This window comes from Mercenaria mercenaria, chromosome 3 (genome assembly GCF_021730395.1).
Source record: "Mercenaria mercenaria strain notata chromosome 3, MADL_Memer_1, whole genome shotgun sequence".
NCBI lineage: Eukaryota > Metazoa > Mollusca > Bivalvia > Venerida > Veneridae > Mercenaria > Mercenaria mercenaria.
The window spans coordinates 63,515,791-63,576,275 of NC_069363.1; the positions used below are offsets into that span (position 1 = coordinate 63,515,791).

At 35.6% G+C, this 60,485-nt stretch overlaps 4 protein-coding genes and 1 long non-coding RNA gene across 8 annotated transcripts; 2 read left to right on the forward strand and 3 right to left on the reverse strand.

Annotated features, from left to right (window-relative positions):
• Nucleotides 1-8,157: 8,157 nt before the first annotated feature.
• LOC128545845 (uncharacterized) lies at nt 8,158-14,892 on the forward strand. Of its 2 annotated transcripts, none has more exons than XM_045302817.2 (6): nt 8,158-8,345; nt 9,147-9,348; nt 12,327-12,440; nt 12,904-12,937; nt 13,568-13,644; nt 14,618-14,892. In XM_045302817.2, exons 1-6 carry the CDS (start codon nt 8,343-8,345, stop codon nt 14,689-14,691), a joined length of 504 nt encoding a protein of 167 aa, XP_045158752.2. In that variant the 5' UTR covers nt 8,158-8,342; the 3' UTR covers nt 14,692-14,892. The 2 variants fall into 2 exon arrangements, with proteins under 2 accessions (XP_045158752.2, XP_045158748.2); XM_045302813.2 differs by having other exon boundaries at nt 8,159-8,345; nt 13,568-13,637.
• Nucleotides 14,893-19,399: 4,507 nt separating this feature from the next.
• On the reverse strand, nt 19,400-21,936 carry LOC128556046 (uncharacterized). Its single transcript, XM_053539953.1, has 2 exons — nt 20,902-21,936; nt 19,400-19,520 (listed from the first exon to the last, which is right to left on the reverse strand). The coding sequence occupies exon 1, from the start codon at nt 21,896-21,898 to the stop codon at nt 21,302-21,304; it is 597 nt and encodes a 198-aa protein (XP_053395928.1). The 5' UTR covers nt 21,899-21,936; the 3' UTR covers nt 19,400-19,520; nt 20,902-21,301.
• A 5,007-nt stretch (nt 21,937-26,943) lies between these two features.
• On the forward strand, nt 26,944-49,819 carry LOC123524542 (uncharacterized). 2 transcript variants are annotated; one of them, XM_045302815.2, is made up of 7 exons: nt 26,944-27,139; nt 27,813-28,014; nt 30,848-30,961; nt 43,678-43,711; nt 44,387-44,456; nt 46,830-46,935; nt 49,597-49,819. In XM_045302815.2, the coding sequence occupies exons 1-6, from the start codon at nt 27,137-27,139 to the stop codon at nt 46,911-46,913; spliced, it is 507 nt and encodes a 168-aa protein (XP_045158750.2). In that variant the 5' UTR covers nt 26,944-27,136; the 3' UTR covers nt 46,914-46,935; nt 49,597-49,819. The 2 variants fall into 2 exon arrangements, with proteins under 2 accessions (XP_045158750.2, XP_045158749.2); XM_045302814.2 differs by lacking the exon at nt 49,597-49,819 and having other exon boundaries at nt 46,830-47,104.
• LOC123566476 (uncharacterized) lies at nt 42,534-43,300 on the reverse strand. The gene is made up of 2 exons (XR_006689436.2): nt 43,017-43,300; nt 42,534-42,613 (listed from the first exon to the last, which is right to left on the reverse strand). It is a non-coding gene; the product is annotated as an uncharacterized LOC123566476 (long non-coding RNA).
• On the reverse strand, nt 48,120-58,940 carry LOC123524541 (uncharacterized). 2 transcript variants are annotated; one of them, XM_045302811.2, is made up of 8 exons: nt 58,649-58,939; nt 57,145-57,345; nt 55,663-55,734; nt 54,249-54,478; nt 52,910-53,919; nt 52,439-52,615; nt 51,493-51,627; nt 48,120-51,132 (listed from the first exon to the last, which is right to left on the reverse strand). In XM_045302811.2, the coding sequence occupies exons 3-8, from the start codon at nt 55,729-55,731 to the stop codon at nt 51,113-51,115; spliced, it is 1,641 nt and encodes a 546-aa protein (XP_045158746.2). In that variant the 5' UTR covers nt 55,732-55,734; nt 57,145-57,345; nt 58,649-58,939; the 3' UTR covers nt 48,120-51,112. The 2 variants fall into 2 exon arrangements, with proteins under 2 accessions (XP_045158746.2, XP_045158747.2); XM_045302812.2 differs by lacking the exon at nt 57,145-57,345 and having other exon boundaries at nt 58,649-58,940.
• Nucleotides 58,941-60,485: the final 1,545 nt, after the last annotated feature.

The following is a 60,485-nucleotide window of genomic DNA, read 5'->3' on the forward strand; positions in this document are numbered from 1 at the left end:
AGAATTTCATCTTGAAACATTAGTTTTGTTGTACACAAAAAAAGTGGTCTTGGTTTTCCCTATGGCAATTTATCAAAAAGGTTACAATATAAGTTATTTATAGTAACAACTAAGGAAAATTTTTAATTTTCCCTTTACCAGGTAGAGATAGGTCAATCCCACTCAAATTGAATGTAACATGCATGATGTTTACAGAAAAATGGTCTCGAATTTTCCCTACGACTAGTAATGAAAAAGTTACAATATAAGATAATATTTATTTGTAACAACAAAGGGAAGTAATTCTAAAGAAGGGACTGTGCATGACACTTGTCTCATGATTGTGTACAGTTATGCCAAGTTACATCAAAATCCCTCCATGCATGAGAAGAAATGCTCCGGACAAGTCATTCTTGTATCTGACCTTTGGCTCTAAGTGCGAGATGTCCTAAGACCTAGGGACTGGTTCTTGCGCATGACTCCGTCGTGTTGTGATGAACATTTTTGCAAGTAATATCAAATCCCTCATGCATGAAGAAGAAATGCTCGGACAAGTTTTCATTCTTGTATCTTTTGACTCTAAGTGTGACCTTGACCTTAGACCTAGGACCTGGTTCTTCGCATGACACTCCGCTCATGATGGTGAACAATTGTGCCAAGCTACATCAAATCTCTCCATGTATGAAGAAGATATGCTCCAGACAAAGTCATTCTTGAATTTGACCTTTGACCTCTAAGTGTGACCTTGACCTTAGACCTAGGGACCTGGTTCTTGCGCATGACACTCCATCTCATGATGATGAACAATTGTGCCAAGTTTCATCAAATCCCTCCATGCATGAAGAAGATATGCTCCGGACAAAGTCTGTGGACGCCGCCCGCCCGACCCTCCGCCGCCAGGGGCGTTCCCATAATACGTCCCGTTTTTCAAACGGGCGTATAAAAGAAGAATGCACTACAATCCCAATAGCTTCTTATTTGGAGTGTGACCCTGATCAATTCGACACCCTGTCAACGACCAAATTCCGATACAATGTTATTTCCCATTATCGGCACAGTACACTGCCACCCTTGTAAATTAGGTTGATTTCAGCCGAGCAAAAAAATGAACAATAATACAGAATATTGATTTTACTTATTTTCCTGGCGTTTAAATGGAATTATTTGGAACTGTTGTGAACACAGTCAAAGAGATTGATGAATCACTTAAAGTAAACCTGAACGGATTCATTGTTTGTAGGTTATGATGAGAATTAGATTTCACCATGCGTTGCAAAATGTGTCGTCATTCTTTACTATAGTCAGTGATTTTCTAGGTGAAAAAGATGATAATTTGATAATATTTCTACGCGGAGGTTAATCCCGGAAATGAGCGACTTTTATGAATGTACTAATCATTAAACACTACGTAATTACGTCGTCAACGCGTCAACGTGTCCGCGTTAATTTTTTGTATAAGTTACGCAGAACTGTATTGTTTTTCTGAAAGAAGAATGAAGAATGTTTCTTTCGTGTTGTTTTAATCATCATACAATTTCCTGCATCAATACTAGGTATGAAGTTGAGTTAAGATATTAATGTCTGTGGTGGATTTTCAACAGTTTCGCAGTTCAAACGTATGAAAATAAAACTGCCAATCTTGCTGTTTTTTTTTTTTCACACAAACAATTACGAAACAGAAAAATAAGGAATTGAAATAAACTTTTAGACAATAACTTAGTTTTTCAAAGTAATATCAAATAACTATAGATTAGCCTCGACAGACTTGACATTAGAAATGCAAGACTTTATAGTCGGCAGTTTTTTACGTTATTTTAAATAACTATAAATTTAAATATATCAGATTATAGACAATTTTGTGTTTGTGCAGGAATGCATGCACCACGTATATCGCCTTTAGCGTCTCTGTTACAAAAAAAAAAAAAAACAACTGTTGCACAATAAATTACCACATACATGTATTTATAACTATTATTATCATTTTTTGTCACATTCAAAAGAATTTACTTGTGTTTTTGGTTACTATTACTATGTTTACCATGTTAGCTAAAAATTTATTTAGCGGCAAACTGGCCGAGGACATATTAATATTATATTTATCTGGACTCGATTTCATTTGAGGAGAAACAGCGAAGTGCCAAGGAAAGATATACATTCGGGAAATAATGAAACTATAATATAAATTATATAAAACGTTTAATATTGTTTAAACTGCATTTTATGACTTTACATTTCAAGTAAAACATCGATTAAATTTATCTGAAAGTGATATTTTCAACGCCATCTCCAAAAAGTAGAGTCTCAGAGATGCAACGCTAACATTTAGAGATAGCAGAAAAATTTTTCATACTTAGAAAAATTACAGAATATTTGATTATTTTCTTGTCTTCAAATCTTAAAATCTTGATAACGAGATAGTTATAACATTAATGAAAAAGAAGAGAACTCTTGCCTCATACAGTATTTATCTGTACTTGTCAGGTACTTTGCATCTGCAGTATATTAAGTTATAGCGCAGGGGTAGTTTTTAAATTTGTGACAAAACGATTGCTGATATTTATTTTAGTTTACTTTCAAGACAAAAAAAAAATATCTTTTTTTTCGAGTATGAACTGCTTTGTATAATTAAGACAATGTTTCCACAAGCTTATTATGAAAGAGAATGGATTAATATATTGGTGTAAATTTTTTTCATTTCTAGTGCTGTGCCTTTAATATTTCATATAGTTTCATCAAGGAAAATGTTTTAAGGCCTACCGCTCTTTGGCGTCGGAAAAATGCTAACTGCAAAACATATCCAAAATATTCCAACAGTTACTTGAATAAAATATTAGTTCATCGTAATGCTTAGCTGCGACGTATAATGTGACACGTGGACCAGTCTATTAACCGGATATTGATTCTATTTAAAAAGTTCACTACGTGTAGAAAATTTATGTTTGCCTTTTTTTTCCCAAGTACATTTTGAAGTTTTGCTTGAAGTATAATGGAGGTAACGATTTCTTAATTTGGTAAGAAAAAACGAGAACGTACGTTGATATCAGTCATGCCAGACAAACTTTCAAAAGGGACGAAAATTATATGCTTGTTTAGAAAAAGTTGCTGATTCAAGGGCGACGATCAGACATATGACATCGTTAAGAAAAAATTCAAACGCTTTTTCAAAAAAAAAATCTCAGACTCCTTTTCCAAAAAGCCTTGCTTCATGGTTATATAAGGGATGCTGCAGAGGAAAAAAAGTCAACCGAAGAACCAAAAGAAGATGTGCCTATTAATGGAGAATCAGTGCTGCTTCGCGCTTTATTGATACCTACCATTTTTGTAGTGAAAAAATTTTCTTCTGTTGATTACTTATTAACAAGCTTATAGATATGTCCCAGAAATGATTCTTCATAACAACAAGTATACGAAACGAAATAACTGGTAAAGTGTACAGTAGTTTACTCCGCTGCAACGTCGCAATTTTGAAAGAAGACTCAAAGTGCTTTACAAAAGCAGGTCATATGTTAACAAAAAAGGAGACAAACTTGAACATGTTATTGATAAAATAAATGGCATCGACGCAAATGAGGAAAAATATCAGAATACGCTTATGATGGCGGGGAACCCCTCTTGGAGTAGCAACACTTACATGCAATGTAGAAATTTTTTGTCTAATACTGTCGCATTTTCATTTGAATTGACAGTTGTAAAAGAAAAAGGAGACAATTTTCGTTATTCTTTGATTAAATGCACACAAACGTAACCCAGATCGATCAACATATTCTATAGCAATGTTTTCCTTGAATTCGGGATAAAAAGCAAAAAATGCTCCATCTGTCATAGTTAATTCGAAAGGTTTGGTTATTTTTGACAGGAACCAGTCAAAAAAACTTTTAACGAAAGAAGAGGTTTTATTGCTATCATCTTTAAGTAGAAAGATCAACCAATCATATTTAAAGCATATTTCAGTAATTTCAATTAAAAAAAAAAAAAATAGTTAAATATATTTCCAATCATTTGAAATAGTTAAGTTACCATTTTTGTAAAACTTGATAACTATTTTGATTTTCATGAAATCTAGCAATGATAAGAAAGAAACCAACAGAGCAACTGAAAGGTAAGAACAAAAGTCTTAGAAATGAATCCCTTCTTTCTGAAGACACGGAAGATGGTGTTGATCATATCCTTATACCTACAGATGAAGTAGGCAGCAACAATGGACATATGGTTCCTCAAATGTTAATGAAACTAGTAGAAGCAGGCTTCGCGGATTCGAACCACGTCTCATGGTGATAGGGTAGCAAACGTTTGCCTTATTTAGACCACAGCTATAAAAGATTTTTGGCGTAAAATTACACCATTAATGAAAACTTTTGACACTTCATAGTTTACCTAAACAGAATTACCAACTTGTATATTACATAAAGAATATTTGTTTGTTTTCAGTGTGATCACCGGCAACGGAGACAATTCAATATGTTCACGAAGGCGGAGTCTGAGTCTCGTATGCAATAACTTGGCTGAAAACTGTATGCCTAGTACAAAGATAAAGTAATTGTATAGATAAATTGCATACCTCATTACACCCGAGAACAAGAGCGCCGCCAAGCGGGGCAATATACGCCCGAAGGCTTACATCATAGGATGGGAGCAAAATTTTAAGAACTTGACTGTTGTAGCCCCAAAGGACTGGAACAACAAAAGGAAAACTTCAAAAAACAAATCTAAGTCCACAAAAAAAATATTCAAAGTCTACAAAAAAATCCTTATCAGGTACAAGTATGTAAAAATACACCTTAAAATTAGAGGTACCATCCATGTTGTACCACAGAAAAGTGGTCTCGGTTTTTCCCTACGACCAATAATAAAAAAGTTTCTAAATAAGCTATTTATAGTAACATAAAAGGGAAGTAATTCAAAACAAAAATTATTGTAAGTACAAAAATGAGATCTGCCAAATAAAAACAAGAGCACTGCAATGCAGAGCAATATACACAAAGCAAAGTCATATATGACCTTTGACCCTTAACTTAAGTGTGACCTTGACCTTGAAGCGAGTCATCCGGAGCATGCGCTCTGCACATTGTTACAATGTGGTGAACATTTCTGCCAAGTTTCATTGAAATCCTTCCAGCAGTTCAAGAGTTACAGAGCGGACACGAAACAAACTGATATGACTTTTGACCCCTAAGTGTGACCTTGACCTTGAAGCAAGTCATCCCGAACATGCGCTCTGCACGTCGTCTTGGTGTGGTAAACATTTGTGTCAAGTTTCTTTGAAATCCTTCAAGGGGTTCAAGAGTTACAGAGCGGACACGAAACAAACTGATATGACATTTGGCCCCTAAGTGTGACCTTGACCTTGAAGCAAGTCATCCGGAACATGCGCTCTGCACATCGTCTTGGAGTGGTGAATATTTGTATCAAGTTTCTTTGAAATCCTTCAAAGGGTTCAAGAGTTACAGAGCGGACACGAAACAAACTGATATGACCTTTGACTCCTAAGTGTGACCTTGACCTTGAAGCGAGACATCCAAAACATGCGCTCTGCACATCGTCTCAGTGTGGTGAACATTTGTGTAAAGTTTCCTTGAAATCCTTCAAGGGGTTCAAGAGTTACAGAGCGGACACAAAATTGCTAAAGGACAGACACAAAATTGCTAACGGACAGACGGACAGACGGACACCAGCGTCATAACATAATACGTCCCTTCGGGCGTATAAAAAGGACCGTCCACTTAATCAACATGTCAACCTTGCACGCGCTTGTATAGTCAATATCAGTTACCATAGCTGCACCTTCCACTAAGCCATTGCGATATCTACAAAATGATATCTTCACAGTATTCAACATCAGCCATAATTTTGAAAAAATAATCTGCAGGAGAAATGCATGCAAAATAGGACAACCTAAGTAGCAATATACACACCTGTTCATGATAAAAAAAATTATTTGATCTGCATCTCCATATCCGTCTGCGGCTTTATTCTCAAAGTACCCCAACATTCTAGAGAAAAACAACAATACAAAACAAAAATGAATAAAAGCAGACATAAAATAGAACAGTTTCGTGCGCTTACCCAGATGCCGTCTGTCGTCTGCATATTTCATGGTAGGCCTACATCTCTGCAGCTATCTAAGATTTATGGGGCAAGTAAAATTATTAAAACACATCGCAATATTTAACCTATTCTTATAATTGTGTACAGGAATACATCTAGTAATTATACATTGATATGGTAAAAATAAGATATATTTTAACGGAACGAAAGACGAAGAATCCAATGCGACAAACAATTCGCACCAACAGAAACCCTTTTTTGACAAAACAACAATTATGAAGATATGCCAAAATATGTTTTACACAGAGAATAAGTTATATGAAATAAGGCTTGATAAAGTGTAATATCTGGCTAGCTAAAACATGACATGATGGATTTACAAAACAGAGCAAGTTTAATAAGTGAAGGTTTGTCATTGCTATTCAACAAGTCATGGTAACCCTGTTGAGTGTTTAAATGCAGGGAAACAAACAGAAAAATATCAGTGTTGCTGCGAGAGAGAGAGAGAGAGAAAGTAAACATACAAACCCTATATGCTCCAAAGTCTGCTGTATAACTTTGTACGTCTGACCGCCATGGTAATCCTGATGTGTGTATAGATACAGAAAGGTTTATAAAAAGCAGAAACAAACATATCAAAGTGTTGCCAAATTGCCCGCCCGCTTAGCTCAGTAGGTAAGAGCGGGGTCGCGAGTTCGATCCTCGGGCGGGGCGCATGTTCTCCGTGACTATTTGATAAACGACATTGTGTCTGGAATCATTAGTCCCCCACCTCTGATAATTCATGTTGGGAAGTTGGCAGTTACTTGCGGAGAACAGGTTTGTACTGGTACAGAATCCAGGAACACTGGTTAGGTTAACTGCCCGCCGTTACATGACTGAAATACTGTTGAAAAACGGCGTTAAACCCAAAACAAACAAACAAACAAACAAAGTGTTGCCAAAAGAAACAAAAAGTAAACATACACACCCGTTGGCCATTCATTATATCATTGCCTGGATTGGCACGTTTCCATGGTAACTCTTTTGTGTGTATAGATTCAAAAAGGCATGTGTAAAGTCAGGAACAAATACATCAAAGTGTTGCCACAAGGAAGAAAAAGAGGCCCATGATAGCCCTATAACACTCACCTAAGTAAAGTTGCTTGCTTGAACAGATTTCTTTGCTAAAGCTTCAAAAACAAGAAAGTATGTCAGTAGGTCACATTCATGGTCACTGAACGTCAGTTTTCAGATTAGTGTGCAAAACTGTACATGCCATCCAAATTTCAAGGCTGTATCTTAAAAAAACAAGAAAGTAGGTCAGTGGGTCACAATCATGGTCACTGAAAGTCAGTTTTAAGATCGGTGTGCAAAACTGTACATGTCATCCAAATTTCAAGGTTGTATCTTAAAAAACAAGAAAGTAGGTCAGTAGGTCAAGGTCACAGTCGGGTGACCCTTATCACTTTGTGTCATCAGGTAAATATAATTAAACAGTCTTGGAAAAATAATCTGATAATATTTGAAGTATTTTTCCTATAACTCATGTATCAAGTGACCCCTGGGGCGCGGCCTCTTTTCACCCCAGGGGCATAATTCGAACAATCTTGTTTCTTAGCACCAAAAACCTGTTCCAATTTCGTAATGAGATATGCCGTTTGTATCTACTTCACGCCTGTTTTCCACTGTCTCACCGTCTGCCATCCGATTATCTACACCGAATCTCGCGGGCGACAGTAGAGTTTTGGCCGACAAATGACTTGGTACCAATCAGCCTCAAATTTATTATAATTATGTCCCTTTTTTATAATCAGAGCCATGAAAGACCGGTCAGAATATATAAAAGAAATAATAAAAAAAAAAAGATTATCTAGTCCGTTTCCAGACTAGACTTGGTACCAAAACTTTACACTGGAGTGTATATGAACAACAAAGGGCAGATTTTTTGTTGTTGCTACAAGTACTTTTGTAAATATCACCTCTCCAATACCTGTTTCTTTAATATGATTTTTCATAAAAGTCAGTGTTTGATCGCAACATATTACAATTTACACACTCTAGAATATAACGCATGAATATAATCTACTGCAAAACGACGTCAAATGCTGTTCTCTGACGTCCCGGACGTCATAAATGATGATGTAAGAGTGTATCCGAAATCACTTGGCAACGTTTACCCTGCACACAGACTAGCGGATGTCTGTAAAGTAAACTGCAAGAGATGGATTACTAACAAAAATACAGATAGATCTACTTGCACAATTAAGTATCGGAGAACTGACACCGTCTGGTTCACACGGTGTGTCGTTATTCCATTGTATTAAGGGCAGTTAGAAATGGTAATTTTGTTTCTATATTCAACGTGAATATAACACTTTTAATCAGAAAATTCTACTTACAAAATTTTGTTAAAATTAGCAAAAGCAAATATGCCCGTGTACCGTTGGGGCCATCCTTGTTTCGGCCGTTAGCCCTGTAGATTTGTAAGGTCAGTACGATAATACGGTTCAAACAGCCAAACAGAAAATACGATGCGATGATGATTCCCATCGTAAGTTATGACAGCGGCATCGACACATTGTCTTATCTACACATCTTCGCATCGTATTATCACACTATCGCCCAAACCAAACTATAGTGCGAAGGGGCAAAACAAACTGACTATCGTAGAAAGAGCAATTAATCAGAATATAAGCTAATTAAAATAAGATTTTTGGTGCATGTATTACAATATCGTTCAAGATCGTATACATTATTAATGGCAAATAAGAAAAATTCGTTAACAAAATGTGCCCAACATATGCTTATTAATTGATAATTTCTGTTCATTATTTAGACTTAAAGTACTGAGAAACATTAAAACAGATATCGTACCATAACCCTACACGGAATGCGTAACAATCAGTTGATTTTTAAATGTCAAACCATAGAGCCAGCAAATTTAGTTTCCATGATTCCAAAGAACCAGAAATTATACCGAAACTCATTGAATCACTATGTACCGGTGTTTTATTTACAGGTATAAATTACCGCAGTTACCAAAAAATCAAAAAAATCTTTGCGATTACTTAATTTATTTCGATAAAAACGTCTGCAGCCTGTAGGGATGTCCATTAAAATTCAATATTCTCGTTTTTCAGATCACAGTTATTTTTACTGTAACATCAGCCAGTGATACCTGTGACTGCGCGGCTATTGTCGGGAATATACCTGAACTAGGATCCTGGGATCCGGCAAAGGGCGTCATAGGCATCCGTCATAATAACACAAAATATGCGGCCACAGTAAACATCCCCGAAGGCTTGAACAAAATCGAGTTCAAATGGATCTTTTGGCATGGAGGTAATCTTAACACTTTCGAAATGATCTGTTAATTCCATGACTATAACCAAGTTCTTGTTGAGGCTAATCACTACCAAATTAAATGTAAACCAAGTTTTTTTCATAAATAGTCCAACTAAAAAGAGTCTTGATCTTTTTTTTCCTTCTCAGTAGCATCTACTGCGTTTTAGTATGTATGAGTATGTATGTGTGGCATTCTAAGCCCAAACAAGCAACACTGAAAGAGCGGTGTTGATGGATATATATATATGTCTCTGAAAATGTGATACTCTAGGAAACTACGAAATAACATTATCAAATGAAACAAAGAGTATCGTAAAATCATTGGTAGCGTGCGAATGGTGTCATCAAACCGGAGTCGCAAGTCTCCTTTCTGTGAAAAATTTCCTAATCAACGAATCATTTTGTTCCGTGCGATACATTAATTTCTCCATATCTCTCTCTTAACTTACTGTTTTTTTGTTTTTTTTGGAAAGGAAATATTTGCAGAGGAAAAAATCACACTAAACTTTTTACAAGTTCAAGATACATCAAACCCACAGGCAGATTCAAATTATTTGTTTTATCACTACATGATGAAACATTAAAGTGCTGGATAAGCCTACGCCTCCATGCACTCCCGCCCACCCCACTTCTCACACAGGCGTTAGCAATGCTAAGAAACTGTACTCGCTCATTAAACACTCGAGGCAGGAATCTTCCTCTATCCCTCCCCTTAAGTATGAAAATAAACTCCATCTGGATGATCAAGCTAAAGCAAGAAGTACTGAACAAACAGTTTCAGTCTGTTTTTAGCCCCAAATCACCACTAAACCTCGCCTCGCTCAGTAAAATGAAACTAACCCCAGATGGAAATTCAGTCCCTACTATGCCAGATATTAGGATAGGTACAAAAGGTATTGAGAAACTTCTCAGCAACCTGAACCTCCATAATGCCAGTGGTCCTGACAAAATCAAGCCTATAATACTTAAAACACTCTCTGTAGAACTATCTCCCATCCTTGAGGTCATATTCCAGAAATCCCTGGAGGAAGTTTCACTTCCATCCCAGTGGAAATCCGGATATGTTGCCCCCATTTTTTAAAAAAGGTGATAGGTCAAATCCAGTAAATTAAAGGCCAATTTCATTAACATGTGTCCTATGCAAAGTTCTTGAACACATTGTTTCCTCATCAATTGTTAAGCACTTCAGTAACCATGGTATTCTGTACGACCTACATCATGGATTTAGGGGAGAAAGGTCATCCGTTACTCAGTTAGTTATGTTAGTAAATGATCTGGTCACCTCGGTCTACAATAAGAAACAAGTAGATCTTATACCTCTAGATTTTAGTAAGGCTTTCGACAAGGTTAGCCATGAGAAAGTCCTACTAAAAATGCATGAATATGGAGTCAGAGGTAACACACTAAGATGGGTCAAAGGCTTCTTAGATAATAGGATCCAATCAGTAGTCCTAAATGGCACTACCTCTGATGCCATCCCAGTATCATCAGGTGTCCCGCAGGGGTCTGTACTTGGTCCCCTGCTCTTCCTAGCTTACATAAATGACCTCCCACAAAACATCAGTTCCAAAGTCCGTCTGTTTGCAGATGACACGGCAATATATCTAACATTGTCATCTGCAGACCAATCTGTCACTCTCCAAAATGACCTAAAACTTCTAGAAAAGTGGGAGTTGGAGTGGGATATGGAGTTCAACCCCTCCAAGTGTCAAGTTATCCACGCCACTAAAAGGAAACATCCTATCCCTACCCAGTATTACCTACATGGAGTCCAACTTGAATCGGTCAGCTCCGCTAAATACCTAGGCGTGGATATCTCAAATGACCTATCATGGGACAATCACATAAATAGGTCAACCAAAAAAGTTTACCAAACCCTAGGGTTCTTACGAAGAAACATTAAGGTCAAATCCCAACCCATTAAGACCATTGCTTACCAGACTCTAGTCCGACCCCAGCTTGAATATGCCTCCGAGGTATGGTCGCCCCACACCCAAACCCAGATAGACCAAATTGAAAGCGTCCAAAGGAGAGCCGCCCGTTGGATCAAGACTGACTACGGCCGTACTTCTAGTGTAACAGATATGCTACACTCCCTAAACCTTCGTCGACTGGATTTAAGGCATATAGATTCTAAGTTATCACTCTTCTATAAGATTCATCATGATCTGGTTGCTATCCCAATCGATGGTTACCTGACCCCAATGACCCGATGTGTCCGCTATGGCCATTCTCTAAGTTATAGGTTAATTACTGCAACCACTGACTATTACAAGTTTTCTTATTTTCCGAGAACTGTGTAACATTGGAGCCAACTTCCCCCCAGTGTCGCCCGCCTCCCTAACCTAGAGCAGTTCAGTGCCGCAGTTTGCAGCCTTGAACATGTCTCGCCCTAGTTATCCTGCTAACTCAAGTTTTAACCTTTTATTTCAGGTTACATTCTACCAATTCAATTCCTTATTTATTTCATATTAATAACAAAACATTCAGACCTCATTTTCAGCACTTTAGAGCATTTCAATGATATGAAAACCATATATGATCATTTAGTATAACATGTCTTCTTATTAAAAATAGAAAAATATTGACATGTTATGTTGAATATAAGAAAAATAATCTGTTCTGAGAAACATCACCCTCTAAAAATGCCCCAAAGAAAACAGCCATTTAGCAGTTACGCGTAGGTAGACATTTTTCGCAAAGAATAAAACTTATTCCAAGAAATTCTACTTCACATGTAACACTGAGTAGTCACTTCCGGTTTGGTGTAATCCGTCCTTCAAAGTTATTTTTTAGTTTCTTGCACTCTAAATTTTTTTCACTATAGATCTATTCTTTCTCTTTATGATTTTGACGCGCAAAACGTCTACGTCCCCGCAAGGGGTTCGACGGCTATGGAAGATAGATAGATAGATAGATAGAATGCTGCATTTAACTTTGATGTGGAGATATCTCAAATGTAGTTTAACTTGCAGGACACTTGAGTTGGGAAGTTGGTCGGAACAAGGTGATATATGATTTACCCAAGAAGGCTGGTTCCGTCTGTCACATATCCAATGTGGTGAATGGTCCGGCAAGAAAACTGCGTGGTAAGTGTGTACCGAACATAAATTTGTCTGTCACAGACCCTTTGAATGGGTGATAAGTAATCTAGGAGGTAAGTGTGTACCAATCACAGGTTTGCCTGTTACATACGCGCTGTGGTAAATGGCCAATGAGACTAAGACTACGTGGTACGTACCGAAAATAAATTTGCCTGTCACATACCTGTTGAATGGCCGTTGATAATGTCCCAATCTAAGGTTTATTAACCCGACAAGATTAAAACTGCAAATAACGATAAGTTGAAAACAATTTCAAAACCATATGGCAATTTTAAGTGGACATCTCACAAGTTGCTTAAAACATCGTGAACTACACCTTCTTTTATCAGAAAATAATACGGAGGGACAAACTTTGTCGCAGAACTGCAACAATGTAGCAGTCTGAAAAGATAATAGATATAACTTTTAAATGTATATTTTATTAATAATTGCATTTTTTTTCTTTCAGAAATAGATCCTCCAAGCAGATACAATTTCCAAGGGTAATGTACAATTTGTTGTTAAGAAGATACGCAACATAAATGTAGAAATACATAATCATGTAAATGGTACTAAGGATATTTATATACGAAGGGATTCCTACTTAGTTTATACTTATTTGTTTTTGTTGTTATTGGAACCACTATCGAGTCCTTTTCCTGGAAAAAAAACAGTACTGGCGTCATATGAGGTCATGATCATGACCCCAGTGAGGCTCGAACCCACGACCCTTGGATTGAGCGGCCGACACATTGTCCACTAGACCACCGCTCCCCTTAATTCCTATTTGACGTTTGCTAGAACCTGATACTCTTAAGAGCAGAAAAAAATACTGGTCACCTTAGCGGTAAAAGGGAGATAACCGCATTGACATAAAGAAACATTTATCCACATTTTTTTCACAACCTAAGCTTGGACGATTGCAAAAAAAAAGGAAAAACAGAAAAAAAAATAGTAAAAAGGAAAAAAAATAACTGAGCACATGTTGGGTGTGCGTATTTCAGTAAGTCTTTCCCAACGAATGACATTTTATAGAATATCAGCTTAGTTTCAAGAAAATTTCAGTAAGAATGAAAAACAAATGGCAGACATTGCAAAGATACTTTGATATATAAATATTGTTATTTTTGCAGAATTTCCAGATGTTATACCGACATGACCAGAAATAATTGTGAACGAATTTCGAGATTCATAAAGCCACAGGTAAATGGTATATTACAAGAAATTTATATTACTAGAATTATTTATAGGCTCTATATAAAAAGTAAAGAAATTATCACGGTCCACCGACATCATTTTATCATCTTCCAATTTATATACGTCTTTTCTAACATGCCAATGCACTTCCCACACAAATTTATTTAAAACGATGGGAAAATTGCCATCTCAGACTCTTTAGTCCACAAAATCAGTAACAGTAATCGGCGCGCTGGAAAAGGAAACAAGGCAAAACAGGCAAAATTTTGGTAAATATCTTCACAGATGCATTTAGTGGTTTGCTCCTGAATAAAATCATTGTTTGTCGTTTAGATGCGTATTATTAGGGTTTCGCCCTCGTGATATAATTCATTTGCATCTAAATAAAAAAAAAGAGAAAAAATTTATTCAGCGATAAAACGTGCATTTTCCCAGAAGTTGCCTACTGGAAGTCTTCGTTGCGATGCGACGTTAAAACGTTTGATATTCCAAGGGCCAACGTTCGAAGATGAGTTTGTCGTCTGAGATATCTCTTACTTTTAAAAGTATTGAAGCAACGGTTTTAATCAACGACAAATCATGAAATGAGATACATGTATATCATTTCTTAATTCTAGCACAACCTAATAAACACAGGAGACTGAAAATATGATATTATTTAGTCCCAATTAGTGACTCTACTTACCTCCTCTGACATTCCGTACCAGAAGATTTATTTTTTATAGTAACCAAAGAACACTGAAAATTGTGTGTTATTAACCAACAATTCACTGTTTTTACGTCGCACTTATTATGCCATAGTGTCATCATCATAACGGGACACTAGCAAAAATCCACAAAAAGGGGTAAATATTTGGTGGATGTCATCAAGGATGAACATAATAATCCTTGAATGACAGTCAGTATCGATAAAAGTACCAATATTGTTCCAAGTGAAAGTACCTTGGTCAACCATGTTTTAAAAAACACTTTTTGCGTAATTTCAGAACTGGAGCAGAAGAAGTCAGATCCTGGGCCTTGGACTATGTTTGCTGGTCCCACTCTGTGCAGCTATGATTAAAGATTATGGATTGGTCTGGATATCAAATCTATTTCCATTTGAAGATCTTAAAATATTTCACTGTTTTATTCCATTTATCTTATTTGTTTATTACATCACAGTATATATGTAGTTTGGCACATTGTACTATTGTAGACTTAACAAATTAATGTAATTTGCATCTGTTCATTCTAGACCTACATAATAAAATCGTTTTACATGCACATGTGTATCCTGTCTATAGAATTAAAAGGAAACTACTGAGCCTGTACGGAACGCCATCAGTGTCACGTGATACTCGTCGTTTTTATACATCTTATTTTAAAGGCATACAGACACTAAATAGAAGAAGGCGGATACAAATAGTCCTCAGTTTTTTTTTGCTCTGTAGAGCTGTTTTCCTTATTTTCTTTGCAATTTTTTGCTAAAGTCACATGACAGATCTATGCTTGACGTGTACGTAGCATTTTCATAATGAAATAACAACATGAAAAAAATTTTCATGGAAACTTAGATCATACACCACCAGTATAATTTGGGGTCTCATTTATTAGCTGATTTTGCAGTTTGTGTGTTTGACTGAAATTATTTTTCTTGCATCAAACATGACCACCACTTTTCTCTTGATTTTAGTTAGCACTGACAATATTCTTCAAGAAAATGTAAGTAACAGCCATTTAAAATGGGTCCTGATGTGTGCTGCGGCCATTGGAAATAGGTCAATTTTGAATAGAATAAAGAACAACAACTATTTAGTGTGTTATAACCTATAATGTGCTTCACCTTTCACATAATATAATGAAAATGTATATAATGTGATAAAGTTACATAATGAACCCTCCAAAATAATTCAATAAAGTAATGTAAAAAAAACACGATATCAAAAGACAGTAGCGGCGTTCCGAGAATGTTCATAGTCATAGTAAGTGACACAATATACAGTATTAATTAATCAAAGCCCTGAGAGGACCGTCGGGAAGCGAAGCTGAACCGGTATGCATTTTAATAGAGAAGCAAGGCAAGAAAAGATTCAATCATTTTGCAATATTTCACTAAATGCTTCTAGTTTTTTTTTTTGAACTCATTGAACCAAAAAGTAACCCACATCCAGACCAAAGTCGGTAAAGGTTACTCTAATCATAATCTGGGGCCTCCGTGGTCGAGTGGTTAAGGTCGATGACCTCAAAACACTTGCCCCTCATCGATGTGGGTTCGCGCCTCACTCGGGACGTGGAATTTTAAATGTGAGGAAGCCATCCAGCTGGTTTACGGAGGTCGGTGGTTATACCCAGGTGCCCGCTCGTGAGTGTAATGCACGGAGGGGCACTCTTCCTCCACCATCAAAGCTGGAAAATCGCCATATGACCTATAATTGTGTCGGTGCGACGTTAAACCAAACAAACAAACAAATCATAATCTTTGACTTGACTCTAGATCTAATAGGGAACCAATGTATGTCTGTATGAAATCTGATCATCAGTAAAAGCTGACTAAGGTTTTAAAGGTCGCTTTGACCTCGACACCAAAATCGTAAGGGGTTGTTCATGTCTTTGGCAAGAAAATCAAACGGACTAGACTGACAGCAAGTTCGATAGACAATCATGACAGGATCTTCCAATGTGAGATGTCAATGCATAAAAGCAAGGCAACAAACAGAGAAAATGTCAAAATATTTATCTTAACTGTGTTACAATTTTTTTTTAAAAATCTTACAAAACTGTGTTACAATTTTTTTAAAATCTTACAAGAAAAAAAACACAAGAAAAAACAAAGTGAGATTAAACGTTCAGTATGTTTAAAGTCCAATATTTTCTATATTTCAAGAAAATCTAACGGATTCACTTAAAAGTATTGTGTGCGCACTTGGAAATAATTGTGCCAGACTAGCAGAACATCAACAAAATACCACAAAAAGGTTGGCAAGACTAGCATCATATCAGTTATATATAAGAAAGGGGCCCTAATAGCATTTTAAATTATGAGTGACTACTATTTTTTGCAGATACTTCATAAAAAATCCATATCTGTGATTTTCACGTAATAAAGATTGGTGCTACCAACGACTTATGGTTTTAGCGGATTAATATAGTTTTCCGTGTGTCATTCGCCTTTGTCACATGACAAATATTTACCGCGTAATTAAAGTAGTTCAACGCGTAACAAAAATCAATACATGTATAAAATTTACATGTGTATCTGATTAAAACTAAATTTTTATTTAATCAATGCACTGAAGTACTGACGGGGCGATTTTCTTGTCGGTCTGAGGGAAATTTTTGGCTCGAACCCCACTATCAACCGGACTGTTAATGATTATGATCTAGTCCTTTTTCTTCAAAAATGCGATAGTTAGGAAAATTGACGCACCCGTAATAGGCCTAACTAAACTAAAGGAACCAGCGTGGGAGCCATCTGGTCTATCGCGTAATGGCTGCCAGGTATTTGAACACTAATTTTTCACTTGGCATGGCGATAGAGGTCTAAATTGAAGCTAGTTTCTGTTTAAATTTCATTGTGGATGTATTTTTGACATTTTGGCAGGAAAAAATGGGAGAGCAGGTTGTATTTGGTGAAGTCAAGCTCAATTTTAGTATGAGTAGTACTTCCAGGTCACAGCAGTGTGACTTTGATGTCAGTTTACAGTAAGCAAATGTGACCAGAGAAATCTCTCTTAGAAGATACATGACCCCTACTTTTCTCTTCATTTTATATCAGTTTTATCATACTTCTTTAAAATGAGGTAAGGATTTGTTCTCTGAAATGGGTCTACCTATGTTTGGTAGATCTTTAAAAAGGCCAGTTTTATATAGAATAGGTCAAGGTCGCGAACACGCGAAAGCGGAGTCTTTCTTTCTGTGAAATTATAAATAATTTTTTGTGTTTAAAAACAAACATAACACAGTGTTTTTGTTCAAGATGATAAAATTGGGGATGACTGACATGTTGGGCTTTTAACTTTTTAATTCTGTTAAGGAGAAGTGGAGTTAATTCAAAGTAAAGTGAGAACAATAGAAATGGATTAAATACGGGTGTGATATCTATAAATAGTTTTTGGATAAACTGGTTAAACTGGATTAGCAAACAGGTTTTCGTGAGTACGTTATTGTAAACATTTAAAACGTTATCAGCTGGTAATTTTTGTTTGAATCGATTTGCCAAGAACCATGCCATTACAACGGGGTAGCAGAGCATCGTTGTCAGCGACGGCTAGTCAAAAGAAAGGAAAGCAAACTGAGGGAAACCTCGGAAACCTCGGTGATACTTCAATTGATAAATCTGTTGACTCTTCAGTGTGTAATTCTCCAACACCTAAAGCTTCACCTCTCCCCCTGTCGAAACTCAGTCGAAAATCGACAAACATTTAAAACCTCTAGACAAGCAACCAGAACAAAGTTCTGATAGTATGGCCGAGATGATGAAAAATCTCACAGAAAAACTTAATAAATTAGCATCTCAAGAGTATATCGAAACAAAGTTTAAACAAATGATCACGGAAGAAGTCTTAAGCAAGAAGCTAGACGAATTCCAGAAAGTCATTAAAAAGAGGTGAAAAAAGAGCTCGAGAAGATTAACACTCAAGTAGGGGAATTGAAATCCAGACTAGAGACGTCGGAACAAGCAGTGGAAAGCCTGAAGAATATAGTTTCTGATATGGAAATTTCTATGGAAAAAATGAGTGACGCTAATGTCAATATTATGAGCGAGAATAAGAAAATACGTCAACAGCTTCAAGAACGTGAAACTGTCCTGCGAAAACAGTCAGAGCAACTCAATGGCTTGGAGCAATATACACGCAGAAATTCAATTCGAATCTATGGTATTGAGGATACGGACATGAAGGAGACACCTCTAGAAACAACCAAGAAGGTTGTGAAGTTGGTTAAAGAGAAACTTAATATTAAGATTTCAATTGCAGATGTAGATATTTCACACAGAATGGGAAGATTTTCTAAGGATGGTAATAGACCAGTTATCTGTAAATTACTGTCTCGGCATGCCAAACAAGATGTTGTTAAAGCACGAAAGCTTCTTAAAGGGTCTCATATCATTATTAGAGAAGACCTAACGTTGAAAACGCTAAATTATTGGAAAAAACAAGCACGTCAGATCTTGTTCAAACTGCATGGTCTGACGAGGGAAAAATAATTGCCTCGCTGAAAGACGGTAGAAAGATCGTGGTCGATTCAACCACTGACATCAGACGATTTTCAACTCATGAACATTCAGGGCGTTAGCTGAAAGAAATGAACAGTAAAAACTGACATATATATATTTTTTTCTTGACATGTGCTCCTCCACGTGTCTTTGTTTTTGTTTATACTTTAAATTATGCATGACATGTAAATATCCGGGTAATCCTGGTTTTTAATTGGTCCATACCATTACTACGGTATCACGTGTGGTATTTCGTTATGTTACCTTTCGGATGCGCAGGCTGGTCTGGATCCATGCCGGTCGCAAACCCACTATGTTGGTTTTTCTCATGGCGCGGCTCATTTATATTGACTTAGAAAATGTAATTGTTTTAACATCTTATTTCATCAAGGTTAGTGGTTACTGAAACCCATTAACAATTTTAAGATATTCCTTCAGGCTATATGTCTAGGAAATTTGGCACACAAATAAGCCCTTGTAAATAAATTTGACACAGTTTAACTATTTCTTTATTTTCATTTATTTTTCATAATCTTTGTCTCAATTTAATTTCAGTATACCTTTAAGCGACTCGATTTCTATTCTGAATGAATCAATAATGTCTGCCAGTCTGTTTCTTTCTTCTATTTTGGCCACCTTGTGGTTTTCGCATCTCACCTTCCTTTCTTGCTGTTTGATCTGTGCATTTGTCCTTTCTGAAATATTTCATTTATAACTGAAATACAAAACGTTACGCTTTCTTACACACTTTTAAAGGTCCATTACTAAGGGAAAGTGAGTTGGCAACTTTTTTCATAGCCAGTGCATAGACTTCTGCAAGACACTAAATAATGAAGATTGGCAGGTCAAAATTTACAGAAGGTCTTTGGAACTCAAAGAAATGTATGTGTATTATGTTGAAATTTCAATGAATCGACAGAATGACCCCCCAGGTCTTTTTAACTTTCTTCATACTTCATAGAAAAGTAATTGTACATATACTGCTATTTATTTCGAATTTCTACATACCAACTTTCATTTTCCAATAAAATGAAATAGTTTCTGTGCTTTTTAAAAGAAATTAAAATGTTCACTTTCCTTAGTATTGGACCTTTAAATGCAGGAGCGATGTTACTACATTGTAAAACATAGAAGTGGCGTCCCAAAAATGAAAGGTCGTAAATGGAAATGAATACTTTTGAAAAGTGTTCTTATTCATATTGAAAATTAATAGCTAAAACGTTTAAACACTGAGGATGTCAAATGTCATAATTATATTTAATCTAGCTGCGGATATCAGAGGTTTACCATTTTCCTGAATTGTGACAAACCCATGATGGATTGAGAATGATGTTATTTGAGCCGTGCCGTGAGAAAACCAACATAGTGGGTTTGCGACCAGCATGGATCCAGACCAGCCTGCGCTTCCGCGCAGTCTGGTCAGGATCCATGCTGTTCGCTTTCAAAGCCTATTGTAATTAGAGAAACCGTTAGCGAACAGCATGGATCCTGATCAGACTGCGCGGATGCGCAGGCTGGTCTGGATCCATGCTGGTCGCAAACCCATTACGTTGGTTTTCTCATGGCATGGCTCAATTTTAAGTAATCGTATACATGTACAGTTTGTATTATGCTTCTTAACCTGGTCGCAACTGCTCTTATTGTCCACTATATAGGATTATGATATCCAAAATCACTTATATCACGAAGTCTTCGAAAATGCGACCTTTTCCTTCAGTAGATATTTATAATACTCACAAAAAAAAATCGAAATGTCATTTTTGATTATATAAATATGATTTCAGGTTCATATTATGGCCCTTTCGTAAATGTACATAGGTTAAAAGTAATTTACGACCGAAAGTAAATGCAAACACCTCTGGACTCAAGAGGTACAATAATAACGTAATAATTAAGCGTTGTTTTGTTTTTTTATCGAACCAGACGCAATAGTCTATATTTTGGTATTTCTTTCAATGGTTAGTTTTCTTAATACTTCTCTTTGTAAGATATTACATTCTGTTATAAAGTGTGGGTATATGGAGGTGAAAAAAATTTAGCACTGCATTTGGGATAAAGAGGCGTTCATTTTCTCACTATCATCTTCGTCCTCGTGCGTAGTAACCAAGTAACTAACGACATGCTTGGATTCCTTGTTTTTCTTGTCTTTTAAGTCCTTGGCTGTAATCACCACAGCATATTCACCGTCTTTTGGAACGTTTGCGTTAACGGTCAGTTAACCTTTTGTCTTGTCGTGTACCACTTCAGTAGTTCCTGAAGTTTAGTCCATAGTTTTAGTATTTAAAATTTCATTATATATAGGCCTATTTATAACCTTAATCATCTGTTGCTCGTTTCAAATAACATCCAGAACCGCTGATCTTTCAGACACAAGAGACAACATGAAATCTCTTTTTGTTGCTAATTAAGTAACCGATAAAGCAAAATCAAAACAACAGCTTCAGGCTGTCAAAATTTCACTGCGGCCAAAAATAAATTATAAAAAAAAGAAAACAACAACATAAAACAATAAAACAATATCAACATCGATTGTAAATATAGTACAGTCACCTTCTAGATTGATGTTTATACTATCACCATCTACTTCGTCACTTCCGCTCTTGATCATCTGGGCGGCATACGACATGTCTGCGTCAGGGTCGTAATCTGTTTTGAATGTAGCAATTGTCTGTTTTGACTTCCCTTTGTTTGGTTTCATGTTTATCTTTGCATCTGTCTGAGATGTATTCACGAGTCCAGCTTCTTCGGCTTGTGGACCGTACCCATACACACCCAGACCAGCACACGTGGGGAATCGTCTGCAATCCTTGCATGCTTCTTTACATAATAGTTTGAATTCGCAGCAGTTCCGCTTCATATCCGGTTCATGTACCAGTCCTACTGCTAAGCGAAACCAGTAGGTTCCCACGACTGGCAGACGAATTTCAAATTTGATAATATTTCTTTCCTTCCCGCAAATCTGGTGTAAAACTAACTGCTTCATGTCCTTGAGCTTCAAATCATCACCGGAAGTGCCTTCCATTGCAAGCTCGTATGAGAAATCAATAGCTTTTGCACCATTCTTTTCAGTCATAACAGAGACGTAGCATTTTCCCTTTTTAGACTGTTATATACAAGATTTTTCCTCACTGAGTAAACATAATTTCATGTCATAAAAACCTTGTCGTAGATCCGGTAAAGCCAGAAATTCATTGACAGTATTTACGAAAACATTACCATCCGGATTTTGCCACTTGATGTCGTCTGGAAAACATCTTGTCACAAAGATTTCGGGCGTCGTACAAAACCAAAAGTCATTTACCATAAACATTGGCCGTCCTTGTTTTTCAGTCCTAATCCTGATTTTTTCTCGACCGTCTTTTTTAATTTCGATTTCGCCACCGTGTTCGTATCCGACGAAAGCTTGAATGGACCATTGCGGATGCATCAAGTGCCATTTTCCGTCTGCTTTAAACGCTATCCATGTGTGATGCTTTAGATATTCTGAATCGCCGTCTCCAGCCCTGTAATGAATAGCTTTTGCTCTTCCGGTAACATGTTCACATTCTATTCCAGCATATCTGTAATATCCAACAAATGATCTTGAAAAACACTCCAAAACTTCTGTAGATCGATTTTGCCACCTTGAGTTGATATCAAATGAGAAAATGTCTAATACGTATCATCTGCAAATCGCTTTGCAAACAGGTACGTAATTTTGTACACCCATGTCACATAGATTTTACGAAATTCTTAAAATAAAATAATGTAACTTTTGGAAAATCTTTATTTCGGCCATTTGTAGAATTCGTTAATTTTGGGAATTCATCAAATGGCAACTTTCAGTCACATGATCATAATACAGCTGGGAAAATTGCAAAATGGCACCGAACTGATGAAACACAGCAAAATAACGTACAAAAGTTGAAAATTACCGTTAATTCGATGCAAATAACTCCTGCTTTACTGACAGTTCTAAATCTGTTCCATATTCTCTTCGTTCTGCGACAAACATTTAGTCAAAGCAGCTTATATATCTTGCCTGAGCACGAAGTACACGCTCAGAAGTAAGCGTACACGCCAAAACAAGATTGCGAATGTGTTTCTAAGCGCGTATTTTTACAAGTCTTTCAACACAATTTGATATTTATGACAAGTATGGTTCATTTGGCCTATGTGTATATGTCTTGTTACGGATCAGTTGGACTAGAGCCTTGTGTAAACAGGCCATCTCTCTGACCTGATAATCGTGGCACGAAATAGTCCCACGAAAATTGCGGTAACTTGTCCCAGTAAAATACATTAACGCTATGAATATTCTGTGGTAGTATTCTTTATTATCAGTCCAAAAATAAAAAAATAGCATTAGCTATTTCTCTAAAACACAGAAAGTTGAAAGATACTCGCAGGTAAAAATGGGTAAAACACTCAAAAAAATTGTTCATATCATAGCTAGTTTACTGAAGAATAGAACAGAAAGAACGAAAGAATATAGGAAGAAAAAATACATACCATTTTAATGTTTTCCTCTGAAACCCACGCTAGCTCTAACGTAACAATATATAGTCTTATATACCTCTTCCTTTGTTACACAGAGGTCTGTATTTTCCTGAATGACCTCTTTGAACAAAAGAAGTCTCGTGCAGAGGTCTAGTTGTTCTGACCCAGACCTTAGCACGTGAAAAAATTTGCGAAATGGCATCTATTGAACACATAAATATGTTTCAATAACATGCTTTTTTATGGGGATTTTATCATGATTGCTCATGATTTCCTAATAAAATATAGTCAGTGTTAAATAAACGGATTTTCAAGAAAAGCGTGCTTAATTTTATTAACATTTCTTGTTATTAAATGCACCTTACATGTATGCATAATTAAAAATAAAAAAAACAGCAACATATTTTCCACATAAAGCCGCAAAAGATGCGAGGGAAATATATGACATTGTATGTGAAATGAAAATAAGTCAAAATTAAGGTTAACCGCTCTACCACTGAGGCAGACAAAAAGTTTTACAATTCACCATTTTCCAGAATATTCCACTCAAAACATTATTTTAAGTTGAATAAATTTGAGTTTATTCAGCATCACAGATTTTAACAAGCAAATTAATTGGTATCCCCCGCAAAATGGATTTGTGGTGAGGAATGCTAAGGAAATATATCCGGCAAATAGATAAGAATGTTACTAAGAAGCAAATTATTTCTTTTGTCAAGATCAATTTAACAGAAAACAAATGTTTTAAGTCTACATGATAAATGTAGGTTAAGTTGATTGTGACTAATGACATTATTTTGAATGGAATTATAATTACTGTTTTAGGCTTAATTAGCTTTTAGAACAACTTCATATGTTGATAGATATTCATGGAAGGTTTAGATTTGTTTTATTTTTAGGTGGAAGGTGGGGGTGGGTGGGGGCTACAAAACTTCACATGTTGATAATAAATACTGATGGGGAAAAAGAGAAAAAATGGGGTGGGGTGCATGACCGGGGTCGTGGAGGTGACTGGTTGGAGGAGTGAGATGGGGTACAACTTTGAATGCTGATAAATATTCATGGAACGTTTAATGTTAACAAAAATGAAAAAAAAAATGTGGGGTAGGGAGGGGGACGAGGTGTGACCAGGGCAGTGGAGTGACCGGGTACACAATTTCACATGTTGATAATAAATATTTATGGGAAAAAAGAAAGAAGTGTAATGAAATTCTACCGATTGGTTAGTTTGTTATGTAAAAATATGTGGATTTTTAAACAGTTAAAGGGCAATAACTATGAAGTTGCTAAAACATGTTATGAAGCAGAAATTTCCATATTCATAGTATCCGATAAAGTTAACACTAGAATCTACTAAGGGCCCTAACTCTGGTGTTATCTGGACAGTCTGATTGAAACCTGACGGACCCTATTTCCCTGTAGTGGTGAACATGTATGATATGAAGTTTTATTTAAATAGCCCAAACCACTTCCTAGATATGGCTCCGGATGGACGGATTTGTGTGAACTTTGTTAAATTATATCAAGTTTCTTCATGGACGCTTTCAGTAAAAGTTTTTTAAAAACAGTTTGACAATGTCTTTTGGTGTTTTTTGACCAAAATGTGCATAATTTTTTTTTTTTTTTTTTTTTTACTTTTCTGAGGTTTCACGTTGTCTATGAATATCGATTATTATCTTGCATAAACCTTAAAGCTTTCGGGTAATATTTCATAGGGTAACATACCTTTCCGGCCTTACATGTACCATTTTCCCACTTCCTGCACCTACATAAACTAAAGTACGACCATAACTTTACGAATAAACGTAATTTTCTAAAACTAACATTAATTCCTTACATGTATGTATCGTGTGTTAGGAAAATCTTTCTGTCTTCAAGTTCATTATAAAGATCTAATGCCTGGTCAGAATCGTAACCGCTGGACATTTTGAGAAGGAATGACGGTATGTAAGTCGGATATCGACCTCGTACATCGGCCTTTCACTGTAGAAAAGACCTGCGCATGGGATTCTCGAAACACAAGAAGCCCGTGCGCAGGTCTTTCCTACAGAGAAAGACCTCGTACACGGTCGATATCCTATACATGAAAGTCACGTGCTAAATGAACTGAGCAAAAAGTGCCCCGGGAATAACGTGTTGATTCATTCACAAAGGCCGAGTGTACTATAGGATTATGTCCGAGTTCATAAGTGTTACCGGTCATTGCACCGCACCGTTGTTCTGTGTGGGAATTTGTACTTTCCTAAATGATAGAGTTGATTTTTTTCGTGTTACATCATTTGTGAAGAAAGTTCATACAAATGCTGAATAAACTCCCTGGCATATAGACTTTGACCGCAGTTGCGCATCGGATGCAAGTGCTGTATCTCTTATAGCATTTACCTTTGACCTGTGCTGACGGTGACTTGTCTCAGGTAGCGACAAGCAGCCGAAGGTCACATGTACAATATCTGAATGTTACAGCAACTTGTCAATTTGTCTGTTCTTCAGTCTTTTCTATCACACCCATGTAAGTTTGAGATTTGACCGGTTGGAGGTTGTAGACTTATAAGACCAGCACCACCTCGCCCTGCGTCATCCCTTATGCCGAATGTTTTTCCAAACAAGATTTTCTCCAGGGTGATAGCCCACAACATGTGCCTGGAAAGGACAAAGGGTCCGCCGCTGTAGTCCATTGTCTCAATGCAGAATACAGCAGTATCTAAGCAACAAAAAACGTTCCAATTTCGTAATGACGCCTTCTTTGGAAGTATGCCACCGGCATCCTAAAGGTCCGTCGGCAATGCAATGTGTACTGGTATTTGGTCATACATACCAGCAACATATCTACATGGTTCAATGCATCCCCAAGCCATCCTGAACGCGTTGAATTAAAGCAGCAACAATGATTCCAGCCTTTTTTTCGGACATCTGAAAAATGCTTAAGATTACGATTTTCAGCACATTTTGACAGCGTTCTTCGCCGGCAGATTATGCAAAAATTGCTTGAACAAATTTCATTTTACTTCTAATAAGGACTATAACTATTATGTAAGGTGGTCAGATCTTGGCTCAAGTGCATCGTTTCAGCGTAGAAAACAGCAGTTTCTTAGCACCAAAAACATGTTCTAATTTCGTAATGAGATATGCCGTTGGTATCTACTTCACGCCTGTTTTCCACTGTCTCACCGTCCGTCATCTGATTATCTACACCGGATCTCGCTGGCGACAGTAGAGTTTTGGCCAACAAATGACTTGGTACCAGTCAGCTCCAAATTTTGTATAATTATGTCCCTTTTATATAATTAGAGCCAAGATAGACCGGTCAGAAAATATAAGACAAATAATGAAAAAAAAAAGATTATCTAGTCCGTTCCCAGACTAGACTTGGTACCAAAAGCTTTACACCGGAGTGTATATGAACAACAAAGGGCAGGTTTTTTTGTTGTTGCTACAAGTACTTTTGTAAATATCACCTCTCCAATATCTATTTCTTTAATATGATTTTTCATAAAAGTCAGTGTTTGATCGCAACATATTACAATTTACACATTCTAGAATATAAGGCCATTGGGTGAATAAATGTACTGCAAACTGACGTCAAAATGCAGTTCTCTGACGTCCCAGACGTCATAAATGATAATGTAAGAGTGTATCCGAATTCGCTTGGCAACGTTTACCCTGCACACAGACTAGCGGATGTCTGTAAAGTAAACTGCAAGAGATGGATAACTAACAAAAATACAGATATATCTACTTATACAACTACGTATCGGAGAACTGGCACCGTCTGGTTCACACGGTGTGACGTTATTCCATAAGGAAACTGAGATTGTATTAAGAGCAGTTAGAAATGGTAATTTTGTTTCTATATTCAACGTGAATATAACACTTTTAATCAGAAAATTCTACTTACAAAATTTTGTTAAAATTAGCAAAAGCAAATATGCCCGTGTACCGTTGGGGCCATCCTTGTTTCGGCAGTTAGCCCTGTAGATTTGTAAGTACGATAATACGGTGCAAACAGCCAAACAGAAAATACGATGCGATGGTAATTCCCATCGTATGATATGACAGCGGCATCGACACAAATAAGATTTTTGGTGCATGTATTACAATATCGTTCAAGATCGTATACATTATTAATGGCAAATAAGAAAAATTCGTTAACAAAATGTGCCCTACATATGCTTATTAATTGATAATTTCTGTTCATTATTCCGACTGAATGTACTGAGAAACATAAAAACAGATATCGTACCATAACCCTACACGGAATGCGTAACAATCAGTTGATTTTTAAATGTCAAACCATAGAGCCAGCAAATTTAGTTTCCATGATCCCAAAAGAACCAGAAAATATACCGAAACTCATTGAATCACTTTGTACCGGTGTTTTATTTACAGGTATAAATTACCGCAGTTACCAAAAAAAATCAAAAAATCTTTGCGATTACTTAATTTATTTCGATAAAAACGTCTACAGCCTGTAGGGATGTCCATTAAAATTCAATATTCTCGTTTTTCAGATCACAGTTATTTTTACTGTAACATCAGCCAGTGATATCTGTGACTGGGCGGCTATTGTCGGGAATATACCCGAACTAGGATCCTGGGATCCGACAAAGGGCGTCATAGCCATCCGTCATACTAACACAAAATATGCAGCTACAGTAAACATCCCCGAAGGCTTGAACAAAATCGAGTTCAAATGGATCTTTTGGCATGGAGGTAATTTTAACACTTTCGAAATGATCTGTTAATTCCATGACTATATCCAAGTTCTTTGAGGCTAATCACTACTGTGACCAAATTAAGTGTAAACCAAATTTTTTACACAAGTAGTCCAACTATAAAGAGTCTTGATCTGTTTTTTCTTTCTCAATAGCATCTGCTGCGTTTCAGTATGTATGAATATGTATGTGTGGCATTCTTTTGAAATCTAGGCCCAAACAAGTAACACTGAAAGAGCGGTGTTTTTGGATATATATGTCTCTGAAAATGTGATACTCTAGGAAACTTCGAAATAACAAATGAAACAAAGAGTATCGTGAAATCATCGGTAGCATGCGAATGGTGTCATCAAAACGAAGTCGCAAGTCTCCTTTCTGTAAAAAATATCCCAATCAACGAATCATTTTGTTCCTTGCGATACATTAATTTCTCCATATCTCCCTCTTAACTTACTTTTTTTTGGAAAGGAAATATATACAGAGGATATATTCTTTATTACCTCCACAGATAGGAGAGCATCATGGCAAAAGTATTCAAACAATAATCAATACAAATAAGTAAACTAAATACAAATATATACACAAAGAGCATTAACATGACAAGATACAAACAAGTACAACTTTGTTTCAAAGATAAAAAACAGCCGATATTAAAATGACCAGGAATTGTTTCTGTGCATACAATATCAATTACAAGTACTATGTGCACATATACTTAACTATATGTAGACTATATGACGCAATCTTGTTAAAATTTGGCATTAACAACATATGGATGGATATCACCCTTCTATTCATGCCTTGTCGAAACGAAATTCAAGGCAAAAGAAAAGGGTAATCAATAGACAGCCTTCAACTGATTCATAATCGCATTCTTACATACATATGTACACACACACACACACACACACACACACACACACACACACACAAACACACACACACACATATATACATATATACACACACATATATATACATACATATAAACTTACAAATTTCATTAAGTCTTTTCCGCAAATCCAGCATTTGAACAATACATAGACGAGTAAAACAGTGACTTTTTAAACTATCATTTTATGGCATGCTTTTATCACATCTAATATGATTATATCATTATCGGTACAATATAAACCAGCCAGTAAGTCTACGATTTGATTCAGAGGTGATTTCGAAATGAACGTCTTAAAAGAATGTACACCACAGACTGCGATAAGATTTGACCATAGGCATGAACGGACTGTCTCATTTCATGGGCAAAACAGTATTAAGTGTATTGTAGAATTGTCCACAGTAAAATTGCATTTTTTGCACCTCTCCGTTTTATTAAATGAAAACAATTTATTAAGTATTTTAGTAGCCGTAAAGCAATATGTTTTTGTTGTTGGGTATTTCCTACTAATTGCCCAGAAAATACATGGACCTTTCACATCAAAAATGTTTATACACTGTTCAACTGTTATAAGCTGGCACAGGTTTCCAAAGCGTTTCTCTTGCTCATGCTGGAAAACGGAACGCTGTAATACTGACTTCCATGCTCCTTTGCTCGGAAAATATGAGGTTTCTAGGAGAATATTCATATAACTTATCAAATCATATTTTTACAGGATTTTAAATATATCTGGCATAAACCCTAAGCACTGTCTTTCTGTACAATTGGTATACCGAAATAGCCTATGTATAAAAAATCTGTCTTGCTAAGTATCTACCAGGTAACCTACAAAGCTAGAAATTGCAGCTTTTTATAGTCTATTGTTGTTGTTATGGAATGCAATCCAAGGGAAAACAGAGCTATGTCATTATTTGCATGCAGCGGTAGTCTTTGTATATATTTAACACAAAAACGATGAGCACGTTCAAGAATCAATGTTATAGAATTAGTCATGTAATTCCATAATTCACAACCGTACAATGCTTTAGGCTGTACTATTGATTTATATATCTTTGATAGGGTCATTGGGTTTAGGTCGTCTCCATTATCAATCCCGCTATTAGTAATATACTAAGTAGAGTTCCCCGAAGCTTAGTGCTAGCGTTGTGAATGTTATCGTTTAAGAGTGAGTATTTATTAAGTGTTTTACCAAGATGCACATATTCGGTATCCTCTTTTATTGATTTTGTACCAACTGACCAATTTCTAGTAGAATTCTCAAATTCTGTCTTTGACTCGTTGTAAACCACAACGGCAAATCTAGTAGCATTATACTCAAATCGCCAATTAGTTTAGTAACGGTAACAAATATCAATCATTTCATCAAGGCCATGTTTCGAAAGCGATACAAGTACCATGTCATCTGCGACAGTTGGGCTGCTAATATTCATATTATACATGCAAAATCCAAGCTTTGATTGTTCAAGTTCCAAAATGAGTCCATTGATGTATAGGAGGTAGAGCATAGGAGAGCTCTTCCCACCCTGTCTGGTTCCTTGTTTTATTTCGAACCAGTCTGAAATGAATGACTGGTTACGTACACAACTGCGCGTATTTGAGTACATGTTAATAAAGCATCTCAAAGTTAAGGAGTTGATTTCACTTTCATGCATTTTGAACAATAAACCGTCGTGCCATACCCTGTCGAAAGCTTGCTTACAGTCGAGATAACAAACGTATGCCTTACTGTGATTTTCTTTGGCGAATAGTATTGCTAGTTCAAAAATACATCAAACCGATAGGCAGATTCAAATTTTTTTTTTATCACTACAAGATGAAACATTAAAGTGTTGGATAAGCCTACGCCCCCACTCCCGCCCACCCCACTTCTCACACAGACGTTAGCAATGCTGCATTTAACTTTGATGTGTAGATATCTCAAATGTAGTTTAACTTGCAGGACACATGAGTTGGGAAGCTGGTCGGAACAAGGTGATATATGATTTACCCAAGAAGGCTGGTTCCGTCTGTCACATATCCAATGTGTTGAATGGTCCGGCAAGAAAACTGAGTGGTAAGTGTGTACCGAACATAAATTTGTCTGTCACATATGGAAGGGGATATCCGCCATTTAACACATTTTATTAGTTGATATTTCAATATGCCAATTCATTCCCCATGTTGGTTTTTATAAGTGCATTATCCCTATTTGTATGTACATTAACATTATATCATTTTAATAATGACACTAGTCAGTGTTTATTTTAATGAAATACATGTATTAAAATGTTTCAGTTATAATTAATCAAAAAATTTCAAATGCAAATATTTTAATTTAAATTGAGTTGATTGTTTACAATTGCAAAATTCAATTTCTTGTTACATTTTTGTTGTTTTCAAAACATTGTTTATATTTAAATACATCAACAGTACTTTAAAAAACGGAGGCATAGATAAGATTTTATTTATGTGTCTAATAAAAACGAACAGCTTATCAAACACATAATCGTCCTCATAATAATGACTGCAACAAAATAAGATTGTTCTCATAATAATTTTGACGTTATAAAACGAAGCCGAGAACCAGTCCGCATTATTGCGACAGAGATCGCCGTATAATAATAAACTGCTCCCTCTTCGGTGCAACGTCCATTTTCACCTCGTGAAAAACACAGCGACGAAAATACGCATTTTTTTACCATGTCTGAAAGGGTTTGGACCCGGCTCGAACCCCGATGACCATGATATATACAGGTATCATACATTGTCTTGTAGACTTAGGTCCTAGCTAAGGATTGAGACCCTGTTCGGGTACCTAGGATAGCCCGAGGGGTCAGGGCAGGTCGTACAAGGTCACAAGGTAGTGTTCGAACTTAGAAAGTCTGCCTATTTTGACCGAGTCGGAAAGAATGTCAATAAAGTTCGACCCTTTATCACCAAATCATATACATATCATACAATGATGTGTAGTTGTGGATCCTGGCTATCGATTGACACCATGTTCGAGTACATAAGATAGCCCTAGGGGTCGGGGCGGGTCGTATAAGAACACTAACTTCGTATTTGACCATGTCTAAAAGGTTATCGACCGGGTTCGAGCCCCTATACCAAAGAAATATACATATAAAGTACATGGTCATATAGTAAGAGTCCTGGCTATCGAATGAGACTAAGTTTGAGTATCTGACGTACCCATAAGGGTCAAGGAAGGCCATTTAAGGTCACCGGGAAGTGTTCAAATTTAGGAATTATGTCAATTTTGACCATGTCTGAAAGGCTTTAAACCCGGTTCGAACCCCTATGACCATGATATACACATGTATCATACATGGTCGTGTAGGTATGTTGGGGTCGAATAAGGACACCGTTTTGTCTTCTAGCTTCGTATTTTGACCATGACTAAACCGGATTCGAGCCTTTATGCCAAAGAAATATACATATATCCTTCATGGTTGTATAGGTGTATGTCCTGGCTATCGATTTAAACCATGTTTAGTACCTAGGATAGCCCTAGAGGTCGGGGCATGCTATATATGGCTACAAGATATGCCTCCAACATAGAAAATACGGCTTTTTACATGTCTGGAAGGCTTTGGACCCAGTTGAATCCCGTTTGGCCAAAACATGTACCAGTTTTATGCATCGCCGACTAGGTATGGGTCCTGGCTACAAAGTAACACGATGTTCGAGTACCTGAGTCGGCCATGGGTGTCAGGAGAGTAATACATGGAAGTACGGAATTTCAGTTGATATTGACACTATGTTAGATTTTGACTTTTGTTCGAGTCCCTACATCTCGGATACCTACCTATATGGATATGTTGGTAGATATCTAATCTTTCCATCCAAACTATTTACAAGTCCATTTGATGCCATCAGGGTTCAGGACAGGTCTTAGAATGTGACCAAACTTGTTTTATGCGATATGGTGCTGGCCAAGACTAAGCTGGCCCGAACAGGAAAGCCGTGAGAATTGCTCAAATGGTGTCACTGGACTGCCTTAACTGCTCTGAAAAGTTCATTTTTGGCCTGCTTCCTCCAGCTCCTGGCTTGCCCTTTGCAACAAGGTATCATTTATTGAAATCGGACATAAGGTTATGAAGATATGACTCTTCCGACAAGGTCTATCCCTTTTAATATATGAAGTATGCATATTTTCAAGAAAAATTGTACATTTTGAGACGGTTCGATGGTAAATATATACAAATTACATATCTTTCTAAACAATGTTTAGGCTTAATTTATAAAAATTATTTCATTAAAATATCTTGTGTTGGAACATTCTACAATAATGAAGTTAATGAAAAACACGGAATATTTCCGTACGGAAAAGTGCGGAAATACAGCTTTTATCCTAAATTTCGTACAGACGGACGAACAGATGTTTTTTTGTTACAACCTTTCAGATATTATATTTTTCATAAAAATAAGTTTTAAGTTTTTATTTAACGCCTAATAAATAGATTATATAAGCACGTTTTCCTTATATTACGGCTGATATTTTACAAGCCAAAACTGCCAAAGCTCAGCAAATGTTCCCGACGGCGTTTCCGTCGGGGGAAAATGATTTTCATATTCGTTTAAATGATAGTTCCAACTACTTATTAAAGGGAATTTCAATTTGATATCTTGTTCCTAACGCCTTTTATAATAAAATGAAATTGATAAAAATTTCGAAAAAATGCGACAAAATTTACCGTTATACGGTCCATATAGCAAGTCTACAGACCGTACAGACTGACTAAACTTACCTGAATCTATTTATTTCTATAGAAATAATAGATATAAACCAAACCGTGTTACTTCAGTTGTTGTCATACTTAAAATGACGAAGTTAGCAAAATAAGTTCTTATGTGTGTAACGCGTCCGCCTTGAGATTGAAGGGTCTCGGGTTCGATTCCGACCACTGCCTTGGCGGTAGTGTCCTTAGGCAAGACACTTTAATTCCACATTGCCTCTCTCTCTGCTCTTAGAGGTTGGTTCCATCGGGAATGAGTCCCGAGAGCCATTAATATAAGTTGTAAGAACTTGTTTGGCAATCGAGAATAAATAAATTAGTATAAACTAAGTTCTTATTAATAATTAAAATAATTGCATTTAAAGTCCTTTAAATTAATTTTGACCCTACGGTTTTCACATTGATGGCATAGTTAGCAAATTGAATACTTAATTATTATTAAAATATCTGCATATGAATTCTCATGACTGAATTATAAGAATCATTTTAATTTTCATTTAAAGTAGTGCTATAATGAAAATATCACAATTGACATATAAATAGGGATAATGCACTTCTAAACAGCAACATGGGAAATGAATTGGCATATTGAAATATCAACTACTATAATGTGTGAAGTGGCGGATTTCCCTTTCCATAGTCACAGACCCTTTGAATGGCTGGTAAGAAATCTACGAGGTCAGTGTGTATTAATCACAGGTTTGTCTGCTGCATACGCGCTGTGGTAAATGGCCAACGAGACTAAAAGTACTCGATACACTGTAAAAAAATACCGTAAAATATTACGGGAAAAGTCCCGGCAGCTGGTTTCCAGGACAGTTCCGTAACTGTACGGGTCAACAGTAACAGTATTAATAACGGGCAATACTGTAGTTACTACGGTACCCAAAAGTTACAGTCTCCCCGTAAATATACGGTCTTGTCCTGGAAACCAGCTGCCGGGACTTTGCCCGTAAAAATCATAAATCATAAATAACGGGCAATACTGTAGTAGTTACTACGGTACCCAAAAGTTACAGTCTCCCCGTAAGGATACGGTCCTGTCCCGGAAAAAAACTGCCGGGACTTTGCCCGTAAAAATGTAAAATAACGGTTCCCGCAGTAATTGAGATATAGTGAAAATGCATCAAAATTAACCTAAATGTCTAACTAAAAGGGGACAATATTCATGAAATATTGGTACCAGAGTTATGGACTTTGTAGATGATAAGGTGGAATAAATATTTCAAGTCTGAATCAAATCCATTAGGTAATAACTGAGACAGAGTGAAAGTGCTTCAAAACTTTAACCTGAAATTCTAAGTAAAAAGGGGGATAATTCACGAACTATTTGTGCAAGAGTTATGTCACTTTTGTAAATGCCGTGAGTGATGTTGAATAACTATTTACAGTTTTAATCAAATCTATTTACCGAGATATGAGTGAAAGTGTATGAAAACTCTATCCTGAAATTCTAAGTAAAATAGGGCACAATTCATGAAACATTGATATCAGAGTAATGGACCTTGTGTTTTATGATGTGGGTGATAAGGTAGAACAACTATTTTAAGTTTAAATCAAATCCATTTAGTAATAAATGAGATAGAATAAAAGTGCATCAAAACTTAACCTGAAATTCTATTTAAAAAGGGGAATGATGAGGAATAACTATTTTAAGTTTGAAACAAATCCATCAAGTAATTACAGAGATAAAGTAAAAGTGCATCAAATCTTTAACCAAAGTGCGGATGCAAAAGAATGCCAACGCCGGGTCGAGTAGGATAGCTCTGTATACTTTGAATAGTCAAGCTAACTAGACAAAACATGCTGAAGTCAGTGAAAAATGGTTGGCGGACAAAGAGTTTAATGAACATATTACTTAGACATAATAAAATAATCAATTTCAAGATTTTTTTAAGACTTCAAGATTTTTATTTCAAAGCCACTGCTCATTTAGAGCATATGACATAATAACAAATACAATAATCAAAGAAAAAGAACATACATGTATATTGCTATGTTGGAACATAAAATTTGATGTTTTATTTAGTTAGAATAATAAAAAAAATATTTACTTCAACATATACTTAATTAGATACATACATCTTAAGAAACATACCAAATTTTGGTCACAAGAATATGATACTTAAATCATATAGCAAAATATTAAAGTTCTGTCCAGAAACAATGTCAGTCTTAACTAGAGCTGTCACTATTGGTGACAAATGCTCCCAAAGTAGGCCCAAGAATGCCACAGTTGTATTCACAAAAAAATCACATATCATTTTGTGACCTGACCTAAGAGACTTCGGTCAAAAATGTGACACATCTTCTCAATATGGTTTACATTTGTGTCAGATTATTTTCAAATCCCTTGATAAATGGCAGAGTTATGGACCAGACAAGAAACACCTTTGACTTCCAAGTGTAACCTTGACCTTGGAGCTAGGGGTCTGCGTCTTGCACATGGCACCTCATCTCTATAGGGAACATTTATGCCAAGTAATTTCAAAATCCCTACATCAATGGCAGAGTTATGGACCGAACAAGAAACAGATCATGTTAACCTATAACCTCTTATGTGTGACCTTGACCTTGGAGGTAGGGGTCTGTGTCTTGCTCACGACATGTTGTCTCAGTACGGTGAACCTTTGACTTGTAAGTGTGACCTTGACCTTGATGCTAGGGGTCTCGGTCTTGCGCATGACATGTCGTCTCATTATGGTAAACATTTATGCCAAGTTCTTTCAAAATCTCTTCATGGATGGCAGAGTTATGGACCAGACATGAAACAGACCATGTTAACATTTGACCTCTAAGTGTGACCTTGACCTTGGAGCTAGGGGTCTGGGTTTTGCGCACGACACTTCGTCTCATTATGGTGAACATTTATGCCAAGTTATTTCGAAATCCCTTTATGGATGGAAGAGTTACAGTCGGGGCATTAAAACACTGTAACAGTAATTCCAGCATTTGAACTCAAAGTCTGAACATGAAATTTCAAATTCTGAACAATATTTCAACAAACTCATCATGAATTCTAGTTTCTCAAAGCCAATAGAACAAGAGCTCATAGTAGAACACGAAATGTCCACCGCCATCCCCTGATGTAAGTATTACAACAAATCGACTGATATTTAGAACCAATAACAGGGAACGCATAGACTTATATACAAAAGTTTTTTATTTCATTTTTTCTATTTAGTAATTTACACTAGAAGTTAAAAAGTTTGCTTTTAAACTACATAATTATATGAAACAAGAGCTGTCGTATGACAGCGCGCTCCATTATCCAAAGAATTGATTGAAAGAGAGGTCAAAATATTACCAAGAATTTTCAGACAAAAGAAAACAAATAGAACAAGGCAGTCTGAACGACAGCTAAATCCCCCGCCACTGCTATGGATAGTTTAAGGGTAAACCTTTGATTTTAACTGTGACCGTGACCTTGAACTGACATGGCTGACTCATGAATTCTGCACAACGTCTTGATGAGGTGATCATTTGACCAAAGTTTCATGAAAATCCTTCAAGGGGTTTAGGAGATACAGAGCTGAAACCTTTGACCTTCAGTTGTGACCTTGACCTTGAGTTGACATGGCTGACTCATGAGTTCTTGATGAGGTGATCATTTGACCCAAGTTTGATGAAAATCCTTCAAGGGGTTAAGGAGACACAGAGTGGACACCAAATGGAAGACCTTGACCTTGAGCCGGCATGGCTGACTCATGGGTTCTGCACATCGTCTTGATGAGGTGATCATTTGACCCAAGTTTTATAAAATTCCTTCATGGGGTTTAGGAGATATAGAGCGGACACAAAATGGCAGGCTCAAACCTTTGACCTTGAGTTGTGACCTTGACCTTTAACCGACAAGGCTGACTCATGGGTTCTGCACATCGTCTTGATGAGGTGATCATTTGACCCAAGTTTCATGAAAATCCTTCAAGGGGTTTAGGAGATATGGACCGGACACGATTTTGTTACGGACGGAAGGACGGAAAGACAGAAGGAAGGACGGACGCAGACCATTCCTATAATCCCTCCGCCACGGCGGAGGATTAATAAACAAACGATGTTCCTGTATTTGTGGATTTTGATAAGTCTTGCACTAAATGGCAATGTGTATGAAAAACTGAACCAATTTAAAAGTGCAGAAATGGCCATAATTTAACCAAAGTAGATGACAGAGTTATGTATTCTTGCCTACAGATAGAGACTATTATACTGAACAAGTGATAAAAGTTTCAAAGCCATATGTAAAACACTTAACACAAAATATAAACTGGTACGAAAAACTTAACCAAGATTTCTAAGTCAAAAGGGGCCATATTCAGGAAAAATCCTTGATGGAGTTATGTACTCCTGGCCTTTTACTGGACATGGTGATGGTAAACAAGAGTTGAAAGTTTCAACGCATTATTTTAAAAGACTTGACAAAATGTGGACTGGTACGAAATACTTAGCCAAGATTTCTAAGTCAAAAGGGGCCATAATTCAGCCAAAATCCTTGATGGAGTTATGTACTCTTGCCTATAACTGGACATGGTGATAGTAAACAAGTGTTGATAGTTTCAAAGCTTTATCTCAAAAGACTTTGTCAAAATATGAACTGGTATGAAAAATTTAACCATGATTTCTAAGGCAAAAGGGGCCATAATTCAGCCAAAATTCTTGCTGAAGTTATGTGCTCTTGACTATAACTGGACATGGTGGTGACTAACAAGTGCTGAAAGTTTCAAAGCTTTATCTCAAAAGACTTTGTCAAAATGTGGACTGATACGAAAAACTTAACCAAGGTGTGGACGCTGACGCAGACGCCGTGGTGAGTAGGATAGCTCTACTTATCTTTGAATAGTCGAGCTAAAAACTATTATCACTGGAACCTGAAACATCAATGTTTTTTTTCCATATTGACGCTCAAATTTTATATTGGATATCTGATGTAACTTGTGATGTAAATTTCGTGCATGCCGTCGCATTTAAACAGTTCTGTTGCCAGAATAATTTTCAATCTCACTCAGGCTTAATAACAAATACGACTCATTTATGCAGTTATTTAAGTGTAGACATGGATGTAATAAAAAGATTATTAGATTTACATCAAGAAACCTGCCCCCATTTTTTCACAGGATATTTTGTTTTGTTCGATTTAACATCGCACCGACACATGATAGGTCATATGGTGACTTTCCAGCTTTTAATGGTGGAGGAAGACCCCAGGTGCCCCTCTGTGCATTATTTTATCACGAGCGGGCACCTGGGTAAAACCACCGACCTTCCGTAAGCCAGCTGGATGGCTTCCTCACATGAAGAATCCAACGTCCCGAGTTAGGCTCGAACCCACATCGATGAGGGGCAAGTGATTTGAAGTCAGCGACCTTAACCACTCGGCCACGGAGGCCCCTTTTCACAGGATAATATGGCGCTCCTAAAGTCGTGCAATATTTCCGCTGCAGAACTCTTGCAGATTTCTTGATACAAATCTATGTACCTATAATTATACTTTAGGCTCATAACAGATTATACAATTTGGTGTGTAAAATTTCAACTGAAACTGATCAATAATGTTAAAATTCTCCACACTCAATGTTTCAGGTCAGTAACAAAGTACAATGTACATGTAAATTTACAACTCCTTCTTATAATTTCTCTATTAACCCTTACCCTGCTAAATTTCTATAATGAACTTGTCCATCTTTAAATTTGGACAGTACCATTAACTGTTAAAAGGGGTGCTTACCAAAAAGAAACTGACTGAATAGCGACCAGTGCAGACCATGATCAGACTGCACGGATGTGCAGGCTGACCTTGGTCTGCACTGGTCGCAAAGGCAGAATCACTTGCCGCCAGCAGGCTAAGGGTTAAACATACAATTGAAATATCATGTGTTTTAACAAGTATTCATCAGTCAGGGGTGTAACTGTTTTAAGTTATGTAACCTACAGTATTTCAGTTACTTTTCAAGCCTTTTATAACCTGTATTAGTCATATAAATATATGGTTCACTCAGGTAAGTTATTCAAGAAGTCTTCTTGCTGTATTCACAAAGTGACCTTTAAAGTAAAATTAGTAGCAAACTGTGGTTAATCAAATTCTCTTTTAGTCTGATCATGACCTGATAAGCATAAAAGGGATGTTAAGAGTTTTATAGCTTTAAAACTTTTATAAACCTTTATCATCCTTGTGTAAAAAAAATTTACTGCATGGCTGGAAAGATAAAAATTCAAGGATTCAGGAAATAATTGCATTAGACTCATTCAAAATGAGGAATTAGCTAAACACAGGAGGGCTTTGTAATATTTTATGATAACTAAAACAAGTTATGAAAGTATATTAAGCAATAACTCAAATGGGTTATGAACTGCCATATTACAACTTGAAGCAGTTACAACCCTGACTGTTCATACCGTATTTATGGTACATGTAGTGAGGCAAGCATAGCAAGTTCTTCACAAAAGAATATAAATTTAACAAGAAATTATAATAAAAGACTTGACATACAAATATGATTCTTACATCATTAAATCTTGCCTGTTTTTCAGACTTTTCTAGGCAATTTGATATGCTCAAGCAATAAAACTGTTAAACATACATGTATATTATTTTTCTAAACTCTTTTAAACCTTACCCTGCTAAATTTCCATAATGAACTTGTCTATCTTTCAATTTGGACACTACCATTAACAGACTGATTACAAACACTGTATATCATGATCAGACTGCACACATGTGCAGGCTGGTCATGATCTACACTAGTCGCTGAATTAATTGTGTCCAGCATGATACGGGTTGAAAGTACCGGTAATTAAAATTCTAGAATTTTAAAAAATATATAATTAAGAAAAAATATATCTCATTTAGTGATTTGGCGTAGAATAAATCATTGTTTGGAGTTCAGATGGTTTCTTTTCTAGTGCACCGCTATGCCATTTGACGCCATGATGTAATGATTGTGACATCAGAACAGTGAATTTTTTGTATAATGAATTAATAAATCACTTTTTTCAGCCTTTTTTTTTTTAATAGGAAAATTAATCGGATCGTGTTAGAATTTCATATATCAAATGAAAGCTTCTAAAGGTATTTTTCTTTTACAACACTCAATAAAGGAAGGTATTCCATTCAAAAGTATTAGTGACACAATTCACAAAGGGAATAAATTTTAGATGATAATCTGTTACATGTTGTTCCAAATGAAATGAACTTTGAAAATAGAGCTAGAGCTTAAAAATTCAACCCGACATTTACACCTGTATCATGTCTTACTTATAACTTATTAAATTATATACAGATTAAACGATGTAGCTTTGTAGTAAATTGTACATGTGTTAAGTAGAAATGGAACAAGATCATCCTAACTTTTAACAAAATTAGCAAAATCTAGATTATGTAGTTTTGTCATTTTCCAACAAACATTAAAATATCCAATCATATTTAATGGGGTTACCCCACAATGGGCTTCAGACATTAAAAAAGATAGCTGTCTTTCACTTTAGATATTAAGCTCAGATGTAGAAGATTACAATCAAGTATATAACTTAACCTAATATATATTTATTAATTTTATAGTATATGTACATGTAGAACTACAATCATATACTTCAAATTTTAATGGTAGTACAAATTTATACTGTCTTTAGCTATACATGTTTGCAGTGTGTATTAATTCTAACCTAATGTATAGTACTGTTAATATGTATAAACTTGCTAAATTTAATGTTTTAACAATTCAGGTCTTGTATACCTTTAACAAAAGAAATTTCAAATACAAAGTAGACAAGTCTGTCATCAGATAATGACCAATATACATGATCATGTGAAATGTTACTAGCTTCTGTGGGTTATCAAAAAATAATGCACAGAGACAAACTATGAATATTTTGAAGAGAATGAGTATAATAAGTGTACTTCATACAATCAGTCTTCCTTTGACTAGTTCTACATAAATTAATATCACTTTTTCTCCGAAATGACCTTATGTTGCAAAGGAACTACATGTATATAATATACTATTGATTTAAATGGTTTGTATAGAATAAGTATAACAAGAGTTCATAAGTCAATAAATAAGTCTTTCTTTGACTAGATTTGTGCAAATTAATCTCACATTTTTCACAACCAGAATAAATAGAACTAGTTTAAACTTCAAAACGCAAAGAAGTGTTGCAACGATTCGAACAAATCAAATGTTTTCTTGGCCATGTTGGTGAGCTCACACTTGGTCGCAAGTTGGTGTCTTCTCAAATCAACAGCTTCCAAGTAAACTTCAACATTTAACATCCTCAAAAGAGAGGACAACAACTTTTTCATTTTATATGTGCACTGAATGATACCATCCCTGGTAAACACCTTTGTATATGCATCCCCTTGTAACACATTGCGGGCTCATTGAAACTTCATTTTCAATGGAGTCAGATCACCTGATATGAACATATCTCTATACACTTCTGCTGTTTTTCAACTTAAAATTACTTGAAATCTGTTAACCTGTCCAGCGACAAATTTCACAACATGCAATATTAAAATTTACACTTGTGTCTGACCATTCATGGTAGTTTTCAACTTATAACATACTGATATCACCAATACTGAAGACATTTATAAGCAACGACGCCCTCATCGACAGAACCACCATCATTTCCCCTTTCATACTCTTAGAGCATATGCACTGATACTGACAACAATGCTTTTTAAGATCAGTCATGGTTGAACTTCAACTTGAAGAATTTCAGGTGGCTTAACAACCAATCTATGAATCCCAACATTTACTCTTTGTGTAAATTAGTCGAACTAATCCGACAGTTTCTTTTATATTGTGACGGTCAAACTGAATATTGCTTTAATTTATCATTACATTAAAAGTTGATGTGAACATACTTTTGAACTTCACAAACTTTGTTGTCTGTTTGTTGTTGTTGTTGCTGTTTTTTTTTTTTTTTGTTTTGTTTTGTTTATTGAGAGTACAATTCTTCAAAGCTGCCTCCAGTTTATTAACGCACATACTCTGCAACATTAAAAATGTCCTCATGAGCAAGTACTACATTTGTTTTCTTTCACAGTAGCCACGTCTAGCCGACCTTCAACCACAGGCACCAGTATCGGACCTGGGACCAAAAAAATATGACTAGACTGATATAAAACCCTGTTTTCATCTTAGAAATGTCCAAAATGAAAAATAAATAGCGAAATATGAGCCCCCTTCAAAATAATACATATGTCTACACATATGTAGAGCTCAGACATATGTATTATTTGAAGGGGGCTCATATTTCGCTATTTATTTTTCATTTTGGACATTTCTAAGATGAAAACAGGGTTTTATATCAGTCTAGTCATATTTTTTTGGTCCCAGGTCCGATACTGGTGCCTGTGCCTTCAACATGGTTACGAATATAGTTGGAACGAACCAGAGTCCACATTTATCTACATTACTCATACAAATACTGCATTTTTCGATGTAAACATTGAACGGAACTGTTTTAGACAATCAAAATCCAGACAGATGCACTAGTATGTGTGTCTTAAAATAGTTTCTTCCATTCATACGTGCATTTTTCAAACTGTTTGAAAGTCGAATCAATAATGGCGCTATCCCAGAATACACTCCGTTCCAACGGTCTTATACCGTAATCATATACTACGGTCTGTACCCGTTACTATTTAACCGTAAAACCCATTAAATTTTACGGTATTTTTTTACAGTGTACGTACCGAACATAAATTTGCCCGTCACATATCCGATCGTGTTGAATGGTCGACAAGAAAACTGCGTGGTACGTTTGTCCCAATCTAAGATTTGTCTGTTACATTTGCAGCCTGTTGATTAAACCGGCAAGACTAAAACTGAAAATAGCGATAAGTTGAAAACAATTTCTAAACCATATGGCAATTTTAAGTGGACATCTCACAAGTTGCTTAAAACATCGTGAACTACACCTTCTTTTATCAGAAAATAATACGGAAGGACAAACTTTGTCGCAGAACTGCAACAATGTATCAGTCTGAATAAAATAATAGATGTAACTTTTAAATGTATATTTTATTGATAATTGCATTTTTTTCTTTCAGAAATAGATCCTCCAAGCAGATACAATTTCCAAGGGTAATGTACAATTTGTTGTTAAGAAGATACGCAACATAAATGTAGAAATACATAATCATGTAAACGGTACTAAGGATATTATATGAAGAGAGATTCCTATTTAGTTTATGCTTATTTGTTTTAACTCGATTATGGTGAAAGCTTCAAGCTTACTGGAGCCACTCTCAAGTCCGCTTCCTGGAAAAACCAGTACTGGCATCATATGAGAAGTCATGATCATGACCCCAGTGAGGCTCGAACCCACGACCCTTGGATTGAACGGCCGACACCTTATCCACTAGACTACCGCTCCCCTTAATTCCTATTTGACGTTTGCTAGAACTTGATACTTTTAAGAGCAGAAAAAATTGCTGGTCAAACATATGGTTACCTTAGCGGTAAAAGGGAGATTTTGACACCGCATTGACATAAAGAAACATTTATCCACATTTTGCACTTGTGATATTTTTTACATCCTAAGCTTGAACGATTGCAAATATATATATATTTATATATATATATAAAGGAAAAAAATAACTGAGCACATGATGGATGTGCGTATTTCAGTAAGTCTTTTACAACGAATGACATTTTTTAGAATATCAACTGAATTTCAAGAAAATTTCAATAAGAATGAAAAACAAATGGCAGACATTACAAGGATATTTTGATATATAAATATTGTTATTGTTGCAGAATTTCCAGATGTTATACCGACATGACCAGAAATAATTGTGAACGAATTTCGAGATTCCTAAATCCGCAGGTAAATGGTATATTACAAGAAATTTATATTACTAGAATTATTTATAGGCTCTATATAAAAAGTAAAGAAATTATCACGGTCCACCGACATCATTTTATCATCTTCCAATTTATATACATCTGTTATAAACATGCCAATGCACTTCCCACACAAATTTATTTAAAACGATGGGAAAATTGCCATCTCAGACTGTTTAGTCCACAAAAACAGTAACAGAATTTTCACGAATTACGTCAAACATCACAGCGGCGCGCTGGAAAAGGAAACAACACAAAACAGGCAGATTTTTGGTAAATATCTACACAGATGCATTTAGTGATTTGCTCCTGAATAAAATCATTGTTTTTCGTATAGATGCGTATTAATATATCACTCGGGTTGCGCCCTCGTAATTTAATTCATTCGCATCTAAATGAAAAAAAAGAAGAAAAATTTTATTCAGCGATAAAACGTGCATTTTCCCAGAAGTTGCCTACTGAAAGTCTTCGTTGCGATGCGACGTTACAACGTTTGATATTCCAAGGGCCAACGTTCGAAGATGAGTTTGTCGTCTGAGATACCTCTTACTTTTAAAAGTATTGAAGCAGCGGTTTTATTCAACGACAAATCATGAAATGAGATATATCATTTCTTAATTCTAGCACAACCTAATAAACAAAGGAGTGTGGCATGTCAAACGTTGCTGAATTATATATGTATGTTATTATTATTGTATGTTTGTTATTGTTATTCAATGTCTTGTCATTCATATTCTAAAAGTCATTATTGTTATTCTATGTTTCGTTATTGTATCTTTGACATTGTTATTCAATGTCGTGTCATTCATATTCTAAGTATTACCATTGTTATTGTATATGTCGTTATTCTTATTGTATGTTCGATATCCTTATGGTAAAAGTCATCATTGTTGTTCAGTATCTGACGATTCTGTTTACAAAACGTGTCATTCTTATTCTATGTTATGTGATTGTATTTGTATAGCGTCGCTTTGCTGTTTATATCGCGGGAAATCGCACATACAATAAGAATATCAAGCTTACAAAAACAATAATGAATATACAACAACAATAACGTCTTTTACAATAAGAATATCGAACATACAATAAGAATAACGACATATAGAATAACAATGGTAACACTTAGAATATGAATGACACGACATTGAATAACAATATCAAAGATACAATAACGAAACATAGAATAGCAATAATGACTTTTACCATAAGAATATCGAACATACCGTAAGAATAATGACATGTACAATAACAATAGCAAATTTTAGAAAATGAATGACATGACATTGAATAACAATATCAAACATACAATAATAATAACATACATAATATATATAATTTAGCAACGTTTGACAGGCCATAAAGGAGACTGAAAATATATTATTTAGTCCCAACTAGTGACTCTACTTACCTCCTTTGACATTTCGTACCAGAAGATTTATTTTTTTTATAAAAACCAAAGAACACTGAAAAATGTGTGTTATTAAGGTAGTTCTGCACGTTTGGATAGAATTTTTTTCTACAATGTAGAATTTGATTAAACTCTGATTTTTCAAAACTTCGGTATACCTAGTAAATTCAGCAAATAAAAAAGATAGGGTCGTGTGCTAGATTTTTGCTAGACTGATTTGAAAAATATGGACCTCACGCAATATTTCATTATGGGAGTCTATGGGAAAATCATAACTATCATAACATTTTCGCGAATAGAAATTATTCTACAATGCAGATTTGACGAAACTTCTCACAGTTGTAAATAAAGACATGGTATATAATTTGATGAAATAAAATGTATAGGTCCGTGTGCGTATTTTAAAGATATTTGACCATGATTAAAGTGAACCGGACATTTCACGCTAATTTTAACACATTATTTTGAATTATTTAACGTGTCATATGTTTTAATACCATATTTTGACTTTAGAAATATAGCAACAATGCCATCATAATAAATTTACGATTAATTCATAAAATGATTTTCATTTCCGTACGCCGAATCAAGGCTTTATTCTACGTTTTCCGGATAAATGACGTTACGCCATCACTTCCGGTTTATCAAACGTGCAGAACTACCTTAACCAACAATTCACTGTTTGTACGTCGCAGTTATTATGCCATAGCGACATCATCATAAAGGGGCACTCGAAAAAAATCCGCACACACACACACACACACACACACACACACAAAACCCCCAAAAAACAACAACAACAGGCAAATATTTTGTGGATGTCATCAAGGATGAATATAATAACCCTTGCGTAATAGTCAGTATCGATAAAAGCATCAATCTTGTTCCAGGTGAAAGTACATTGGTCCACCATGTTTTAAAAGACAGTTATTCTTGCGTATATTTCAGAATTGGAGCAGACGAAGTCAGATCCTGGGCCTTGGACTATGTTTGCTGGTCCCACTCTGTGCAGCTATGAAGATTATGCATTGATCTGGATATCAAGTCTATTTTCGTTATGATCTTTAAATATTTTACTGTTTTATTTCGTTTATAAATCTAATTTGTTTATTACATCACAGTATATATGTAGTTTGGCTCATTGTACTATTGTAGACTTAACAAATTTATGTAATTTGCATCTGTTCATTCTAGACCTACATAATAAAATCGTTTTACATGTACATGTGTATCCTAAGAATTGAAAGTAAACTACGGAGTGTATGGAATGCTATCAATGTCACGTGATACTCATCGTTTTTATACATCTTATATTATGTGCTTCACCTTGCACATAATACAATAAAGAATGCATATAATGTGATAAAGTTACATAATGAACCCTCCAAAATAATTCAATAAAGTCATGTAAAAAAACACGATATCAAAAGACAGAAGTGGCGTTCCAAGAGTGCCCATAGTAAGTGGCACAATATACAGTATAACTGTTAAAACTAGAGAATATTAATTAATCAAAGCCCAGAGAGGGCTGTCGGGAAGCGAAGCTGAACCGGTATGCATTTTAATAGAGAAGCAAGGCAAGAAAAGATTCAATCATTTTGCAATATTTCACTAAATGCTTCTAGTTTTTTTTGAACTCATTGAACCAAAAAGTAACCCACATCCAGACCAAAGTCGGTAACGCGGTTACTCTAATCATAATCTGGGGCCTCCATGGCCAAGTGGTTAAGGTCGCTGACTTCAAATCACTTGCCCCACATCGATGTGGGTTCGCGCCTCACTGGGACGTGGAATTTAAATGTGAGGAAGCCATCCAGCTGGTTTACGGAGGTCGGTGGTTCTACTCAGGTGCCCGCTCGTGATGTAACAATGCACGGAGGGGCAGCTGGGGTCTTCTTCCACAATCAAAGCTGGAAAGTCGCCATATGACCTATAATTGTGTCGGTGCGACGTTAAACCAAACAAACAAACAAATCATAATCTTTGACTTGACTCTAGATCAAATAGATCTGATAGGGAACCAATGTCAGTCTGTATGAAATCTGATCAACAGTAAAAGCAGACTAAAGTTTTAAAGGTCGCTTTGACCTCGACACCAGAATCATAAGGGGTTGTTTATGTCTTTGGCAAGGTTCTAAGAAAATCAAACGGACTAGACTGAAAGCAGGTTCGATAGACAATCATGACAGGATCTTCCAATGTGAGAGGTCAATTCATAAAAGCAAGACAACAAACAGAGAAAATGTCAAAATATTTATCTTAACTGTGTTACAATTTTTTTTTAATTCTTACAAACCTGTGTAACATTTTAAAAAAAATCTTACAAAACTGTGTCACAAGTTTTTAAAAATCTTACAAAAAAAGTGAGATTAAACGTTCAGTATGTTTAAAGTCCAATATTTTCTATATTTCAAGAAATCTAACGGATTCACTTAAAAGTATTGTGTGCGCACTTGGAAATAGTTGTGCCAGGCTAGCAGACCATCATCAAAATACCACAAGAAGGTTGGCAAGACTAGCATCATATCAGTAATATATAAGAAAGGGGCCCTAATGGCATTTTAAATTATGAGTGACTACTATTTTTGGCAAATACTTCATAAAAAATCTATATTCTGTGATTTTCACGTTATAAAGATTGGTGCTACCGATGACTTATATTTTTAGCATGACCAGAAATAATTGTGAACGAATTTCGAGATTCCTAAATCCGCAGGTAAATGGTATATTACAAGAATTTTATATTACTAGAATTATTTATAGGCTCTATAAAGAAATTATCACGGTCCACCGACATCATTTTATCATCTTCCAATTTATATACATCTGTTATAAACATGCCAATGCACTTCCCACACAAATTTATTTAAAACGATGGGAAAATTGCCATCTCAGACTGTTTAGTCCACAAAATCAGTAAAAGAATTTTCACGAATTACGTCAAACATCACAGCGGCGCGCTGGAAAAGGAAACAACACAAAAGGCAGATTTTTGGTAAATATCTTCACAGATACATTTAGTGATTTGCTCCTGAATAAAATCATTGTTTGTCGTTTAGATGCGTATTAATATATCACTCGGGTTGCGCCCTCGTGATATAATTCATTCGCATCTAAATGAAAAAAAAAAGAAGAAAAAATTTATTCAGCGATAAAACGTGCATTTTCCCAGAAGTTGCCTACTGGAAGTCTTCGTTTCGATGCGACGTTACAACGTTTGATATTCCAAGGGCCAACGTTCGAAGATGAGTTTGTCGTCTGAGATACCTCTTACTTTAAAAAGTATTGAAGCAACGGTTTTATTCAACGACAAATCATGAAATGGGATATATCATTTCTTAATTCTAGCACAACCTAATAAACAAAGGAGACTGAAAATATGATATTATTTAGTCCCAACTAGTGACTCTACTTACCTCCTCTGACTTTCCGTACCCGAGAAGATTTACTTTTTATAATAACCAAAGAACACTGAAAATTGTGTGTTACTAAGCAACAATTCTCTGATTGTACAGTTATTATGCCATAGCGACATTATCATAACGGGGCACTAGCAAAAATTCACAAAAAAGGGCAAATATTTGGTGGATGTCATCAAGGGTGAAAATAATAATCCTTGCATGATAGTCAGTATCGAAAAAAGTACCAATATTGTTCCAAGTGAAAGTACCTTGGTCAACCATGTTTTAAAAGACAATTTTTGCGTATATTTCAGAATTGGAACAGAAGAAGTCAGATCCTGGGCCTTGGACTCTGTTTGCTGGTCCCACTTTGTGTGGCTATAAAGATTATGCATTGATTTGGATATCCTTAGATTATCTTTAAATATTTCACAGTTTACGTGTACTTTGGCTCATTGGACTATTGTAGACTAAACAAATTTATGTAATTTGCATCTGTTCATTCTAGACCTACATAATAAAATCGTTTTACATGTACATGTGTATTCTGTGTATAAAATTAAAAGTAAACTACGGAGTGTATGGAACGCCATCAGTGTCACGTGATACTCATCGTTTTTATACATCTTATATCATGTGCTTCACCTTTCACATAATATAATGAAAATGCATATAATGTGATAAAGTTACATAATGAACCCTCCAAAATAATTCAATAAAGTCATTAAAACACGATATAAAATGGCGCTACATGAGATATCACAAGACAATCATAGCGTTGTATGAGTGTCCATAGTAGGTGACAAAGTATACAGTATGTTAAAACTAGGGAAATGTATATGTATAACATTAATCAAAAATAAGGATGAACGCTGTTTTTTGGTAAATTCAAGTTTTTGTAGTAAGATTTCGTTAAATGCTTGTATCTGTAACATGTGTAATGCGATGTTTAGAATTATTTTTGGATTTAGAAACCAAACACAATAGCCACGGCATATCAATGTTGTTCTGTTTGGTTCTGTATAGGATAAGATAAAATAAAGTGACATAATAAAGCTAAATTGATATAATAATTCAAAAATGCGAACATAGATATGATATCAATGTATTTTACAGGTAAACGGATTAATAATATTCGCAAATAAAAAGATCCAATAACCAAAACTAATTGAGAAACATAAAAAGTAAATAGATAGCTCTATTTGCATAGTGCAGCTAGCACAGCATATTGTCTAAAGATACACGTCCCTATATACTACTCTTCGTGTTTGCAGGGCACATTCAGTTACCAACACATATTTTACTCATAAAATGAATTTCGAAACGAGAAACACGTTCAATACCGTGCACTGAAAACTGAAAAAAACCCGCACCCTCACACCTCCACTACACACATCCTCCACTCCCATAGTTCCATCAACCGAATGTCAGGATTTAATATCAATCTACGTGCACTCTACACGATGACCATTTAAGAATGTTTCTAAATTACACTTTTTATTGTACATGATTTCTGCTAAGTTACATCTATCGTTTCCATAACGATATCTGTGGCTTGCGTAGGTGTTCCTTTGTGTTGATATGTTGTCTCCGCCATTGAAATAACTTAAAACAAAAGTAAATCTTGACAAAACGAAAGAACGACAGTTGAAATATACACACGCCGACAATGGTGTCCTAAAACTCTATCGTTGTAACTAGGCAAGCAGAACAATAGAATAGATCAAAGAAATTTGTTCCCTCTAAACAACAAAAGCAGAATGGCCAATGAACACTGTATTGAACGCGGTTGAATCATTCATCTTGCTACTGAGTTTGGTCTTTTGTACTTCATTTTCTTTTCCCTGAAACTGGTAAAAAAGATAAAATAAACACACAAGCATTTCACTTATTAGTGTATAATATGTAACTAAATAATTGCCAATGCTCGAGTTATCTTGTATTATAAAACTTTGATATGTTGTATCCGTTTCACCTGTCCACATTTCATAATTATATTGATTTAGAAAATGTAATTATATTAACTTCTTATTTCATCAAGGTTAGTGGTTACTGTAACCCATTAACAATTTTAAGATATTCCTTCAGGCTATCAGTCTAGGAAATTTGGCACATAAGCAAGCCCTTGTAAATAAATTTGACACAGTTTAACTATTTCTTTATTTTCATTTATTTTTCATAATCTTTGTCTCAATTTAATTTCAGTATACCTTTAAGCGAATCGATTTCCATTCTGGTTGAATCAATAATGTCTACCAGTCTGTTTCTTTCTTCTATTTTGGCCACCTTGTGGTTTTCGCATCTCACCTTCCTTTCTTGCTGTTTGATCTGTGCATTTGTCCTTTCTGAAATATTTCATTTATGACTGAAATACAAAACGTTATGTTACGCTTTCTTACACCATTTTAAATGCAGGTGCGATGTCACTACAGTGTAAAACATAGACTTGGCGTCCCAAAAATGAAAAGTTGTAAATGGAAATGAATACCTTTTGAGAAAATTGTAAGAAGTGTTCTTATACATATTGAAAACTAATAGCTAAAGCTTTTAAACACTGAGGATGCCAAATGTCATATATTTATCTAGCTGCGGATATCAGAGGTTTACCATGGTTCTGAACTGTGACAATCCTATAATAGATGAGAATGATGTTATTCAAGTAATCGTATACATGTACAGTTTGTATTATGCTTTTTAACCTGGTCGCAACTGCTCTTATTGTTCACTACAAGATTATTATATCCAAAACCACTTATATCACGAAGTCTTTGAAGATGCGACCTTTTCCTTCAGTAGATGTTTATAACACTAAAAAAAATCGAAATGTCATATTGATTATATAAATATGATTTCATGTTCATATTATGGCCCTTTCGTAAATGTACATAACTTAAAAGTAATTTACGACCGAAAGTAAATGCAAACACCTCTAAACTCAAGAAATAAGATAATAACGTAATAAGCGTTTTGTTTGTTGTTGTTGTTGTTGTTTTTGTTCGAACCAGGCGAATAATCTATATTTTGGTATTTCTTTCAACGGTTAGTTTTCTTAATACTTCTCTTTGTAAGATATTACATTCTATTATAAAGTGTGGGTATATGGAGGTGAAAAAACTTAGCACTGCATTTGTGATAAAGAAGCGTTCATTTTCTCACTATCATCTTCGTCCTCGTGCGTAGTAACCAAGTAACCAGCGACAGGCTTTTCTTTCTTGTTTTTCTTGTCTTTTAAGTCCTTGGCTGTAACCACCAAGGCATATTCACCGTCTTTTGGAACGTTTGCGTTAACGGTCAGTTTACCTTGTTTCTTGTCGTGTACCACTTCAGTAGTTCCTGAAATTTAGTCCATAGTTTTCATTTGTATAGGCCTAGTTAAAGTACCTTACATGGCCTTAACCATCTGCAACTCGTTTCAAACGACATAAGAACCACTGATCTTTCAGACAAAAGAGACAACCTGAAATCTCCTTTTGTTGCCAAGCAACCGATAAAGCAAAATCGAAACAACCGTTAACATCCGGCTGTCAAAACCGTTAACTGCTGGCAATAATTTTTTTTTTTAAGAAAAAACATATAGATCTAGCCATAAAACAATATCAATATCGATTGTAAATATAGTATAGTCACCTTCTAGAATGATGTCTATACTATCGCCATCTACTTCGTCACTTCCGCTCTTGATTATCTGGGCGGCATACGACATGTCTGTCTCAGGGTCGTTTTCTGTTTTGAACGTAGCAATTGTCTGTTTTGACTTCCCTTTGTTTGGTTTCATGTTTATCTTTGCATCTGTCTGAGATGAATTCACGAGCCCAGCTTCTTCTGCTTGTGGACCGTACCCATACGCACCCAGACCAGCACACATGGGGAATCGTCTGCAATCCTTGCATGCTTCTTTACATAATATTTTGAACTCGCAGCAGTTCCGCTTCTTATCCGGTTCATGTACCAGCCCTACTGCTAAGCGAAACCAGTAGGTTCCCACGACTGGCAGACGAATTTCAAATTTGATAATATTTCTTTCCTTCCCGCAAATCTGGTGTAAAACTAACTGCTTCATGTCTTTGGGCTTCAAATCATCACCGGAAGTGCCTTCCATTGCAAGCTCGTATGAGAAATCAATAGCTTTTGCACCATCCTTTTCAGTCATAACAGAGACGTAACATTTTCCATTTTTAGAATGTAATACACAAGATTTTTCCTCAATAAGTAAACATAATTTCATGTCATAAAAACCTTGTCGTAGATCCGGTAAAGCCAGAAAATCATTGACAGTATTTACGAAAACATTACCATCCGGATTTTGCCACTTGATGTCATCTGGAAAACATCTTGTCACAAAGATTTCGGGCGCTGTACAAAACCAAAAGTCATTTACCATAAACATTGGCCGTCCTTGTTTTTCAGTCCTAACCTTGATTTTTTCTCGGCCGTCTTTTTCAATTTCGATTTCGCCTCCGTGTTCGTATCCGACGAAAGCTTGAATGGACCATTGCGGATGCATCAAGTGCCATTTTCCGTCTGCTTTAAACGCTATCCATGTGTGATGCTTTAGATATTCTGAATCGCTGTCTCCTGCCCTGTATCGAATAGCTTTTGCTCTTCCGGTAACCTGTTCACATTCTATTCCAGCATATCTGTAATATCCAACAAATGATCTTGAAAAACACTACAAAACTTGTATAGTTATGATCGATTTTGCCACCTTGAGTTGATATCAAATGAGAAAATGTATAATACGTATCATCTTATAATACAAAATGTGTTGATTAGGAATGTACAAATTAGGAATATAAATGTACGAAGGATGAATGCAAAATTCAAAATATTGAATATTTCAACGCTTGACATGCCATAATAATGTCAACCATGTGTGGGGTATTTTACAATGCGAAGCCGTACTTGTGTTGATGAATGAATACATATAACTATTAGATCTCTTCGACCAGTACTGGTTAATACATACCCGCAAAATATTTTAAAGACTTCTGCCGGGGATATTCTTCTTTCAACCAGCTGCTGTATGTAGAAAAGTGGTGTGTTATACCGCGCCTCTCGCCCGCTGTGTGACTGGCTTTGAGCAATCCAAACCAGAATTCCTCGAACAAGGTATAACTCCTCATGTCTTCGGTCCTGTATGGCTTTCTTAAGATGGGTTATCAATTTGTCAAATGTATCAACTTTCTGTGGATTTGCCTTAAACATAATTATATATACTTAAATAGTAAAGAGAGCAATGCGTCGGTGATGTATTTTGTTTTGGACTGACTGAAGTCGACAAGAAAGAAATATGATTTGAGGGAAAGCAATCTTTAATAATCAAGTTTAATACGAATCTCTTGTTAGAATGTAAGAGCCTTGTTGAATGAAACTAAACGAAATATAGTGTTGTTTTCCTTCTTATTAATGAGGCAAAGTTAGATGAGACAACAGTCTGTAAGCATGGGAGAACGCTTCAAAGAAGAAAATGTTTTCAGCAAAATGCAAGTCTATGGGAACATTTCAAAGCATAAATGAGCCGTGCCATGGGAAAACCAACATAGTGGCTTTGTGACCAGCATGGCCGGATCCAGACCAGCCTGCGCATCCACGCAGTCTGGTCAGGATCCATGCTGTTCGCTAACAGTTTCTCTAATTGCAATAGACTTTGAAAGCGAACAGCATGGATCCTGACCAGACTGCGCGGATGCGCAGGCTGGTCTGGATCCATGCTGGTCGCAAACCCACTATGTTGATTTTCCAATGGCGCGGCTCAAATGTTTTTCGGTAAATGCGAGAATACAGGAACGTTTCAAACTAAATATGCTTTAATGGGTAATATTTCAAGGTGGAAAGTAATTAAATGTAAACGTGAGAATAGATTAATATTTCATTATTTCAAAAAAACATTTGAAATGCTTTAATATGTGAACATTGCAAACTTAGATCGCAATAAATATTTTGAATAAAAAAAGTACTTTAAAAGATGTACATTTAGTAACAAAGCACAACATTTAAACATCTAAATTAAGGTATATAGGTAAACTCTAGAATAGTGGAAAAATATAAAATAAATATGCTTTAGCAAGTGTAAATTTCAAAACAGAAAACGTTTAAAGTAGCAGCAAAAATGTTTTAATATGAGTGCAAGTTTTGGGTAACCCTTCAAAAGTAAAAGATGCTTTAATATACGAACATTTTGAAGCAGAAAATAGTTTTAGAGAAACGCAAAAACAGGGAAACATTAAAAACTTGTTACAACGCAAACTTCAGAAAAGGGTAATATTTGCACAAGTGTAATATTATATTTGGTAATATCACTGTGAGATTTCAGCTTATTTATTAATATTTGCCCTTTTCTAATTCACACATGTAAAACTCAGTAATCCATAGTCGTATACCTTCTTTGCATTGTCATCAACATAATAGAAGTTAACGTCCGACTCGCTGTACGAGTGTAACCGACTCATCCCCTGTAAATGGAAATGGTAAGTGTGACTTTAGTTGGTTTTTGCAACGTTGAAGATACAAAAAAAAATGCTTGAAATAAAAAAAATAAAATAAAGCAGAACCCATAAAAGCATGTAATAAAACGCAATCACAGTCTCACACCACCGATTTGAGTCGAACATTCAAAATTTAACCACACGCCCCGAAATCGAACAATGCATCCCAAATCGAATTTAGCGTCCCAAAATGAACCACACATGTCAAAATGGCCCAAACGCCCCATATCGAACCGCATGCCCCAAATCGATCTATACACACCAAACACCAAATCGAACCCCTCATCCAAAATCGAACTATTACTTACACCCCTAATAAAGCCACCCACCCCAAATCAAGCGACACAGGAATTGATACCGCATAACATTCATAATAATATCAATATAAAAAAATGTGTGCTTCACCATGAACAACAAACATAATATAGAAAATGAGTTGAAAATATAGACGACCGTCTGTTCTTTTTACAATGTGTACACCTAGAGTAACATGCTGACAACTAAAAAGCAAAAAAAAAAAAAAAAAAAAAAAAAGAACAATGAAACTGAAAGGTCGCTAAAAACAACGTTTGTTTAAAAATAATCAGATGGTTCAGTAGTTTAGATGTGTGTGTTTTTACTATACATGTAGTTCTTACGTATGGCACCCATGAATCGAAGAGTATTCACTAGAAAAGAGTTGAATATTTCAAAAGAAAAGTGTTGATCAGTCGCTAGAAAAGAGCTGGAAATTCGCGGAAAAGATTCGTGAAAAAAAAAAGAATAAAACATTCGTTAGAGAGTTGAGCATTTGTCAAAAAAGGAGATGGACATTCACCAAGAAGGATCTGAACATTCAGCAGGAGTGGATAACTTCCGTCAGAAAGAAATTGAACATTCCGACAAGAATGGAGCTGAACATTCGCTAGAATCAACTTCTTTTTGCCTTTTTTTCTCTTTTTTTATGAAAAATATTCAAATTCCTTCTGACTTCTGGAAAACGATCACTCTTTTCTTACCTAGTCGGTGGGGCGAATATTCAGTTCGTTTCTGGCTTGTGTTCAACTATTTTCTAGCTTGTGTTTAACTCCTTTGTAGCGAATGTTCAACTCTTTTCTAGGTATGTTAAACTCTTTTCTAGCGAATGTTAAAGTCTTGTCAGCAACAGTCGAATTCTTTCTAGCAACAGTACGAGTGTTACTTTGAAAATATTGACTTAGTCTATTTTCTAGCAAAAGTCTAAATCCGTTTATCGACTGTTCGACCCTTTTATAGTAAATGTTCAACTCTTTTTAGCAACTATTCAGTTCTTCTAGCGAAAGTTCAACTCCTTTTTGACGAATGTTCAACTCTTTTATGGCGAATGTTTATCTCTTTTCTTGCGAGTTTTCAACTTACCTTGTCAAATGTTGTCTTTTAACAAGCGAATGTTCAACTGTTCAGGTCGTTTCTGGCTAGTCCAAATAATAATTGATAGACCTTGTCGTTTTCCGCTCAACCCGTGACTCTGGTTACCTCCCCTGACGGTCAGCCCAGATTGCCGAAATGAAAGGAATTATTACATCACGTGTTGGACTACACGGATGGGCATCGTAGCAGCTACAAAATGTCAGCAGAAAATTAGCCGTGCCGAGAAGCTGAATGAGGAAAGGTAGTTTATGGCGTATGCTCAAATACTAAACACATTTTTTAATAACTGACAACTGTTCAACTCATTTCTCACAAATGTTCACCTCACGTGTGACAATATCTGACCAACGTACAGCTCACTGCCAACTTCGTGTTTGAAATTAAATGATGATGAATTTGATAACTTTGAAATAGGAGAGATCGTGTTTGTATACAAATTCTATTTTTAGAACTGATAAGACAGTGATCGGGTGGGCAGAAGCCGACCGTCCATGTTTTTTGTAAACAGTGATGTTTTTCTAACGGTCTAAACTTTCTTAAAACACAAATTACATAAATAATTTTTTGATCAATGGAAAGGTTATAAAACAAGCAATTTATTGATTACTTTTAATTGTTATTTCGAAATAAAATGGATTAATTATGAACGCTTAACTTACACTGTTTTTCTAAAGGTTGTGAAAATCACTACGCCGCTTTTAAAATTATATGTCATTTAAAACGGTTATTCATTGAAAAAAGATATTTGGATACAAAAATATGAAGATTGTTAGTATTTCAAATCTTTTTGAATTTTGAAAATCCATAAATGAGCAAAAAAGTTATTAAAAATTAAAAATTCTGATTCAATAAGCAAACGGTGTTAAAATCATTTGTTTTGCCAACCACCAGATAAACAGATGTTAACGCGTGACGTCACGGCGATCTCTCCTATAATATTGACGAATAGACAGGTACAGATGGGATTACCGTGACGTCTCCGTTAAAGCTAACACTCCTGATAATGAGTGGCTTCTTAATCTTTGGTTTTCACTGACACTTGGGGTCAGAACCCAACGCCCCAGCCCCCACCTTAAGCTTTTTACCGTCTTTTACCGCCCAAGCTTTCCTCCATTTCCTTTGATCAAGATCTATGGTATTTTAACAGATCAAAGAGTCTATGAATCTAGTAAGCTGTCCTACTTTCTACTTCGACTGTGACTGACAAAGTAAGATCCGTCGCAGTTCATAGTAACCGTTTCTGAAACATATTTACAGAATAACTGTATTCTTTCGTGTTTATACATGATTTTCATGCCAAAAATTGAGAAACTCACAAGTTGACGGTGATCTATATTTATATAAGTGGCTACAAAATAACTTTATTCTTTTGTCTTGTCATGATGGTTATTATACATGATCTGCATGATAAAAAATTTGATCTGTTATAATACCATAGATCTTGATAAAAGCACTTACAGAATATTTTTATATTTATGTAATCTTTACTTACACACTGTTGCAGCAGATCCGTAATATATTAAGCCGAGTTTTGAAAATGATAAACAGATTTACCCCTCAATACATTAACTTCCAAATTCACATTTGAAAATATTAATCCAACTGAACAATTAAGACACTATTTTTATTTCAGCTTTCCCCCCTCAAACATCATTGAAATGCTCTCAAACATCATTGAAACAAAGAGTTATAAAAATAGACTTCTTTGATTGAATTGAAACGAGAACAAACTTTAAGTAAATATGCCGATAACCCTTGATCAAGTTTTGCGTTTTTGAAGATCATCGATAAAGATATTTATAAATGTATTGAACGATCGGGAAGTTTAAACTACCAAAAAAGTATCTGATAACCAGCTCTAGTGTAAACTTAAATATTACGTTGAAATTATACAAATATAATTGTTATTTCATGAAAGTATGCCAGGTTTAAAAAAAATATTATCATATCATACACATTTCTTTTCGGAAGTAAGCTAATTTGCTCATGACATGCATTGTTAGCAAGTATCTTTCCAAGGCACAGAACGAAACGAAAATAGTTCTATTTATCTTGTATCTTTACAAGAGAGAAAACTACATCAGAATTCTGAAATAAAAATAGTTCTATTTACCTCCCTGACATCAAATGACGCGCAACTTAGATTAAATGGTTGCTTCATCGCTTCTAACCAACGGCAACAATAATCCCAGGATTTCACACTTACAAAAACCATTACTGACAAAGCAAAGCCTATCATATAACCTATGCAATGGAACTTACCCGGAAGCAGAGGGAATGGTGTATGACAGACATCGTTCCTTGCCAGTCGAAACAACTACATTTCTTGTTAAATAAATTGCCGAAAAGAAAATATCATAAAAAAATCTTTTTTTCCAAGAATGCTAACTCACTATACTCTAATTATTCTATCTGGACGGTTTGTACAGACTGGTGAATGTTTTCTTTTCTATAAGTCTTTTTTTTTTTCTTCAGGTTGTGTGTTGTTGGACTGAGTTTGTATGAAAATTGTCCCCACAAATGTAAATAGTTCCATGGGAATCTCACAGGGAGGACGGTGGGTGTGTGGGTAGGGTGCCGATTTCATGATGAACCGGGAGAGTGCCTAGAAAGAAATATGCTTTAACTTCCATAAATGGGATGCACAATAAAGTGCCTATATATATCATGAAGAATTATATTAGTTTCTATTCTTCCAAGCTTCCCCCTAGTATAAACAATTTATTTCAAGCATAATGACGCAAACTGGATAACGATTTCCTCTGGCGGATCGATTCCCGCAAACAATTGCTCCATTACGGAAGAAGAATGGGGTCGTTATTTTGAGAAAAATCAATGAAAATTGGTACTTGGGACCCTCAATCTAAACCTCAAACTAGATATTAAATACTCCTATGTTCCACGGAGCCTCTTTGCCAAAATTCAATCGATCATAACGATCAAAGGAACTCTGCTGTAGGATTTTTTTTTGTACAAGAGCATCTGAGACATTGTGTCGGACTTTTGATGTTTTATAATTCTTGCAGAAGAACGATGCTCCTTTCAATAATTTATCAGTGAAGGCGTGTGTATTAAGTTCTGTTATACATCTGTTATGAAAACAACAACAAACAAACAACAACATACAATAGAACGTCAGACGAATAAATGATATATTCCGCCCATCCTGAATGAAAAACATCTTCCAACGCCATTACTTATAGGATTAACCTTCTCTAATTTTGTAAAATTGTTTACACATTTCACTATCACTATATAACACTATATAACACTTTGAGAAAATTAACCCTTATCTTGCTGGACACGACTGATTCTGCCTTTGCGATCAG

Coding starts and splice junctions, on each gene's coding strand:
- LOC123524542 (XM_045302815.2), top strand. Junction 43,712..44,386: donor AGCAGATACAATTTCCAAGG/GTAATGTACAAT, acceptor TTATTGTTGCAG/AATTTCCAGATGTTATACCG. Junction 44,457..46,829: donor CGAGATTCCTAAATCCGCAG/GTAAATGGTATA, acceptor CGTATATTTCAG/AATTGGAGCAGACGAAGTCA.
- LOC128545845 (XM_045302813.2), top strand. Junction 9,349..12,326: donor ATGGATCTTTTGGCATGGAG/GTAATCTTAACA, acceptor TTTAACTTGCAG/GACACTTGAGTTGGGAAGTT. Junction 12,441..12,903: donor TCCGGCAAGAAAACTGCGTG/GTAAGTGTGTAC, acceptor TTTTTCTTTCAG/AAATAGATCCTCCAAGCAGA.
- LOC123524541 (XM_045302812.2), bottom strand. CDS start 55,731: ATGAGTCGGTTACACTCGTACAGCGAGTCGGACGTTAACTTCTATTAT. Junction 52,616..52,909: donor TATAGACATCATTCTAGAAG/GTGACTATACTA, acceptor ACTAAATTTCAG/GAACTACTGAAGTGGTACAC. Junction 51,628..52,438: donor GCACGAGGACGAAGATGATA/GTGAGAAAATGA, acceptor GAAATATTTCAG/AAAGGACAAATGCACAGATC.
- LOC128556046 (XM_053539953.1), bottom strand. CDS start 21,898: ATGACTGAAAAGAATGGTGCAAAAGCTATTGATTTCTCATACGAGCTT.